This window comes from Gigantopelta aegis, chromosome 4 (genome assembly GCF_016097555.1).
Source record: "Gigantopelta aegis isolate Gae_Host chromosome 4, Gae_host_genome, whole genome shotgun sequence".
In the NCBI taxonomy this organism is placed as follows: domain Eukaryota; kingdom Metazoa; phylum Mollusca; class Gastropoda; order Neomphalida; family Peltospiridae; genus Gigantopelta; species Gigantopelta aegis.
Genome location: NC_054702.1, coordinates 81770953 through 81829495, shown reverse-complemented (window position 1 = coordinate 81829495; position 58543 = coordinate 81770953). Strand labels below are relative to the sequence as shown.

Genomic DNA, 58543 nt, shown 5'->3' with positions numbered 1-58543 from the left:
GCCCCAATTCACAAAACATCGTAAGCCTAGTTTTACACGTAAACGTAATTGTACGAGTCGACCACAATTCTTATTACTATTATATTACAACAAATATAGTTTGAAATACATATATTTCATTTTATTTTGTCCTTAAAATGCCCCATCTTCCGTAATGATGTAATTTTCTGCGTGAAATAAGATATCAAACACATGTAAATGAATGACCGGTATAATTGCTAGTTTCAGACGTAAACTTGCGATGTTTTGTGAAATAAGATATCAAACACATGTAAATGAATGACCGGTATAATTGCTAGTTTCAGACGTAAACTTGCGATGTTTTGTGAAATAGATGTCAAACACATGTAAATGAATGACCGGTATAATTGCTAGTTTCAGACGTAAACTTACGATGTTTTGTGAAATAGATTTCAAACACATGTAAATGAATGACCGGTATAATTGCTAGTTTCAGACGTAAACTTACGATGTTTTGTGAAATAGATGTCAAACACATGTAAATGAATGACCGGCATAATTGCTAGTTTCAGACGTAAACTTACGATGTTTTGTGAAATAGATGTCAAACACATGTAAATGAATGACCGGCATAATTGCTAGTTTCAGACGTAAACTTACGATGTTTTGTGAAACAGATGTCAAACACATGTAAATGAATGACCGGTATAATTGCTGGTTTCAGACGTAAACTTACGATGTTTTGTGAAATAGATGTCAAACACATGTAAATGAATGACCGGTATAATTGCTGGTTTCAGACGTAAACTTACGATGTTTTGTGAAATAGATTTCAAACACATGTAAATGAATGACCGGCATAATTGCTAGTTTCAGACGTAAACTTGCGATGTTTTGTGAAATAGATCTCAAACACATGTAAATGAATGACCGGCATAATTGCTAGTTTCAGACGTAAACTTGCGATGTTTTGTGAAATAGATGTCAAACACATGTAAATGAATGACCGGTATAATTGCTAGTTTCAGACGTAAACTTACGATGTTTTGTGAAATAGATTTCAAACACATGTAAATGAATGACCGGTATAATTGCTAGTTTCAGACGTAAACTTACGATGTTTTGTGAAATAGATGTCAAACACATGTAAATGAATGACCGGCATAATTGCTAGTTTCAGACGTAAACTTACGATGTTTTGTGAAATAGATGTCAAACACATGTAAATGAATGACCGGCATAATTGCTAGTTTCAGACGTAAACTTACGATGTTTTGTGAAACAGATGTCAAACACATGTAAATGAATGACCGGTATAATTGCTGGTTTCAGACGTAAACTTACGATGTTTTGTGAAATAGATGTCAAACACATGTAAATGAATGACCGGTATAATTGCTGGTTTCAGACGTAAACTTACGATGTTTTGTGAAATAGATTTCAAACACATGTAAATGAATGACCGGCATAATTGCTAGTTTCAGACGTAAACTTGCGATGTTTTGTGAAATAGATCTCAAACACATGTAAATGAATGACCGGCATAATTGCTAGTTTCAGACGTAAACTTGCGATGTTTTGTGAAATAGATGTCAAACACATGTAAATGAATGACCGGCATAATTGCTAGTTTCAGACGTAAACTTGCGATGTTTTATGAAATAGATGTCAAACACATGTAAATGAATGACCGGCATAATTGCTAGTTTCAGACGTAAACTTGCGATGTTTTGTGAAATAGATGTCAAACACATGTAAATGAATGACCGGTATAATTGCTAGTTTCAGACGTAAACTTACGATGTTTTGTGAAATAGATTTCAAACACATGTAAATGAATGACCGGTATAATTGCTAGTTTCAGACGTAAACTTACGATGTTTTGTGAAATAGATGTCAAACACATGTAAATGAATGACCGGTATAATTGCTAGTTTCAGACGTAAACTTACGATGTTTTGTGAAATAGATTTCAAACACATGTAAATGAATGACCGGTATAATTGCTAGTTTCAGACGTAAACTTACGATGTTTTGTGAAATAGATTTCAAACACATGTAAATGAATGACCGGTATAATTGCTAGTTTCAGACGTAAACTTACGATGTTTTGTGAAATAGATGTCAAACACATGTAAATGAATGACCGGTATAATTGCTAGTTTCAGACGTAAACTTGCGATGTTTTGTGAAATAGATGTCAAACACATGTAAATGAATGACCGGTATAATTGCTAGTTTCAGACGTAAACTTACGATGTTTTGTGAAATAGATGTCAAACACATGTAAATGAATGACCGGTATAATTGCTAGTTTCAGACGTAAACTTACGATGTTTTGTGAAATAGGCCCCAGCCTCTGGTATAAGAAATATCCACCTATGTTTTAAAAATAAAGTAACATACAGGCGGTTTGAGTCTCAAGGAAATTACAATTACGGTCATAATTATCAATAGAACTCCTTTTAAATATATATAGAGCTAAATTTTTGTGTTACTTCCATCATGATATGCTCACAATTCCAAAATGTGCCCCCAAACTATATGGTTTTTAACAATGATCGGTCATACAAACCACACCCATGTGAGAGTTGGTGGTTATGACGCATACATTTATGGAAACTTTGCTAATCAAACCTTTCAAAAATCATCATTTGAATAAATGTTTAGCTATTTAAATGCATGTATTTCACAAAATCAGCTTGTTTGAAAATTCCCAAATTAGTCACGCCCCACTTCCTGGTGAAAAAACCCAAATGCAATTAAAAAATCCCGCTCCTTGGTATCACAATTTACTTTATATTCGAAATAATTAACCTTCAAACATGGATCTATCCAAAACAAGTGAACTCTTTTCGTGAAAAGGGAGCAAACTGTGTACTGCTATCCTCTTACATCACTTCTATTCCAAGAGGAACTATTCTAGACAGACTAGTGACGTGAGAAGTGTGCCATAATTTTGCTAATTTGATGACTTTAAAAAAAAAAAAAATTATACAGTAGGTATTTTACTACAGAGCTACAATGAATTTTAGTTATTTATTGTTACTCTCTCATTGGAAATAGTGGATTTAAATTTCTGTAGTCGCACACGCTGTGCTGCATTCAGAATGAAGGCTCATAATGATTGGACGCGACGCGTGCGTGCGATCCAACTGTTGCGACTGATACGTTTGCGGCTTGCATTTTGGGCATTTACACCATATACCATTATTTCATCGCGGCTGACCGCATGCGTTTTGCAGACACACGCATGGCACACACCAGTCTAGACAACCTCGGTGAAACTAATGTATTTTGATTTTGTAGGCCGCACAGCACGCACACACTACATCCAGTCTACATGAGACTGTTTAAGTCACATCATTGACACATTTATTTTACTGAAGGTTTTTTTTGTTTGTGTACTTATATAATTAATGAAGTTAATTGTTAGTTAAATATGCTACTAGGATGTTGAAGTACATATCTTTCAAACTACAGACATCGCCTTAGGTTTTTGCTAGCAGTTTATTAATATTCATAAGCGTGTTACAAGCACATCAAATGTGGATAACCACGCATCGACAGCGAATAAAACAAATGAACTCTTTCAGAAATGTGGCATTTTAATGTTCTATTTTGTAGGTACAATGAACAAACATAAATTATTAATTTATTTATCGAAATATTTCTGTTACCATTTTTGTTCGTTTTGATAATGACTCATAAACATAAAATAATAGCAAAGAAAACAAAATTGATAAATATTATGATCCGCTAGTAATTTAATTAGCCAAGATGTCGAATAGTGTGGTTTACCTTTCATTACTGTAAACATCCTGCCTTTTGTTTTGTTTTTAGAAAAAGGATACCACACTCAAGACAAATGTAACATATGTCTCAAGCTAATCTGCGTTATTAAAAAGATTTCTTCCATCATTAATCATAAAGCATATTTGCGTCTAGCAGAAAAAAGTACATGTACACGATTTTCAAAAGCAATTACAACGGGTTATATTTCATATACATGTATGTCTTGAGATAAAACGGTGGGAGGTAGTTCAGTGGTAAAGCGCTCGCTTGGTGCGCGGTCGTTCAAGGATCGATCCACGTCGGGCTATTTCTCGTCTCAGCCAGTGCTGCACGACTGGTATATCAAAGGCTACTAATGGCACAACAATATAGCGTGTTACCGCTCTAAAAGTATAATATGTGAAACGTTACCACATGTCTAACATCCAATAGCTGAAGACTAATAAATCAATGTGTTCCAGTGGTGTCGTTAAACAAATCAGCTGATGGATTGCTATAACCAGCAAGTCTGGGACGTTTACATGTGTAAACGGTACCGGTTCGCTTACACATGTCTATACATGTACACGGAAATAACTTCCGAGGACGAAATGTATTTACCGTATTTGTGTAGTCAACTATTACAGCAAATAAATTACCTAGTAAATAAATTATGCAGTGAAGTCCTGGTTAATAAACATTGTTATAAGCATATGCCTGTTTCAGTTAATTACACGTTGTTCGTCACGTATTGGCAGTATTGCAGTTTATTTCATATTATATAGTGTACACTGCTATTACCAGAGGCATCGTAAGATGTCAGCAACTTGAGGGACAGACAGACAGACAGCTATTTTTATTAAACTCTCACTCAATATATACACAGTAAATTACATGAGAAACATTTTTAATAAATAATATAAAGGCCACTCCTTATGGAGTTATGACAGACAAAAAAAAATCACATTATCAACAGTAAAACATACCTAATAAAAATACAAAATTTAACATGCAGTAAAAGGTTTTGACGCATAAAACAGACAAACAAGAATAGCTGAAAAGCACATAGAGGGAACTGTAATGTATTAATTAGTCCTTCAAATGGGGGATGCACAATGTTCAGAGTAGCAAACCAGTGCTCTTTCTCACTCCGCTTCCGACTTCTATAAATATACACATCCTTTTGTGTTATTGACATATGAGTTGCAACAATACTAGTCATTGATGAAATATTTAATAGTTCATTTACAAGTTTTATCGTGTTTGCTCTTAACAGAGACGGATAGAGGGGGGTCAATGCGCCCTTTTTCCCTTATCTTTCTAGAAATTATTTGAAGATTTTTTTTTGATAAAAGCACGTTAGGTTAACTAAACATGCAGTGCGGTATGTACAACGCAGCATATACTATAATTGTTACTAGTGGTAACAAGTAGGCTGGTGTATGCTTAAAAGACAAAACACATTATTTGATTGAAGTTCGTATATCTGCACAAGGCAGAATACAGTGGACGTTTTGTCGCGATTACTCGCATGCATCTAGAGAAGGACCATCATGCAGGGAATCTCCTTATTCACTGGTCAGCCAATCCACAAACATAATCTCTTGAGAAAATCCGTATGCTAGTATTACTAGAGCTGTGAGAACATTTCTTCAAGGACATGTGTCTTCTTTAGTGGGTTTTTTTTTTTTAAATATATAAATTATTTAAGTCAATTTCTTATTTACATTTTACGTTTTGGTCTTTTATCCGCTGGCGTTGTACATGTAGGACATAAAATATGCTTAATATCCAATTTATTTTGCAGTTCCTTATATTTTTAAGTTTCCTAACATAAACGTGTTCTACCAAATTTCCATATTTCCATTGCCAGCACAACCGCAGAAGCTAACAGTCCAACTCCAAGAATAGCAAAGCTACCTTTGACGTCATCCAGGGTTATACTGGTACTGACAAACTTTCGCCTGGCCGGGCAAATGGGGGTTTTCATAGCTGACATATGCAGATACCACCAATACTGATAGATACCCGATGTGTCCATTCTTCTCATTCTAAAACAAAGAAAAAAGTTTGTTTGTTTAAAGTTTGTTTTGTTTAACGACATCACTAGAGCACATTGGTTTATTAATCATCGGCAGTGGGAAGGAAGGAAGGAAATGGTTTATTTAACGACGCACTCAACACATTTTATTTACGGTTATATGGCGTCGGACATATGGTTAAGGATCACACAGATATTGAGGAAACCCGCTGTCGCCACTTCATGGGCTACTCTTTTCGATTAGCAGCAAAGGATCTTGTATATGCACCATCCCATAGACAGGATAGCACATACCACGGCATTTGATGTACCAGTCGTGGTGCACTGGCTGGAGCGAGAAATAGCCCAATGGGCACACCGACAGAGATCGATCCCAAACCGACCGCGCATCAAGCGAGCGCTTTACCACTGGGCTACGTCTCGCCCCGGCTGTTGGTTGTCAAACATTTGGTAATTTTTACATAGTCTTAGAGAGGTAACCCGTTACATTTTGTCATTAGTAGCAAAGGATATTTTATATGCACCATCCCGCAGACAGGACAGCACATACCACAGCCTTTGATATACCAGTCGTGGTGCACTGGTTGGAACGGGAAATAGCCCAATAGGCCAATAGGTGGGGATAGATCCCAAACCGACCGCGCATCAAACGAGCACTTTACCAGTTGGATACGTCTCGCCCTTCTAAAACATAGAAGTAAAATTAATAATTTTTCATTATCCTTTCTCACACCTGTACACGTAATTATAATGTATGTATGTATGTATGTATGTATTTATGTATGTATGTACTGACGTATGAATATCTGTGTATTGTATGTATGTCGAGGTTGACTATTATCTACTTAGATATTAACGCACTAGCGCAAGGGATAATTAAATCCTTTCTAGTTATAATGTATATATGTATGTATATATGTATGCGTGCGTGCGTGCGTGTGTATATGTATGTATGTGTGTGCATGTATGTGTGTGTAGATATTGACGTGCGTTCGTGGACGTGCGTGAATGTCTGGACCATATGATCAAATTTCAGCTTAACAGCAGTCCTTTGTTCGTGACTACTCAAATAAAAAAATCATTAACAATGAAACAAATATATTGGTACTAAATGTTTGTTTTTAGGAGTTACCGACACGAAAATATTCTAAATTGCAAAAATGTTATAACGAATTCGTTAAAGGGAGAGTAAAGTCAAACACGAGCCTTATGTGTTGGAAAGATGCATATCCGGACCACCAACACATACTGACACTTTAAGAAAGGAAAAACGCGTAATTTTAGACTTATAAAAAACGTGATTATTCCTGCTAACTGAGAGTTTCTTTTGTTTTCAGTGCGTCTAAAATTCTAGTTTTTTTGCGAAGTGACATCAACTCCGACGAACTCCTGTATGCACAGTGTAAACAAACGCAGTCATTTACAACAAGGCGCTTCTCTTTGATCAACCTGACTTGTAAAACAACATAAATGACTTGATAATAGATTAAACTATTTAACTAAGTATATTTCGATTTGCATTAATAGAACGAAATGGGGCTATAGTAATTTTCTGTCTTAAAAAAATCGAAAGAAAAAACCCGACATATTATTAGGCCTATTGGTAGGGTACGATGGAGCAAAAAACGATCACTCACGATACTCAAGTGACAATTTCCATTTTGGGGGGTCTACGTAATTGGTCAGTTTTGTGATTTTAGATCGGAAGTTTTTACTGAATATTTACAGTAATAAAGCAAAACGGCTGATAATGTCCATTACCATTTTAGGGGTGTCTGGGTGTCAATACCCTGTGATCTCAATAAAACAGGCACCTATTTTTGTTTGTCTAGACACATTGAACAATGACCGTCCAAATATACACCTGCCAATCAGGAACCACAGGTACAGACCACAGAGAGAAAAGACCAGTTAACCAAGAAAACACTCCGATTATCATGTCTGGACATGGGTTAATGTATGGACAAAACATAATACAGTTATTTTGACACTTTGACAATGGTGGTTTTTGTTTTGAAAAATAACACATGTATATATTTATTGCTGGCTTACTGGGGTGGATATTAGTACAGAACATTGCGATGCATCCACACAAATCAGGTACGTTTTGTTTCTTCAGTTCTAAGACTTAATTCCTGACGTGACACGTTAAGTATTACGTAACCACCGGCTCGCCAGAGGGCGTATTCACTGGGATGGTACAAAATGGCTGCATCCGTTATATATAATAACCGTCACATTTAACCGTTTTATTAATTAACTATACGATTATACTTGTTGATATTAACCAATAATGTGCATTATATATCGTTGAATATGCATACCATTCCAAAAGCCTTGCGCGAGCATTCCTTTCATTCAAGTACTTATGCAATGATAGTACACATACACGTGCGCCCATTAATTAGTTTTTAATGAATGGGTCTCTGGACCGTACCTCGCCCGAAACAACTTAGGGGGTGGGGTGGGGTGGGGTGGGGTGGGGTGGGGTGGGGTGGGAAGGCCTGTACAGTGCCATGACCTACTTTCCGTGACCTTGGCCTTGGTATGAGTCATAGGTGTGTCGTTATAGTCTGACCTTGGCCGTGACCTTGGTGTACTTGGCAGGTGTCTGGCCTTGGTGTGTCATAGTGGTGTAGTCTACTAAGGTGAACGCTCGCCCGTGTCCCTGACCGACTTAGGTTGGTACTGACGTCCTGACCGATTTGTTTAGCATTGACCGACGTAGAGGACAGTGACTGGTATACCTGGGCAGGTGTGCGACCTTGGTGTAAGTCATAGCCTTGACGTACTTGGTGTGTGACTCATCGCCTAGCCTTGACAGGGATGGTGTAGGATCCCAAATTGCTACTAATGGGAAAGTGCAGCGGTTTTCCTCTTTAAAACTGTCAGAAGTATGTTTCACATCCAATAGCCGATGATTAATAAATCGAGATGCTCTAGTGGTGTCGTTAACCTACCATTTTTAAGGACTGCCCGACGCGAGGTAGTGTATTTAATTTTAGCGCGCTGAATGATGAATGGTTATCACTGTTTACATCCGGCAAGTGATGGTATCTTGTGTTGTCAGTCTCTAAATAAATTACTCTACGGAACTTCTAGAAGTTACGTTCTCAAAGTCTGGCAGAAAGACGAAATGATTGAAATAGGTGAAAAAAGGAATTCTCGTTCTACACTATCTGATAGCGCATTCACAAGATTATTATGAACTGACAGTAGTAGTGGCGACAGCGGGTTTCCTCTCAAAATCTGTGTGGTCCTTAACCATATGTCTGACGCCATATAACCGTAAATAAAATGTGTTGAGTGCGTCGTTAAATAAAACATTTCTTTCTTTCCTCAATTAATATCTGTGTGGTCCTTAACCATATGTCCGTATAACCGTAAATAAAATGTGTTGAGTAAATGAAACATTTCCTTCCTCGTAAAATAAAGATTAATTGAATACAAATATTTATTTTTAGTATTTTGTTTTAGTCATAGGGAAAGAAAGACATATTTGTCTCGAAGAAAGGAATGTTTATTAAGAAGAAAGGCATATGCGTTAAGGAGAAGAAAGGAATATTTGTTAAGGAGAAGAAAGGGATGTTTGTTAAGGGAAGAAAGGAATGTGTGTGTGTGTGTGTGTGTGTGTGTGTGTGTGTGTGTGTGTGTGTGTGTGTGTGTGTGAAGCATCCCCAACCCACTGCTTTGAAAAAAGAACGCGTGACTGCAACTCAACCCTCCAACCTAACCTATGATCTTTTAACTGCATTTTAAACACAATTATTTCCCTAGAGTACAAGCCTTTTTACAGGTCTTTTTAATTACCAAATGGGTAAATACAGTGGTCGATCTAGGATCGATCCCCGTCGGTGGCCCATTAAGCTATAGCCAACCAGTGTATTATGTCTGTATATCAAAGGTCGTGGTATGTTCTGTCTTGTACACACAGCTCTTGCTACTATAAAGTAGCGGTAGAAATATCCAATCACAAATCTAGTCATAGAGTAAAAAACACAAAAAACAAACGCAATGGTTTGGTTTTTCATTTTTTTATTTCTAAATTACAATCATTGGTCTCTCTAGAGACAACTACACATGAAATGAACACACAATGGGTTACATCGAGAGGCCTTAATGGCGACATGTGAACAATATGAGTGTTCATTTCTCTTCATCATCGTCGTCCTCCTGATCGTCGGTATCGTCGTCGTCTTGTTCATCCAAATATTCGCCGATCCATGAACGATACTGATTTAATTTAGAACGAATCTGTGGTCTCACATCTCTGTCTGGATTCACAAACTGTAGAAGTTTCCTGGTGTTGGGACCTTTGTCAAAGTAATGCATATATGTCAGAAAGCGAGAGTACGTGTCTTTAAATAACTTCCATTGCAATGTCTTCATGTTTCTTTCGATGGTTTCTTGGGACATGTTTTTCTTCGTAGCGTTTCCTCTTGCTTTGGAGATAGTCACGATTGATGTCGAATTCACGTTCCACCATGAGACGAATGCCTTCGTTTTCCAGGTCGGGCGACGGCTCTCCATTTCCCTTTTCGCATGTTTTAAATCGCAGATGTCGCTGCAAGTCGCTTCCGTCTATAAAGACCAGACCACACGTATCGCAAGACTGCATCCTCTTGACTTTTTTCAGATAGGGTTCTACCTCATCATCTTCTTCTTCGTCGTCACTTTCGTAGGCGGGTATGCCTGGTAGTTTTCTCTTGAATGCGCCCCTTTGCATAATTTGCAGGTAGAGCTCTTTCTTCGACAGTGGTTGCACGTCTTCTAACACATTCGCCGTTACGCTCGTGCTTTTATACCTTTCGGACGACCCCGTCTCTAAACTATTAGGCCGAAGACGCCAATGTTCGGGTGTGGTCGGTTTCAAGTCCACCAAGAGATGTCCGTAGGGCCTGTGGGTAGCTTCCTCAAACTGATGCATGAAATGACTAGTGTTTTCCGGATACATCTGCCGTGCAAAAGTCAGAACTTGCTGTTTGTCGATGGGGTTGTTGAACAGCGCTAGATAATGGCAGTTTCTTCTCTGTGTCGGGTCCATGCTGTGATACAGGTTCTGGTTGATAGCTGATGACGGATAAGTTTCTGTGATGACTTCCTTCTGTGAACAGGTCGGTGATCCTTGGGTCTTTATTAGCCATACACATCAAGTCGTGCAACACGATGAGATTTCTGACTCTGGGATCCAAATAACGATCCTTTTCCAAATTCTCAGGTATACCTTGAACAAATTTCACTCGAGCAACCTTTTTGATCATATCATAGAGGGGTTGCCATCGTTTGTAGAGCCAGATGATGCGCTGGGGAGGCGGCTGGATTTTACCATCTCTCAACAATTTGTATACCAAAAATGTCTTTCCACACGACGTGGGTCCCAACACGATCATGGTGAAGGGATGTGAACCTTTAGCATGTTTTTGTTGAAAATGTCTTAACATGGCGTCTCTCCTCGAGAATGTGAAACCACATACTGAACATGTGCTCTGCATGACGACTCTAAATGAAATGACGATATCTGACCCACATAGTTCCTTTTATAGCTTATTTAGAAATGCTTCTGCAGTTTCGGGGCTTTCCAACCCGTACCACTTTGTTGTTGTTGTTGTTGTTGTTGTTGTTTCCATTTCAGATCGGCTTTGGCTTGCTCTACCACCTGTTGTGTTGGGGAGACCATGACGACTTTGGGTGTCGGGGACTTGTTCTGTTCCTCTTTTTCTTTTTTCCACGTGGGATCGTAGAGTTCTAGACATCGATCCACACTGTACATGATCTGACTTTCCCCACCACGTTGAATTTCGAAGTGAGGTTGAAGTTTACCTTGTGCCTGCAGTTTATAGAAACGGGTCCACTTATCCACGTCGGGTACATATAACTTGTACTGGTCTGACATGTTGCTCCTCTGAAGGTTCTACCTCAAATGACGAGTTTTCCAAAACTATTTTACTTATATACCTTATGACGCATAAAGATATGGTACAGGAATGTTTGAATGTGTATGACACGTATGACCAGTGCCCCTCCTCCCAAGCACAAATCTCATCGTGCGAGCTCCCAAAAAACATCGTTACCAAAATATTACCCTTTACCAGTGTCACTACCATAGGGACACGTCCAGAGACACACTCATGGACGCAGGACATAAATAAGAAAGCAAAACCTGTTATTCACGGTTTTATTCACAACATACAACATGAAAACATAGCACACAAGTGTCTAAAACATTTAATGTCTATCACCACTACATGGGCTACTCTTCCGATTAGCAGCAAGGGATCTTTTATTTGCTGGATATAGCCCAATGGGCCCACCGACGGGGATCGATCCCAGACCTACCGCACATCAAGGGAACACTGAGCTACGTCCCGTCCACACAGGGTTATTAGAGGATGCTTGTATTGGGTTCTGCTTGAACTTAATAAATAAATAAATAAATAAATGAATAAATAAATAAAATAAAAACAAATAAATAAACTAATTTAAAAAATAATAATAGAAAAAAAACATTTTACCACATGAGATACGAACGACGTACCTTTCACGCTCAAGTTGACTACGCTAACGACTGAGTTACCGAGATATTGGCAAAGCCTGTCATTTAAACCATATATATGTGTGGGTGTGTGTACGCTCGCGGGATGAAGCGACGAAATAGGTCAGTTCATAATAATCTTGTGAATGCGCTATCAGATAGTGTAGAACGAGAATTCCTTTTTTCACCTATTTCAATCATTTCGTCTTTGAGAACGTAACTTCTAGAAGTTCCGTAGAGTATTTTATTTAGAGACTGACAACACAAGATACCATCATTTGCCGGATGTAAACAGTGATAACCATTCATCATTCAGCGCGCTAAAATTAAATACACTACCTCGCGTCGGGCAGTCCTTAGAAATGGTAGGTTAACGACACCACTAGAGCATATCGATTTATTAATCATCGGCTATTGGATGTGAAACATACTTCTGACAGTTTTAAAGAGGAAAACCGCTGCACTTTCCCATTAGTAGCAATTTGGAATCCTACACCATCCCTGTCAAGGCTAGGCGATGAGTCACACACCAAGTACGTCAAGGCTATGACTTACACCAAGGTCGCACACCTGCCCAGGTATACCAGTCACTGCCTTCTAAGTCGGTCAATGCTAAACAAATCGGTCAGGGCCAGTCCAAGGACATCAGTACCAACCTAAGTCGGTCAGGGCCAGTCCAAGGACATCAGTACCAACCTAAGTCGGTCAGGGACACGGGCGAGCGTTCACCCTAGTAGACCACACCACTATGACTCACACCAAGGCCAGACACCTGCCAAGTACACCAAGGTCACGGCGAAGGTCAGACTATAACGACACACCTATGACTCATACCAAGGTCAAGGTCACGTAAAGTAGGTCATGGCACTGTACAGGCCTTGTTACTACTGGTGGTTTGGGTTGTTTGGTAGTGAAAAAGAAATAGCACCTACAATATTTAAAATTACCCTGAAACACCAACACGACCAAAATATTGCAATATCCACAGTAAAATTAATTGCATTTCTCTGTTATGCACTGGATATTAATACAGAACGTTTACTTACATTCGTCCAAATTCATATTTCAAAGTAGAGTTCCTAGGGACCCCTAACGAGACGGGCTGCCAATCCAGAGAGATTCCGAGCCTTTGCAATCCACAGTTTTCTCTCATGTATCTTCGCATAGCAGCGTCGTTTCGGATGAAAGCGTAGTTACCTCCCTTGACCTTCTCGATTTGTGATTCCTCGCTTTCGCTTAAAACCCCAGGGTCTTCTTTGCTGTCTCTTCCAATCTTAGCCCACGTCTCACGATACTCCGTGTTGTCCGAGTTCTGTATATATAACAAAACAACATCAATAATTATGATTTTATTAATGAGATAAAACAAGGTAGTAGGAAGTAGTAAGGCATGCCAGGCTTTGGACTGACCAATATTTCGCTAAATTGTTAATAAATAAAATAAATAAATAAATAAATATATAAATACTTTCTAAAACTCCCAAAATACCACTCGATGTCGTTAATGCCGTGCTCGAAATACAATATTGTCGAACAATCTCATCTAAATTTATCAATTTCGGTTTTAAAATGCCATAGAATGCAGAAAAAAGCAACGATGAAAAATGTGGGTCGAGACATTTTAGTGGATCAAAATAGGCGTTAAATAATTATGGGCTTGCTACGGGCTTGTAAAATGCAAGTTTGAGGCTTCAAACTAGGTTGACAGGCTTGTGCCTGTTACAATTAATTTCTGTGAGTGCAAAGTCCCCCAAACTGTAAACATCATCAAGCTCAGTGGTAAAGCGCTCGCAAGATGCACGGTGGTTTTGAGATCGATCCCTGTCGGTGAGCCCACTGGGCTATTTCTCGTACCAGCCAGTGCACCACGATTGGTATATCAAAGGCTGTGGTATGTGCTATCCTGTCTGTGGGGAAGGTGCATATAAAAGATCCCTTGCTACTAATGGACAAAAATGTAGCGGGTTTTCTCTCCAAGACTATATGTCAGAATAACCATCCAATAGTCGATGATTAATAAATCAATGTGATCTAGTGGTGTCGTCAAACAAAACAAACAAACACATGGAGAATATTCTTCTCTAATTAAAAACGAAGAAACAAGTGATCTATATATTATCTACCTTCAGTATCATACTTGTGATCCCGCCAGGGAAGATTCCAATCTTATACCTGGGATTATCGAGAAGTTGTCTCAGACTCTCGAACGGTTTCAGCCCGGGCCGAACCGTGAACGCCGCGGTGAGGTTAGCAGTGTACTCTGCGACGATGATGACGACAAACAGCAACCACGCCGACACCAGCACGCGGGCACCGTGAGTAGTGGGGTCGATTCTGTAACCTAAAACATATGAAAGAGTCTTGAGATCGCTTTCGCTCGTATGACAGGCAAGCTCTTTTAGTATTCTCTATTTATCTTTGGGCAGGATTTAGTTCAGTCGGTTGAGTGCTCGATTGAATGCTCGCTTGAGGTGCTTGCGTCGCAGGATCAAGCCGCCTGGATAGATCCATTCAACTGATCGGTTCCAACCAGTGCACCACGATTGGTCAAAGGCCGTGGTATGTGCTTTCCTGTCTGTGGAAAAGTGCATATAAAAGCTCCCTTACTGCATTAGAAAAAAGTTGCATGTTTCCTCTGATGAATACGTGTCAGAATTACAAAATGTTTGACATCCAATAGCTGATAATTAATTAATCAATGGTGTCGTTAAACAAACAAAACCCTTTTTATATACTGTCAGCGAACTTTGCTACGGGACCCATGCCAATCAGGAACTGCAGAAATGCATCATGAAGTTCTTTCTGTATCCTTACCCTGTTTCAACAAAGACGATACTGTGAACCACAATACTTCTGTGACAGTCGAGGGCTCACTTGTGCATGGGTACTTGTTACGAATCCACATAACTGTCACTGCATACAGGATGAAGAAGCCCACAGCACTCACTGCTATCCACATAAACACAATGGGAGAAAACGGTCGCAGCAGCGTCAACCACGTCACTGTCATGTGGATTTCCTCTTTGTAGATGATGTCAACGTAGTCGTAGTAGATGGGAGGCAGAAGGAAATCCATGACCTTTGACCTGTTTATATTGATCGTAAGGTCGGCCAGCGCAAGGTCAGCTTCCTAAAGACATCAAAACAACAAAAAGTTAAATATTTTGTTAACAATATCACTAGAACGCATTGATTTAATAATCATCAGGTATTGAATGTCGAATATTTATAATAAACACAGAAGTTAGCACAATGTGCTTTTAAATATGTTACAATTTTAAATGTTTGGAGTGTTTAGTAGGTCGTTTGGTCAGATGCTGTACTTTTTAACCTTTATATACATATACATATATTTATATTACAAAACTTATGTACAGCATGTGACTTGGCAGAATATACCTCTGATATCCCGGTCGTAGGGCACTGAATGGGACGGGAATAACAGAGAATCAGTCCACCAAGGGGCTTCGATCCTTCGACTGAAGCACCTCGGGCGAGCAATCTACCGACCGAGATTCCGCCCACTGTAAAGCAACAGGTATATAGAGGATTTGGTTTATAATATGGAAACTGTCAACAGTCCCTGCCGAGACTAATACCGATTAACTAGACGAGATCGATATTTACATATACTCTTAAAAAAAAAAAGAAACTTGACTTTCGTAAAAATAATGCTATTGGATTATTTTTACAGAATCAAAGACATCGTAAAGACAGTTAAGTAAGTGAGCGAATGGTGATGCAAAAACACTTTAAAACACGTTCGATTCGCATAAACGTAGCCATAGTTAACGTTTGTACTGAAATGCAAAAGCGCAATCCTCAGAGAAGCACGTGCATCATGAAGTTCTGTAACTTTGCATGTTGGTGGGGCATAAAAGGCCACATCAGCAGTAATTCAAACAGATCACATAACGACAGTATAGGTAACACAATAATGCCAAGATTGACGTCAGCTCAACGCAATAATGTTATTGGGAGATTGCAAGCAGGGGCAACTCAACAAGCTGTGGCAAGGCACTTTGCCGTCTCCAGACAGACCACCTCTGCTTTATGGGCATGGTACAACACAACTCAAAGTGTTAATGACAGGCCAAGGTCAGGTTGTTCCAGAGTAACCACCTCCACTCAAGATCGATACATCCGGGTGTGTCATCTTCGAAATTGAACCACAACAGCAACGACCACAGCGACACAAATCCCTGGACTACGCAGAATTTCTGACCAGACAGTTCGTAATCGGCTAAGGGAGGCAGGAATTTTCCCTAGAAGACCAGTACGACGTAACGTTTTGACCCCATGTCACTTAGCGGAGCGTCTGCAGTGGTGCCATCAGTGGGTGAGAAGGACACGTGCCAGATGGAGGACTGTTTTGTTCTCAGATGAGTCTCGTTTTCTCCTATCACGCGCTAATGGACGCACATGCGTCTATAGACGTCGAGGGGAATGTTATGCTCCAAACTGCGTGCAGCAAGCCGACCGTTTTGGTGGTGGCAGTGTCTTGGTGTGGGCAGGGATCCATCATGGTGGTAGGACGGCTCTTGTACATGTGACAGGTGCACTGACGGACACCAGATATCAAGAAGAGATCCTGCAGCATCACGTGATTCCGCACATGAAGATCAACGGTGGAATGTTTTAGCATGACAATGCCAGACCACATGTTGCAGGTATTAGTCAAGAGTTTCTGCAGCGCCACAACGTCCATACACTACATTGGCCTGCCCGTTCGCCGGATTTAAACTCAGAGAACATCTATGGGATGCACTGAATCATCGTGTGCGCCGGAGAAATCCACCACCCCAGACACTTCCGCAACTTCTTACGGCACTGCAGCATGAGTGGCAGAACATTCCACAACATGTTGTGCAAAGTTTGATTGCTTCCATGTGTCGCCGTTGTCAAGCTGTCATCAGGGCTTGTGGTGGTCATAATCGATACTGAAATTTTGCCCACACCTATGTCACACATATGCCTGTGTACATGTTTCAGGTGGATTCCCAGAGATACTGTTTCGGACATGTACAGAGTAATCTCTTTCCCATGGCGTCTTGATCTTTTGTTGCTTGTATCATGTCTACCAGGTTTGGGTTTTTTTATTATTAAATTTTGAATATCAATATCAAGTTTCTTTTTTTGAAGAGTATATTAAAAAAAAAAAAGACTAGCGAATTCTATTTATCCTATAACACAGTACTAAAGTCCATCAGTAATATGACGTCATCACGATTAGCTCTAATTAGTTTGATGTCACGCATTTTAACTAAATCTTATAAAAACGTTACGCTCAGATAAACATGTGTTGTTGGCTTGTAAACAAATGACCCATTGACAGCAACACATTATTACCGGGAGACCTTGCAAATTTGCATATACATGTACCTTTAAATTTGCAATCCATTAGAACACAGGTTAATACACTAAATTATCACATAGGTTTATACATGGATATCATAGGTAAGTTATAGGATAAATATAAGTATGTAGCCGTGAGATTAAATTTTGAATGCAACATATTATATACGAATATTGAAATATACATAAATAAAATAATGGCATGTTTGCAAAAGAATAAAGTCGATGTTTTTATTTGTACTGGTGTGAACATTAAAGATTCGTTCGTCCGTTAAAGTGCTTGCTAGCTCATTCCTTCGTCCGTTAAAGTGCTTGCTAACTCATTCCTTTGTCCGTTAAAGTGCTTGCTAGCTCATTCGTTCGTCCGTTAAAGTGCTTGCTAGCTCATTCGTTCGTCCGTTAAAGTGCTTGCTAGCTCATTCGTTCGTCCGTTAAAGTGCTTGCTAGCTCATTCCTTCGTCCGTGTATTCTTTAGTTAATTATTTAATTCATGCACTCTTTCAGTAAACGTGTAGAATGAATTGCCATGCAATGAATAAATAAGTAAATGAGTGAAGTAATAACGAATTAATGAAGTCATGAGCTAATGTTAACAGAAACTCTACAGAAACAAATGCTGTCGACTATGCGGTAATCTGCTAAAGGTAACGATCTAGTTTCAAGCCACATTTGGTATTCACTGAATTAAAAGTTGCACTGGACACAATGGATTTCTGCAATCCACAAACAACATCAAACACTCAAACATATTTGAACAAACAAACGAGTCTATGAAACAACTGTACCTTTCTCTCCATCTGGCCAACCAGTCCGTTCCATGATCCATTAACAAGCACGCCCATGTGCCATGAGTCGGTTCTACAAATTCATACCTAAAATCAACATATAGAAAAGTAAATAATAATTATGAACGCTATGCACCATATATATATTAAACAAGTGGATTATAACCCCCCAAAAAACAAAAACACAACAACAAGCAAATAAAAAGCAACAGCAAAAAACAAATCCAAATATCATTCAACATGTTAATATTTTTAATGAATACATGCTCACTAAGACGTTGCGTACTGCCTTTCTACCAGTTTATACATGTAACGTCAAACACGTTGACAAAATAGGCAGTTATTTAAATTTACACGTTAAATTAAGACATTTGTCAGTCGAACAATGCACAAATTTCCCATTTTTAACCTTTAAGAACCAAGAATTAACCAAATTATTAAAGAGAAAATATTTTTTTCTTCTAAAAATGTACGGCTTAAGTAATATCTGAGTAATTAGCCTGAAAAAAGTAGAACACTATCTAGAACCCCACCGTTTAAACATATACCGTGCGCGACGTCTAATGAGATATATTGTATTAGTTTTGTCAAATATACACTATTCTGTTAGTCTGCACAGAGGGTCTTAACATATAATTTAGAATACTTGTACATATAAAAAATAAATTTGTGTTAGAATAGCTGTTTGTAACTTACATGAAGTTCAGGGCATCTGCCAAAGCATTCAGTAAGTATATACTACTCAAAAGAATTTAAGGGTCAGACGATATTTTCGACATTATTTTCTGAATGTCAGTTATATTAGCTAGACCATAATGTCACGCATGGTATTGTTCCATTTTGACGAAAGTGGGTCTAAGCAACCCATAAATGAATTAAAATCCACTGTCATTGACACTGTCGACTAGTTCTAATGGCGAAAACATGCTTACATTTGCATGTAAATTAGGGCGAAAGCGAAAGGTCTGCTAAGTGCCCATAACTTGCTTTTTCACAAAGGGCTTCATTTGCACGCTTTGCACGTGTATTCCATGTTCCCAATGCTGAATTTCCGTATAATTGGAGCTTGCGTTCGTGTAAGGTGCACACTCCAAATTCGACAATGGTACGACTTCAACTGACTATCGAAGATCGAGGAAGGGCTATTGCTTGGCTTCAGGATGGCAATACGCAAAGAAATGTTGCTCTGAGACTTGGTGTCAGTCAGGGTGTCGTTGGCCGACTGTGGCAACGGTACCAAGCAACGAATTCTGTTCGAAATCGTCCACCTTCGGGAAGACCTCGAAGCACTACAAATAGAGAGGACCGCTACATCACCAATATGGCTCTACGTCAACGCACAACCACTGCACGCCGATTACGTGACAATCTGCGGACTGCGACTGGAACTCGAGTGTCTGATCAAACCATACGCAATCGTCTGAGAGCCAATAATCTACGCTGCCGTCGCCAGGCTGTTCGACCACCGCTCCTACCACGTCACAGAACGGCCAGACGTCACTGGTGCACGTTTCATCTGCCGTGGCAACGTGTTCAGTGGGGTCGAGTGATGTTCACTGATGAGTCCAGGTTTAGTCTCCAGTTCAACGACGGTCAGTTCGTGTCTACAGACGTCCTGGGGAGCGCTTCGCTGACGTTAACGTTAGACAACGTCACCGGTTCGGTGGTGGCAGCGTCATGGTGTGGAGCGGCATCTCTATCCACCACAGGACCCCCCTCTATGTGGTGGATGGCAATCTGAATGGAATCCGCTATCTGAATGAGATTATCTGGCCGTTGGTTCTCCCAGGCCTTCAGCAGATTGGCGGCGGGGCAGTTCTGCAGGATGACAATGCCAGACCCCACGGCGCCAGGGTGGTAACGGACTTTCTCAGACAACAAGGTATCGCCAGGATGGATTGGCCAGCATATTCGCCTGACTTGGCCCCAATAGAGCACGCCTGGGACGAATTAGGCAGGAGAGTTCGGGATAACCATGCCCCTCCGGCCAACCTTCATGATCTGGGTCAACTTCTTATGGCAGAGTGGCAGGCCATTCCCCAAGAGTTCTTCAGACGTCTGATCAACAGCATGAGGCAACGATGTGTCGAGTGTATTCGCGCCAGGGGTGGATTCATACACTATTAAACGAATGTTCTAATGTGTAAAATCCATGTTTGACAACCTTCAACTTTGACAGCATGTCATGTGACTTTCTTGTATACAGTGACGTTTATTTGTGGGTTTTTTGTAAATATGGAACAATAAATAAAAAATTTGGTGTAGTTTACATCATCAATCTAATACACTCTGAAACTTATTTGGTTATAAATTTTTGACCCTTAAATTCTTTTGAGTAGTATATATACAGAAACCCGTATACTCCGTAACGTTGTTGTTGGTTTTTGTTTGGATTAAAGCTGATATCTGCAATAAAGGATGGAATAAAACAGCACGGCTTTGAAAGACTGATTTGTTTCTGACTGTCATTTAACCAATTTAGTATATCAACATATAGGTAGTACTATACCAAATAACTTCCGGCTGGGTCAAAGTTCGAGGTGCACCGAACTTTTGATAGAGAAGTGAACACCACAAGTCCTGTGATTGGTTATAAATGTGAGTGTGTTGGTTGTAAAAAATAATAGTTTCATCTGGGTAAAATAAATGTGCAATTTTATTTTATCTAGTACCAATGTGTCAAGTAGCCTTGTGCTTGAAACATGTATGGGGTACCTGTAAAAAAAAGTATTCAAATTTTGTGCGAAACTAGGGTAGTCATAGACGCTACCCGTTATCTCAGAAACGAGCAGCTTGACCCCCATTTTTTTCTGATTCACTTTAAGTGTAAGGGGTGGTAGTATTTATATCCGTGGCGTTTATGTCGGTTGATACGTTGCAGGTAGGAGTTTTAGTCGCATATGTTACTATTGTCGTCTATGGGATTTGATTTGGTAGTATACACCCTATAGCACATATTCAGTGCATAATAAAAAATATTATGATTTTGTCATTTTATTTAATTAAACTATACTGGTTGATTAATTAGCCATCACTCGATCATGCAAGTTCACAATGACCTTGACCTTGACAATAATCTCTGTACATGGCTCTGAATGGAGTTTGAATCAAAGTTAGCACTGAAGAAAAGTTGGTTTTGGCCTATAATTCATACTGTAAAGATTTCAATAATTTCTTTTTACATGGTATTTGACTTGCCATATACAACTGCTCTTAAATATGGTATTATATATAGGCAACCTGAACTAAGATTTTAATAGCAATTTATTTTTATATTAAAAATAGCATGTGCCAATAGTGGGTTAATGTCTTTAGTTTCCATTAACATTGTTAATTTTTTATGTATGAAATTCTGAAAACTCAAATTTGTAAAGAAGTTGATTTTTATTGTCATTTTGACATATTTATAGGGTGCTAAGTTATATTTTAGACAAATTTGTAGTTTTATGCAAAATTTAAAGTAAATTTGAAGAAAAACTTTACCAAAAACATAATTAAATTTGTTGTCACTATTGTGCCTTCTGTTCTTATTTGTACATAACAATAAGGTTGTTAAACATATACTTAGATCTCCAGATCATTTTTGTTTCTTAATAATCACTTAGTTAGCTCTCATGAAAAGCATTTTGAGTTTATACTAGATTCAGAACCACTTTTTTCAGATTTGATTATCTGCCTTGGATTAAGTTGATAATTTATTTTATTGTTAAAGCTGTATTACCTAATGTTACTAGCTAAATAAAATACTGGATTACAGATTGTAGGAATACATCTAATGTACATATTGTATTCATCCGGATTAGAAAATAATGCAAGAAAATAGATGTTCGGGTAATTTTGTCATTTAAAAATAGTTTTTTTTCACTAATTAATCAAAAATAAATGTGTTAAAGCTGCATGATTATTCCAGATATCACAACTATTAAAACATCCAACTACAGTAGGCTATAAATAAAATATAGTCAGGAATATTGGTGGCTGCCAATGGTTTTGATGGTTCATTATGAAAATCAGCATGGCCGATGGATTTGAAATTCCCACACCTGGTAACTTGAAGACACCCACACCCAGCATACAGGATTTCCTCCCAACACTAATGTTCAGGACATTAAGTCATTACTTCATACAGGTACAGTCATGTTTGTGTTTCCTTCCTCAGACAGTGTATTTTTTTAATACTGATATTTCTTTGATGTGCCTGTTAAGGTCTTCATAATCTAGGGTTCAATCAAGTGCATGTGTTTTAATGGCATTCTTTAAAGGGGTAGAGGTACTCTGACTCTCTTTGTTGTCTCTACATATATACCTGAGTACACACACCCAACTGAAAGTAAATATCTTCAGGAGTTTTATTTTAAAACATTTTGTTGTTTAATATGACATATTGCATTTGTACAAAACTATATGCAATATATATGCTTTTTGAGGTGTACATTATATTAGGTTGCACTGTAGAAACAACAGTTTCAGTGAGGTTGTCAGTTTATGTCAGAATACACCAGATCCTGGTTGTCATAAAGACACATAGCTGGACACTTTTTGAAAAATGTATGTTATCAGTATAGGTAGTACTATACCAAATAACTTCCGGCTGGGTCAAAGTTCGAGGTGCACCGAACTTTTGATAGAGAAGTGAACACCACAAGTCCTGTGATTGGTTATAAATGTGAGTGTGTTGGTTGTAAAAAATAATAGTTTCATCTGGGTAAAATAAATGTGCAATTTTATTTCATCTAGTACCAATGTGTCAAGTAGCCTTCTGCTTGAAACATGTATGGGGTACCTGTAAAAAAAAGTACTCAAATTTTGTGCGAAACTAGGGTAGTCATAGACGCTACCCGTTATCTCAGAAACGAGCAGCTTGACCCCCATTTTTTTCTGATTCACTTTAAGTGTAAGGGGTGGTAGTATTTATATCCGTGGCGTTTATGTCGGTTGATACGTTGCAGGTAGGAGTTTTAGCCGCATATGTTACTATTGTCGTCTATGGGATTTGATTTGGTAGTATACACCCTATAGACATCGTTCCACTTTAGCAGTGAGTAAAACGCCAGTACGTACTGATAGTGTTGCATCGATTAGCTTCCTGCCATTTTAACCATACTTCAGTGCAGGAAACAGGTCGCTGTTGTTGACGTTGTGTGTGTAGAACACGGTCTGCAATGCTGTAGAATTGCCGTGGTGTACCAGAGTCATGATGTCTGTATAATAGTTATACGTCTGAAAAGTGTATAAAATAAATATACAAAACTAATGAATGGAGTGTTGGTATCTGGAATCTTTACATTCCGATATATATATATATATATATATATATATATATATATATATATATATATATATATATATTTAAGTACCGTTAAGTTAAATCGGCATGAAAGTCAAACTTGATATGTAATAGTACATGATAAAGCTACACACAAAAAGTCTGCAAAACACGTTTTTTGGTATCTACTAAGTTCTGTTAAAATGGGTATATCTCTGTAACAGTACATGACGAAGCTACACAATCAATATCTCATGACATTGTGAAAAAACATCCGGAAAACTATATGTGTGACAGACGGACGATGATACAGACGGATAGATAGACAGCCAGGAGGACGGAGATGTATTGCAAGGTGAAACGTGATCTGTAACAGTACAATAAAGCTATACACAAAATTTCAGATCAATAACTTAAGACATTGTGGAAAAAAAACACATCCGGAAAACTATGTGGGACAGACAGACATACGGACATACAGACGGACAAGGAGAGGCAGACACACAGAAGGACGGATATGAACTCTATAGCTTCCCCCGGTTGGAGCGGTAGAGGACTAATACTAAGTTATACCTCATCATTGCAGACGGTTTTCACAAACGCCACATTGTGTAAACTGTCCAGTTCGTTCACAGACTTGTCAACACTTCCAGACTTCAACAACACGAGCCACTTAGAGTGGTAATTAAAGTCGGTCATCCTGTTACTCAATGAATCAAACCTGTTAACCTGAAAAACACATATCTAATCATGATAATTCCTTGTTAAGCAAGAAAAAGATAACTGACAGATATATAATTTATAATTTACGTTACTCACGTTATATACATCACACATTTACAAAATAAAACAAACATAAAAGTACGTAAGTCATTCCTTATGGAATTATGGGAAACAGTATAGTCAAATAATACAGGTATGTACAAATAAAATAATAATAATAATAATAACACTACTGTGCATATAAAAAAGTCTCTACGACATTGTAAAATATAAAAACAGGTTTTGGCTGTTATAAATGCAAGGTTAGACTTTGACCTTAAAACACACAACTTTTAAAAATCAGGTATCAACATAAATTCTTTACAACATAACTGAGCATGTTGGAACAATTTAAAATGAAGATCCTTACATTACGGAAAATTTATTTAAAAAAAGACGAATTTCATTCATTTAAGTTGGTTATACATATAGGACAGAATCGTTGATCCGCCTGCAGATTCTCATATCGACCGATCCCTAACCGAAAAGGAGCAACACCACATCGACATTTCGCACAGACACTCCTATATCGGCCTGGCATTAAAATATAAACATATTGCTCAACACAATAACTATTCTTTAACAAACGATATATTCTTAGTTTTCCTGCATTATGCAATATAGCTTCTGCCCAAGACATTTGTCTGTCCTTAGTATTCAATCTAATGAGGCACGTGCCCCCTAGACATAACCTCTGGTGTCCCCAGTGACTGGGTCCGTGGACGTCCTTAGTATAATATTTGACCTGTTATATACATGTACATTATTCTACGGACACCCCAGCATTCTGTAATATTAGCTAGTAGGTGTGTAACATAGACTATTGTACGAACCAAATTGTTAACAACTACGAAAAATTACTCTCCTACCTTTAATTGCCGTTAGATTTCCTCCATAGTTTGTCCATAGAAATCTTGAAAAAAACATTACAATGACACAGATTCCACATACCAGATGATAACTGTGTCACCTATATCGACTTCGCTGAGAGCGCATAGGGCAAAAAGCATGTAATTTTGTGCTAGCTGCCATTTTGACTTTTTATGGAATATTCTTCAAGAGGGGTGAAAGGATAGGACTTAATCTAACAACGTCATAACATGTTATGATATAAAAGCAAACGTGATGACGCCATATTATTTATTATTTTTTTAATGATACCACTAGAGATCATTGATTTCATATTAATTATGTCACATACTTTGGAGGCTTTCACCTCTCTTGAAGAGTATTCCATAAACAAGCAACATGGCAGATGGCAGAAAACTGCATGCATTTTTCCCTATGCAATCTCAGTAAAGACGATATCGGCGACATCGTTGCAGTCTCGTGTGTGGAATCTGTATATTTGTAGTGGTTTCTTTGCGATTTGTGTCTGGACAAACTTTGGAGGAAATCTAACAGCAATTAAAGGTAGGAGAGTAATTTTTCGTAGTTGTTAACAATTTGGTTCGGACAATAGTAGTTATGTGTAGATAGTGAGGATACAAAATCCATTGCCATCACCTAGACTACTCTTACCGATTAACAGAAAGTTTTATTTTGTTCGTTTGTTTTATTTACTTGTTCCCACAGACAAACTGGTAGATCAGTTACCATAGTCTTTGATATAACAATTGTTTAGCAGTAGTTCGAGTCCATGCAATATATTACACTGAACTACATCCGGATCCTCTCCGATCCCCGAAAATGAAGGACCATCAGTACTTACGTTAAAACTGAACACAATTTTAATTTCATTACTTAACTCAAATAGAATCATTAAAAGTACTGTTATTTTGATGTTAGTCTTTTCAATTTTCACGGTGAAACAAAATATAAATTTCAGTGTTTGCAAATGTAAACTACTCCGCATTGTATACTGAAATATGAGCCATTTACGACGGTATAAATTATAATATCACAGTAAGTGATGTATCATTCCCTAGATCTAATTTATTTATGTTATTTATTTTTGATAACCTTTGATAGTATAGTTTATCAATACGTACGTAATTCAGTACATCCCAGACTATAGGGTCGCTCGTCAGTAAAAGAAAGTCCAGCTGAGGAAATAGACGTTGGTGCACATCCAGGAGAAATGAAAATAACAAACTGTTGTCTTTGTCTTTGTGGAATCCTGTCTTGTGTAGCTTCAGCAATATTCCGTTTCCCACATTCGTCAGTTGTTTAGTAACAGTTTGCAGTATATTTTCTAGACAATAGAACAGGAGATCTACTAAACACACCAGTATTTGATTTTTAAAAAGAGTCACATTCCATTAGCTGTTTAAAATAGGTTTAAAATGTTTTTGTTTGTTTGATGATTCTGAATGCATAAAAAATCTTGCTTAGAACAAAACCTGTAAATTGCCAACAACAGAAAAAGGTTGGGGGTTTTTCAAAAAAAGGATCTGAAGTAAAAATGTGGTAAGATATTTGGTGTAAATTGTGTACGAAGCGAAACCAATAGTGTCACAATATCTTGTTGTCGACATTAATACCCAACACGATATTGTTCAATATACACGATATACCTGATTACTGTCGAATGTACATTGAAAATTGAAAAAAAGAGAAGAAACTCTAGATAACCCATTTTGTTTTGCAATTTTGGCAATATAAACCACGTCTTAAATAAATGTTAATGCGCAAAACTAGTCTTGGGCGAACAAAACGATCGTTCAGAGGACCGGTCTTGGTGATGTAGAATTTAAGTCATCGGATTTAAGATTGGTAGGTATTGGGTTAGCATTCCGATACCGTCTCCCACCTAGACTGAATTTTAACAACACGGCGAGTAGGTACAATGGCACAAAACCAATTGTTTTCTCAGTGACAACCAACTAGCGTGTCGTGGACAACCTCAGAACATCATGTTCTAACCTAAATTCGAGATAAGGACAAAACAACTGAATGAATGTTTAGAGGTCTGATGCATGTTACTCACCATTTGATGTATCGTATATGACTGTTACTATTCGCCATCTGAGTTGTTGCAGAAGTTCCACCAGCACTGAACTGTGGCAGCTTGTAACGGATGAATTAGTTAAAGAGGAACCTTCCGATATTCTGATCTTGTTAATCCAACATGATCCTCCGCCGTCATCGGACAATATCACGTGATCTGAAAGTTAAGAACATTTAGTGAGTGTATGATGCTACTTAGCTTATGGTAAGTCTTACTAATAGGACTTTATAGATGACGTTGATGCCTGAATAATGCATTAAAACTATATTTTCTAAAATTACCATCTAACCATTTAGAATAGGTTTTCCATTATAAAGTTCTTCACTATCATTTAGCTTTGTTCGCTAATCTAGGTCATGCAAAATATGTTATTGGCAATTTCAAATGTCAGATTAATACAAGACGATGTACCAGTTTAGTGTATATATTGAGTACAAATGATATATTTGTGATATTATTTGACTAAGTAGGTGTAAATCTCACAAAGTCAAAGAGCTTAACAACTGCCTTGTTTAAAGATTTTAACGACAAAACCGTAATGCATGGTCAAGGTGGTAACTCTGCACAATGCAGTCGAATGGGCATTTGTGAAAATAGTGGTTGATTCAGTAAATATCTATCTAGTGGCTTGTCTATAGCAGGACAGCCATTCCCGAGGAAATTCTTTACTAGAGATTTCATCCCCTTTTGCAACATGACAATTAATACCAACACTATTTGGAGAATTAAGAGTAATTAAAAATCAATAAAAAGTGGATATATGTCAAGCTTCAAAATAATGTGTAATTTGTATAAGGCATGCTCCACACACACACACAAACACACACACACACACACACACACACACACACACACACACACACTCACAAACACAAACACACACACACACACACTCACAAACACACACACACTCTCTCCCTCTCTCACACACACACCACACACACGCACACACACACACACACACTCACAAACACACACACTCACAAACACACACACACACACACACACACACACACACACACACACACACACACACACACACAGGGACAAAAAGGCTAACATTCAGACACAGATACATAGCTATATAAATATATTCCTTGAATCATGTAATTATACATGTATATTAAGTAAATAAAGCTAAAATTATATCATGTACTTCTATAATTTTACCTTCTCTGGAAACAAAGCTAACAACGTACCGTTTGTGTACACAGACAGATAAGTTGTTATACAAATAATACCACAAAATATCATTCGACAATGCATTATTTATAATATCTTCTTGCTTCAGATTAGTGAATAAACAAAACCCACATATCGCTAACATATAAACATATTTCTCTGTGTGCAAACTAATAACAGGCACACGCCTTTTAACACTACTTCATATCAGACACACAACTTGAAGATGATGCTTTGAGTTCTGGAGCTCCGACAACTAATATTCGTGTTGAGTTATTACCATGCGTACTGTTGCATGGACTTGCCTTTAGATGTCTTGCCATACTAAAGTAATATATCCTCTGGTCTTTGAAACTATCTGTAACGAAATGCAGTAGGCAGAGCCTTCTGGGCTTTTGTGAAAGTTTTGATACTGGTGTTTTCCGGATGAAACCAAATATGGAAGAATATCATCTTCGACAATACCGAAACGATATGTTCTACTTGGACATTATAGAGAACATGAAGATTCCGTTATCACTGACTATGCAATCTGTAAGTGAAACTCGAGAAAAAGCTACTTGAAACTTGTTCTCTGGGTAAAACAACTCAGGATCAGCCAGATCCGTTGGACCTACATATTAGTTTAAAACTATTTGTACTCGCTCATATAAAATCCATTTTTCCTTTCACGAACAAACCACATACACGTATAATGCAAGTTACAAACGTTAACGATTTCCTCTGTTTTGTCTCTTAGTTGTTTGTACTATTTATACCAGGTCGTCATCCAAGTTACTAAATGCAAGAAATAAGATATACTGTCACTTATTCAGCCAATTAACCCCCCAAAATGTAACTTAACTCAATGTGACGGTACATGCTCTTAAATTTTAATTGTGTTAGAGGGCCGTGTGCAGTTTCATTGCCCGTAGCCCAGGTGGGCAACTTGTTACGTAATACTTCGCGCGATCGGGCATTCCAATATGCACTTAGTCCAGCTGTGGAGGCCATGTGGCGAGTCGTTACGTAATACCTCTGCGAGTGCGGTTTCGACGACCGTGATTTGGCGACGATGGCGTCAGTAAGTCTGACGATCAGAGAGAAATATAACGACTCTAGTAGAGTTGGAATATGAGATGATACGTGAGGTACCGCCTTGTACCCCCAGGCAAAATCCTGGTTTATAATAAATAGCTAGTGTTTTAGAGATATCGAGGAGAACGAATTAGGAAGGCTCCAGGGGATCACGGACGTCGTCCACTGAACGAAATATATTAGTTCAGACGGGACTTTGGTAATTATATATTTTCTGCTCTGTGTATAACCTTGATGTGATTGATGTGACTTTAAATAGTTTAATACTGTATTATACCAATATTCTTTAGACAGTGTCTTCGGTCATCTGACGAAGTAAATCGTAGACTTTTTGTTCTAACATTATACGAGTATTTGGTAATATAAAGCTTAGCCAGTCATCCTAGCGGACCTAGGTACACTGTAGGTTATTGTCTTTATTGTGATCGGTACCAGTATTAATTCTGTGTTACAAGGTTACTGAATGAGTAGTTAGGGGTAATTAAAAATCAACCCGTTAGGAATAGAGCTGTAATTCCTTTATTAATTAAGTTCCCCTGGAAGCGTTCCTAAATTATCACACGTTACTGAACGAGTAGTAAGGGTTAATTAAAAATTAACCAGTTAGGAATGGTGTTGTAATTCCTTTTTTAATTAACTTCTCCTGGAAGCGTTTCTCAATTATCACACGTGTGAGTGTGGTGTAACGGTGAAGTGATTCGCATATTGTGTAACTAGACACCTAGAGATTAACTAATTAAGTGATCAGTTCTGGGTTGTTATTATTGCTGTTATTAATTAACTACTACGGCTGTACATTTGTCAGCGTAGATTAATACAGATTCCAAAGTGTATTGTGTTTTGTTGTGTTTCTAGTGAGCTAAACGTGCTATAATAATATATACTTTATATAAGATCGTATCTCTGATCATACCTAGAGACGAGCCATACTAGGGTTTAACAGCCTGTTACAGAGACATCTAATAGATATACAGTTAGGAGAGATATTTTGATAATCGTGTTTTACTCAGTTACGGGAATTATAGAATCCCCGTGACAGGAGTTGAAAATTGGGGCGCTCGTCCCGGATCTGAAACGGGACATGCATATTTAAAAAAGTATTGTTTGTAAATGGGGGCTTTATAAATTATTTTTACAAATTAACTAGAAGTAGCAACGTTGTTCACTAGAAAAATAATTAATAATAAGTGCGTCATATCTAAACATGGATAAGAATTTGCTGGATAGGCCTACGCTCAGTGTAGTGGAGATTAAGCGAGCACGTAAGGCCGAGTTAGTTGAAATCGCGGGTGAGCGAGAAATTGATTTAACATCAGCTAAAACCTTAGGTGATATAAAGACAATTATTATCCAGGAAGTGTTTGGTGATAGGCCTGTTATGGAAGACAGTGAGATTGTTCCAGAGATAGAGATAAGTGACTTGAGTATGGAACAACAGTTAGCTTTTAAAAAGCTTGAGTACGAAAGAGAAGAACGTGCATTAGATAGAGAGAGGGAGAGAGAAAGAGAAGATAGAGATAGAGAAAAAGAAGATAGGGATAGAGAGAGAGAGAGAGAGAGAGAGAGAGAGAGAGAGAGAGAGAGAGAGAGAGAGAGAGAGAGAGAGAGAGAGAGAGAGAGAGAGAGAGAGAGAGAGAGAGAGAGAGAGAGAGAGAAGAGAGAGAGATAGAGAAGATAGACATAGAGATAGAGAATTCCAGTTAGAAAAATTAAAAGTGGAACATGAGTTAAAGTTGAATACTGAAGAAGTTAGACGTGAGGCAGGAAATGGTTTTAACATGTCGGAGGCTTATAGATCAGTGCCTGTATTTGACGATCAGGAGGTAGACATGTTCTTTCAACTTTTTGAACGGGCCGCTAAGCAGCTAAATTGGCCGCAGTCTAAGTGGACATTGTTAGCCGTGTCTAAGTTTAAGGGGAAGGCTAGTATAGCTTATAATTCAATGAGTGATGAGCGAGCAAGTCAGTACGACCTAGTTAAGACTGCAGTGTTGAGGGCTTATGAATTACGACCTGAGGATTATCGTTTACGGTATAGCGAGTTGAGAAAAACGCAGGGTCAGTCTTATAGTGAGTCTGTGGCTAAGAAGGCAGGGATGTTTGATAAATGGGTGATTTCTCATCAGGTAGAGTCATATACCGAGTTACGGGAGTTGTTGATCTTACAGGACATTAAAAATGGATTACCAGTTAGCTTACGTATTCATTTAGAGGATCGTGATGTCAAAAAGATAAAGGAGGCAGGTATAGTGGCAGATGATTACGTGTTAATACACAAAGCTCAGGCAGTACTGGGTAGCTCTTTACAACAGGGTGATAAGAAGAAATTTCAGCCAGGTTTTTCCCGGGAAAGTAACTATCGGGGAGAGTCATCTAGTTGGTCAGCTATTTAGGCAAGGAATGCACCTGGTGGGCAAAGTAAGGATAGACCTGCATTATCAGCCAATGCACGAACTTTTCGTCCACAGTGCAGTTACTGTAAAAAGGATAACCATCTTATCGGGGACTGTTTTAAAAGGAAACGCGATAATGCGCAAGTGGTCGGTTTAGTGAGGTCAGCTCCGTTAGCCAGAGAGTTAATGGTTAGTCCCATGGCAGAGAAAGTAAACCCGTATGTGTCCACTGGTATGGTTTGTGATGTGAAACAAGAGTTGTGTCCTAAGGCAATATCAATCTATAGAGATACCGGGTGTAGTCAGAGTCTGATAACGCAAGAGTGTTTAGCTGGTATTGAAAATTCAGACATAGGACGTAGTTTGGTTTTAACCTCGGTTACTGGAGAAAATATGGTTGTCAGGTTACATAAGGTTTTCTTGTGTTCGAAGTTTGTGACGAGACCAGTCGTTATGGGTGTTGTGAAGGACTTGCCTGTTGAAAACATAGGAGTTTTGTTGGGTAATGATTTGACTAGTCAGTGTTGTCAGCCGACATGTGACCAATTGTTAATGAAAGACAGCCCTTTACCCATAAAAGAGTGTGAGGTTGATGAGATTAGTTATCCTGCGTGTGTAAAGTCTAGGGTTATGGCCAGTAGGTTAGCACGGGATCTAGAGGATATTTGTGATTTGTCTGATACGTGTGTGAGCCATGAAATTGGAGTGGATGAGGTTATCAGTAAAATTGTAGACAAGTCAACTGAGGAATTAAATGTGGTGGAACCTGTTGATCTCCCGCAGAGGGGAATTGAACCAGTTGTCTTTGATAGAGGGGATTTACCTTGTAATAGACAAGAGTTAATTCTAGAGCAGGGGGCTGATCCAAATTTGTTGGCAGCTCGCACTACCTTGTTAACTGTGGACAAGGGAGTATTAATAAATAAGAGAGTTAGGGATAGGAGGTTGCCGGCGACCGAACTAGCTAGGAAGCAACTGAGCCATGCTCAGAGCAAAATAAAATCAGTGTTTGATAGGAAGGCTAACAGTCGGGAATTTAAACCAGGGGATAAAGTGCTGCTGTACCTTCCCATTAAACGGGGTTCATTACAGAACAGGTATTTCGGTCCCTATGTTGTGCACAAACGGGTTAATGAGACAGGGTATGTGATAAACACTCCTGATAGGGTTAGGAAAAGTAGGTATTGTCACATCAATTTGCTAAAAGGTTATTTTGACAGACTGCCGATAGTTCCAGAGAGACCGGTCCAAATTGAGAGACACTCAATTTCCTGTGATGACGTCAAGACTGCAGAGGTCAAGTTGGCCAACGGCCAGATTCTAGCAGACTTGAACCCCCAGCGAGCAATGTTGACTACGTTGAAACAAGACAATGTTTCCATTTGTCAGAACCTTCCAACGGTTACCAACACCTTAAGCCAAGATGTGCGCTTGGAACCCAACGCTACACCGATTCGACAGCATGCCCATCGGAGAAAACCTGGAAAACGTGCGCCACTGAAAAAGAGGGAAACGAAGTTCCATTGGTCAGGTGAATGCGAGAAGTCATTCAACCGTCTCAAGCAGAGGCGCTACTCGTCTCCCGTGATGGCAGCACCAGACTACCGAGTGCCTTTCAAGCTAGCTGTGGATGCCAGTGACGTGGGTGCTGGAGCTGTGCTGTTCCCAGAAGACGAAGACGGACTGGACCATCCTAATGAAAGCCTCCAACCAGAGAGTTTTGAGATGGAGTCTTCTTCTGCAAGAATACCCAATTACCATTGGACATATCAAGGGCACATCCAATGTAATCGCTGATGCCCTGTCCCGAAGTTGAACGTTATGATAATGTGTTGACATTCTTTATTTCTGTTTTGTTTATATATATTTTATTTGTATACCAGGGACTCAGAGACTCAATGTGATTACTGGTAGTCACCTTATTATTACATGTGTTATAAATGCCCGTATGCGTCGGTTAACGCACCCCTTTGTTTTAATGTAGTATATTTCCCTATTCCCGGAGTAGAGGAAATATCCTTTTTGAGGTGGGGGTGTGTGACGGTACATGCTCTTAAATTTGTTTCGCCTGTGGCGATTTTAATTGTGTTAGAGGGCCGTGTGCAGTTTCATTGCCCGTAGCCCAGGTGGGTAACTTGTTACGTAATACTTCGCGCGATCGGGCATTCCAATATGCACTTAGTCCAGCTGTGGAGGCCATGTGGCGAGTAGTTACGTAATACCTCTGCGACTGCGTTTTCGACGACCGTGATTTGACGACGATGGCGTCAGTAAGTCTGACGATCAGAGAGAAATATACCGACTCTAGTAGAGTTGGAATATGAGATGATACGTGAGGTACCGCCTTGTACCCCCAGGCAAAATCCTGATTTATAATAAATAGCTAGTGTTTTAGAGATATCGAGGAGAACGAATTAGGAAGGCTCCAGGGGATCACGGACGTCGTCCACTGAACGAAATATATTAGTTCAGACGGGACTTTGGTAATTATATATTTTCTGCTCTGTGTATAACCTTGATGTGATTGATGTGACTTTAAATAGTTTAATACTGTATTATACCAATATTCTTTAGACAGTGTCTTCGGTCATCTGACGAAGTAAATCGTAGACTTTTTGTTCTAACATTATACGAGTATTTGGTAATATAAAGCTTAGCCAGTCATCCTAGCGGACCTAGGTACACTGTAGGTTATTGTCTTTATTGTGATCGGTACCAGTATTAATTCTGTGTTACAAGGTTACTGAATGAGTAGATATGGGTAATTAAAAATTAACCCGTTAGGAATAGAGCTGTAATTCCTTTATTAATTAAGTTCCCCTGGAAGCGTTCCTAAATTATCACACGTTACTGAACGAGTAGTAAGGGTTAATTAAAAATTAACCAGTTAGGAATGGTGTTGTAATTCCTTTATTAATTAACTTCTCCTGGAAGCGTTTCTCAATTATCACACGTGTGGGTGTGGTGTAACGGTGAAGTGATTCGCATATTGTGTAACTAGACACCTAGAGATTAACTAATTAAGTGATCAGTTCTGGGTTGTTATTATTGCTGTTATTAATTAACTACTACGGCTGTACATTTGTCAGCGTAGATTAATACAGATTCCAAAGTGTATTGAGTTTTGTTGTGTTTCTAGTGAGCTAAACGTGCTATAATAATATATACTTCATATAAGATCGTATCTCTGATCATACCTAGAGACGAGCCATACTAGGGTTTAACAGCCTGTTACAGAGAGATCTAATAGATATACAGTTAGGAGAGATATTTTGATAATCGTGTTTTACTCAGTTACGGGAATTATAGAATCCCCGTGACACTCAAGTTCATCAAATATTTGCAAAATTTATTTTAGGTTCAATAGCCAATCAAGATTAACTAATGCTTGTTTGTTTTTCATGCAGAAACAAGACACTGGATATAATAATCATTATGCTTAATGGAAACAGAAGACAATGCCATTTTCAATATAAATACAACAATGGCAAGCGTCAAAGGAAAGTTTGATATTTAATAAGAGTTTTAAAAAATACCGTGATACGTGGTGACATGTTTCTCTAGACTAGTATATTTCAATTGCGTAGTAAATCTAAATGAATCCAAAGAATGGTATCCATTTTATTTTCCAGCTATACTGCTATCTGATTCCATTCAATAACAGCGAGAGAAAACGTAATCTAATTATATTTACCTACAATAATTATAAATAAAAATGGCAATCCATTGGCAGTTGTTATGATAATACACACTCTCCAATGATTATAATTATGATACATGGTACCCTAATTCTGACTGAAGAATGTTATTACATTTATAATATTAATATTTTGAGGTGGATATCCAGGGATCTGCAACCAAGACTGTATGTCTGCACGATGCAGCGTCGATTGGGCATTTGGCAAAATAGTGGTTGATTCTATGAATATCTACATAGTGCCTCTTCTATAGGAGGACGGCCACTATCGAGGAAATCCTTTACTGGACAATACATCATCACTGCACCACCACAAAGAAGACTGCCATTCCCAGACTAATTTACTAAATCAAAACTTGCACAGGACAGAGCTCATGAGAATAAATATAGGTGTGATGTCATGCACACATGAATCACTGTCAAAACTTATGATATCAGGTGTTCGCGAAAGGTGAGCATATCCTGCTCCACCGGTGGCACTCGACATGAGTACTGCCACCACAGCTATCATGTCCGTCACTTCATCTAAAACGATGAAAAAATTTGCAAATTTAGATTTTTATTTTACCTACGAATTAAATAAAATTAATGCAATAAATAAACGTTTTTATGACTGTTTCGTTTTATTTTGAAAATGATAATTATTTGTATCCAATTATTGTTAATACTATATTAAAGGGACATTCCTGAGTTTGTTGCATTGTAAGATGTTTCTGACTAATAGAATATTTCTACGATTAAACTTAGATATTAAATATATTTTCTTGTTTAGAATATCACTGTCTGTATATTTAATGTGTTTCTGGTCGTCTTAATATTTGTAAGAAGCCCATACTGGATTCTGTCTATAAATAATTTCGTACGTACGAAAAAAAACCCATATTTTAGGAAATAAAATGAAATTTAACCTAGTAAAAATATTAGAACGATCAGAAACACGTTTAATATACAGCCACTAATATTTTATGCAAAACATATATTTGATATGTAATTACAATCGTTAAAAAGGCTCTGTTAGTTGATAACATATTAAAAGTTGCAGCAAACTCAGGAATGTCCCTTTAAATAATATCAGTCAACAGAATATTAATTAATTAATTATTATTATTGTTGTTATTATTAAAGGGACATTCATGAGTTCCCTGCATTGTAAGTTATTTCCGACTAATAAAATCTTTTAACGTCTAAAAATACGCATTAAATATAATTTCTTGTTTAGAATATCAGTGTCTGTATATTCAACGTGTTTCTGGTCGTCTTAAGATTTGTAACAAGGCCAACCTGGATTTTATCTTCAAATAATTTCGTATGTACGAAAAAATAGTTTAGGAAATAAAATGAGATTTAACATAATACAAATATTAGAACGATCAGAAACACGTTTAATATACATCCACTCATATTTTATGCAGACAAATATATTTGATATGTAATTATTATCGTTAAAAAGTCTCTGTTAGTCCATAACATCTTAAAAATTGCAGCAAACTCAGGAATGTCCCTTTAAGATGTTTAAAATGATCAAAACCGCCCCCCCAAAAAAAAATACACACCCCCCCCTTCCCCCCAAAAAAACCCCCCAAAAACCCCACACAAAACAAACAACAACAAAAACAAAAAACCCATCCAAACACAAAGATGTAAATCAGTTCAGCCGAAAGAAGCAATTAAGAAATAATTATTTCAGTGCCCCTACCTCTTTGGTAATATTTATAAAGATGATGCATGTTTTTTTGCCCCTACTTCTTTGGTAATATTGATAAAGACGATGCATGGTCATGACAAACAAATTTATATTTGCTCCAGTCGATATCACAGATATTGGTGAACACTGCATGAAAGATTGTCAACATTTATTTTGTGTAAATATCAGAAAATTCGACAGCACAGGTGTTCGACATTGATTATTTCAGGTTAAAAAAGTAGGTCTTCTTGCTTAAACATACACAACTTATCGATATGGTATGGCAACCCATCAGTTAAAACATGATATTCTGACTATACATGTAGGCTAAGATGATAAAACGCTAAACAAAGGTAGACCAATTTCATCATGCTCTGCTATTCTTACAATTTGTTTTCGTTTTATTGAAACAGTATTAATATTCGAATCGGAAATCTGTCAAAAAAGCTATAATATCACTAAGAGAGAGAGAGAGAGAGAGAGAGAGAGAGAGAGAGAGAGAGAGAGAGAGAGAGAGAGAGAGAGAGAGAGAGAGAGAGAGAGAGATTTATTACACAATATTCAACTCATTAGTGGAGAATATAAAGATGAAATAATATTGTCTCAAATATTGCACCTGGTGAACTACATTTGTACACTTAGGTAAGACAACAGAACGCGCCAGTCTTAATTTACCAAAGGACGTTTAGCATGTCTAATCAATACAATGTTTGCCGACAATGCGTGCATTCCTTTCTACCAAATTTCAAAATACCCAAATGGGTGAGATCAATGTAATTTACGTCTGCAGGGCCGTAGCTAGCGGGTGGGGGGTGGGGGGTGGGGGGTGGGGGTGGGGTGGTGGGGGGGGGTGGGGTGGGTGGGGGTGGGGTGTGGGGGTGGGGTGGTGGGGGTGGGGTGGGTTGGGGGTGGGGGGGTGCATAATAGAAACTTAAAGAAAATTCTCTTCTTAACTGTTTAAGGAGTTTTACACTATTAACTACTCAGTTGCCCCCCCCCCCCCCAACAAAAAATCCTAGCTACGGCCCTGGTCTGTGTATCTCTTTAAGAATAAAAAGGTATTATCAGAAACCACAGACTAATCAACATTTAAAACCTCATAATAAATGTCAAACATAAAGACATCTGAGTTATTGGAATTTCGAATTCACTTCTCACTGCACGATCTGCCTTTTATTTTCTACAAGACACCGTGACGACAATACCAATGTACAACTCCGCATAGCAGATTTTGAAGACCAGATCTGTAAACAAAAATTAATAATTGCTTATTTCAGTTTCTGATGTAAAAAAAGAACTCGCCAGTAAGCGTATGGTAAAATATGTGCATTTCATTTGTCAAGCAAAATGCAAATCGAGAATTGGAATTAGATAAATGTTTGATCAGAGCACATTTCCATATTCTGGTTACAAATGAGGAATACGGAACAGACCGTTCTGCAACGGCATAAGAGGAACAAACACAACCTAGTGAATACCATTTGTACACCACACACAATCATCTGTTATGTTTTTCTGACATTACAGCATCTGGATCAGTGGGATTAGTTTCAGTGTGTGACTTCAATCGGCGTACTTGCTAAACTTGTCAATTGGAATTAATAACAGTTACAAACTATGAGGAGTTTGAAAAACACAATGATCTTTATTTTAAAGCTTTTGGAGGAAGAAAAAAGACGTCAATGTGCTATTTATTGAAATATGCATTTTTCTTTTTAATCAGTAATTTGAAGAAACACAACAAATAATTGACAGAATTGATATGATTTCGAAATGATCTTGTATAGTGTTATTGCCGTGATACTTTGTCAACTATTGAACACAAAAGGTATGTAATTATTATTTTGGAGTAAATTAAATGACTTAGCTACACAGAGTATATTTTCATTTAATTTGTACAAATATTTATTGCATGTGATATTGGTAAGTAAATACCAGGTTGCCTACCTTGGGTCAGTAAATGTATTTTCAGTGGATGACCACATAGTAGTATGTACGTAACATTGACTCCAAATTTACAAGGATAACCAGTTTTGTTAACCATTTCTATGAATTATACATTTCCCAGAAATAACCTTACCATAGGCAGAATAGCGTATACCACTGCATTTATGTAACAGCCGCGGTGACCTGACCCAAATATGAAACATTCCAACGTTTCTGAATGGAATCAACCGTCCGACAGAACAATTGTAAACTGACAACGATTATGTACTGTATTGTGATTGGTTAATTACATTCTTGTTTTTGGGATCAAATGAAAATAACACCCGGAAAGCTAATGACGTCATTAGAAAGTAAGGCCATTAGCAATTGGAACAGGCTAAGTTGACGGTTCAAGGGTCTACAGTTAGAATGTAGCAAGATATTTGTTTTTCAAGAAATACCAAATATACAGTTAGGTTCGTAGAAAAAAACGATTCCCTTTACAACAGACATAACCATATGGCTCTTTTAGATTTGCGGGTGTTAATGTCTATTTGATTCCTGCAAATGTTTCATTTTGTGACCGAAGGCGTTAGCCTGAGGTGAAAAATTACATTTGCGAGATCAAATAGACAATAACACCAGCGAATCTAAAAACTCCATATGGTTATCTCCCAAATACCAAGTTTTCACAAGCTATTAAAGGGACATTCCTGAGTTTGCTGCAACTTTTAATATGTTATCAACTAACAGTGCCTTTTTAACGATTGTAATTACATATCAAATATAATTTTTGCATAAAATATTAGTGGCTGTATATTAAACGTGTTTCTGATCGTTCTAATATTTTTACAAGGTTAAATTTCATTTTATTTCCTAAAATATGTTTTTTTTCGTACGTACGAAATTATTTGAAGACAGAATCCAGTTTTGGGTTTCTTACAAATATTAAGACGACCAGAAACACATTGAATATACAGACACTGATATTCTAAACAAGAAAATATATTTAATATGTAAATTTAATCGTAGAACTATTTTATTAGTCGGAAACATCTTACAATGCAACAAACTCAGGAATGTCCCTTTAACTATTGGCTATACCAGTACCCCCTGCTATGAACCAGACCATAGTGTACTGAACTTACTTGTCTTTCAGGTGACAGAATAGTCTTAGATTTCAGTCGTCAGCGGTGTTTAGAATGGATCGACAAGAGGAACATACCAGGAAAAAGGCCTTTTAACAAAATCGCCTGAGACAAGTCCAGTCGTAGTGAAATTGTTGCGACAGCTTCAGTGGGGATTAGTAATTGTAATTTATGATAAACACAGTGGTAGGTCATATTAAATGCATGCATGATACTTAATAACAATACGGTGATATGTAGATATTTTCCTTCTTTTGTTTTGAAGTTAACACATTTTTTTCTCTCAAAAATTACTATACTCATAGTACTGTTTGTGTCTCTGTACATAATATTAATTTCATCTCAAAGTAAAAACATCAACATTACATTACATCAGTTAACACACATTTAAGAATTGGCTGCTATTTCTTTTGCGTTCATCGGCGGATGCTTTTTTTGTTCATATCCAATGAACGTAAAAGAAATAACAGACAATCCGTATAATTAAATTTGAAATATATTTCATAATAATACTACTAAAAGTTCATATTTTTATTCTTCAACAATAACGCCCAATAAGACCAAGTACCAAAACAAAGCGATTTCATCACATATGTCGTACCCTGACGACGGAAAGTTTACGTTTATCGAAAAACAAACAAACTCGCGTTGCTACGGCTGGACCAATGGGATGACGCTAAATTGTAATGAATGTAACGGAAATTTTATTATAAATTTGATTTGAAAGAAAAAAGAAGTTTGCTTAACGACACCTCAACACGTTATAAAACTACGGCTACTGGCCTGGTGCTTATAAAACGTTCAGAGAGTCTAGACTCAAGACTCTAATAGAGTCTGATACACTAATGCCATGACAACACATTATAAATTGAATACGTGCGACGTCATTAGCGATTGTGTCTGGACTAAACCTACTGGTGCCAAATAAGTAACTTTTAACGCACCTTTCGTTTTAAACGTACTGTGCTTATTGTAAACCTTATTAAATAAACCTTTATTCAGATAATTTGCTTCATGACATCACCACACTCCTGACTGTTGTACACAATGGAGTAGTTCTGGAGTTACACAAGATAGAAGACGACCTCAATTCATTGTCCTTTCTTCTCGATGTGCACCGACGTTTGTTTCCAACGCTCAACTTTCTGCTGCTGACAAGTGACGCTATGGTTTGGGATATACTACATTACGTAAGCAATGAATAAACATTGTACATAAATTTAAAGTTCACAGTTATGTAAACTTTTGCATCTAATGTAAAACGAAATAATAATGAATTGTTATAGTTTAAAATGTACTATTGTTATATATCGTTGACCAATGGTACACTAATAAAGGAGACAATATTCTCATTCATGTGTTACTTCAAAATACGACATATTGCTACATGTTATTGAACGGTTTAAACGTTTACTAACGTATCATCTTTTCGATATTAAATATCGTATACTTTGGCAAAACTCCAACTGGGTTGTGTTGGGTTTTTTTTTAAACACGGTACCTTCGAGTTACTTCTCAACTGGATAATATAATACTTTCTTCTTTAAAAAGTATATTGACAGTAAAAAACAAAAACACATTACAATAATATTCCAAACAGTTTGTAGTGTGATTTTGACAATTTTTATATACAACCGGCCTCGGTGGCGTCGTGGCAGGCCATCGGTCTACAGGCTGGTAGGTACTGGGTTCGGATCCCAGTCGAGGCATGGGTTTTTTAATCCAGATACCGACTCCAAACCCTGAGTGAGTGCTCCGCAAGGCTCAATGGGTAGGTCTAACCCACTTGCACCGACCAGTGATCCATAACTGGTTCAACAAAGGCCATGGTTTGTGCTATCCTTCCTGTGGGAAGCGCAAATAAAAGATCCCTTGCTGCCTGTCGTAAAAGAGTAGCCTATGTGGCGACAGCGGGTTTCCTCTCAAAATCTGTGTGGTCCTTAACCATATGTCTGACGCCATATAACCGTAAATAAAATGTGTTGAGTGCGTCGTTAAATAAAACATATTTTTTTTTTTATTTTTTTTTTATATACACGAACATAATTTTACATTTTAAACCAGGTTATAATAAACTTATATATTCCACGAACTCTGTTTTGTACAGACATTCGACTTTAAACATGGTAACGCGTTTGTTGCTTATGAGTAATATGTTTCGATCTGTATTTGTTCCAGGTAAAGCGAATTGATTCCTCCAGTAACAGGACAACAGACTTTAACTACCACTCTAAGTGGCTCGTGCTCTTGCATTCAGGAAATATTGATACTTCTGTATACAGTCTTGACAATTTGCACAATGTTGCATTTATTAACGCAGTCTGCAATTCAGAGGTACAAAAAAGTATTGGTGAGGTGAGGTTTTGTTTTCAGTATATAACACATCTGACATTTTGTTACTATTTTTTCATTATTCTACAAGATTAGTCCACTTATTTTATTTAACCTCCTCACTACTACCCCCCCCCCCAAAAAAAAAAAAAAAAAAAAAAAAAACCCAAACAAACAAACAAAAAACAACAACAAAACAACAACAACAAAACAACCCAACCCCACAACAAACAGAAATAAATAGAAGAATCCCCCCCACCAAACACAAAAAAACAACAAACCAAACAAACACCCCCCAAAACAACAACAACCGCCCCCCCCCAAAAAAAAAAAAGAGAAAAAAAGAAGAAAAAAAAAAAGTATATATACAACACATCCATAGAAATTAATATTTGAGAAAATAAAAAGGTTTGTTTTGTATAACGACACCACTAGGACAAATTGATTTATTTCATCATCGGCTATTGGATAGCAAACATTTTGTAATTTTGACATATATTTGACATTAATGACTGGTATTCATAAGATACATTCACATGGAAACATGGCCAGTTATCATCAGTAATCGAGTCGAAAAGTTCCCCCCCCCCCCCCCCCCCCCCCCCCCATCAAGGTCAGTATCTGGTGTGTCCACCATTGGTCCGTGAGCATGAGTGAAGACGACGGGGAAAGGATTGACACAAACATCTCAAATAAGCCACAGGAATGTTTCTCCACTCCTCATGCATCGCCTATGCAAGCTCAGCAACGTTACGCGGTGGTGGCTGGCGATGACGTACACGACGTCCTAACTCATCCCACATGTGTTCAATTGGGTTCAAATCCGGTGAAACGGCGGGCCAGTTCATAACGGTGATACCGGCTTGTTGCAGTAATGCCTGGGTAATTCTTGCAGTATGTGGACGGGCATTGTCTTGTTGAAACAGAAGGGGACATTTTGGTCTTCGGTGACGGCGCAAAAGTGGCTGGAGAACTGGTCTTAGAATAACGTCAACATAACGCTGGGCTGTAAGGGCATCGTGGACAATGATGAGATCACTCCTGAAATCACAGTTTATTGTCCCCCATACCATCAGACAACCGCCGCCAAACCGACCACGTTCCCTCACACATCCGTCAGCGTACCGTTCATGGAGTCTCCTGTACACACATACTCTTCCATCGGCAAAGGAGACAGAGAAACGGGACTCATCTCAGAAAACAATGCTCCTGTAAAAGGCTGGTGGATGATTACCATTCTGGAGAGCAAACTGTAGTCTCGCAGCACGATGTCGCAGTGTCATGATGTTACCGTTGTACGGGCGTCTGCATCTGAGTCCAGCCGTTCTGAGTCGACGGATGACCGTCATCGGATGGATAGGCCTTCCATGACGTCCTATCGTGTTGCTTGCTGTCATCATCGCAGTTCTGAACCGGTCACGGAGGTGGTGTTGTCGAATCTGCCGATCTTGGCGTGGGGTCGTAATGGGACGTTGACCAGGTCGAGGTCGATCACGAACACTCCCGGTCTGTTGATGACGTTCAACAAGTCGTCCAATAGTTGATGGATGGACTCTGAAGGTCCTAGAAACTTGGCTTTGCGAAGTCCCCCCTTAAACCATGCCCAACGCTCGCTCCCTTTGTTCTAGGAGTCGTGGCATTCTTAATGTGACGAGGAATATGACACCGTTACGTGAATTTTATGTGTCCTCATACTGTCATTTCACGTGTATTGCATGCAGCATGATTGAGCATGTAGTGAACGCATTTCACACCATTTTGTGTGTTTCTGCTACTGTATGTGTAACGAGAACAAAACCAGGATTAAAACCCAGACAAAAGTACCAATCAATGGCTTCCTCTCATAAATTGTTATTTTAAGTCCAATAAATATATTTTTCATGAATCACAACAAAATATTGAAAAATATCTGTTTTGCGTTTTAATTGTGTGTCAGTATATATATATATATATATATATATATATATATATATATATATATATATATATATATATATATATATATACTGAATAATGTTTTTACACACCCGTTTGTGAGAACATCTTTCGTTATTTTTGATAACACATATTTGTTTACACATGTATGTGTGTTAACAATTACAAGACACGCGACTAGCTGCTCCTTGGTGATGACCGGATCACCAATGACATACAGCCACTGATCGAAATCGATTACACTGTGACGTATAGTTAATCTGGCAATCATTTGTCTGTGACGCGTAAGTAAGCTACAACTAAAAGGGCTGTACATAACGTTTAGTCGAAAAAGATGTTTTACATTTGTTTAAAACCTGGTTTTTGAGGATATGTAAGAAATAGAATAATATATTCGTGTCCGTTAGATACAATTTATTTTTACAACTCATAGTTTAATAACGTATCAAACTCGCTTTCGCTCGTTAAATACATTTTAAAACAACTCGTTGTAAGATAAATGGTATCTAACGGCCAATCATGTATTATTCTCTCAATAGATGTTTGTGATCAAATTAATTAGGTAAATAGAGTCAAATGGGTGTAAGATGTTCACAAGATAATTTTATATACACAAAAACTAAATGGGATTCGAATTCAGTATCTTTAAATAAATTAAAGAAAATTAAACTAACACCCGCTTTTGTTTTATTCAGTATGTTTTTATTTGTTCCCATGATATACATTCGTTTTAGATGACGATCATGACGTTGGTACACCATGGCACAACCACGTCATTACAGCGTGTACCATACAACAAGTATCTTAACAACAACGCTTTATTTCCTGCACTGAAGTATGGTTACAATAAAAGAAAACTAGTCGTTTCCGTGACTCCAGTAAGTATTACCAGTGAACCGTTGTCACACTCGGAGTCTGTCGGTTATGGAGGAAAGGTGGGAGTGAAGTTGTGTTTATAAATAGGTAACTGGTGGAGTGTTGGTTTGTGTGTGGGTCTCAAGTTCAAATGGAACGAATGAACGAACGAACGAACGAATGAATGAATGAATGAATGAATGAATTTTTAAGGACACCCAAGCATGAAAAATACATAGGCTATTGGGTGTTAAACTATTGTAAATGCAAAACTAAAGTGATGACCAACATCAAGATAAAAAATGAACAGTTATATTAAAACACAGTGTAAAGAACTGTGCAAAAAAATACAAATATCACAGATAGGTAATATTAAAATTTAGAATAAAAGTCGGTATCACGTAGGAATTGTAATTACGTTCTGGATGGAATCGAAAAAATTCCATCACATTTCTTTGACCAAACATATCTTTTCTCGTTTTTTTGTGATGATGGCACTCCATCAAAATGTGGCCTACCATCAGAAAACACTGACAGTGGTCACACTGAGGTGGAGGATCAAGTTCAAATGAGACATCAAAATCTGATAATAATAATAATAATAGTAGTAGTAGTAGTAGTAGTAGTAGTAGTAGTAGTAGTAGTAGTAGTAGTAGTAGTAGTAGTAGTAGTAGTAGCAGTAATAATAATAATAATAATAATAATAATAAAATTACTAGTACATTCCACTATTTTATTTAGTTTTATGCCACTTACATATTTTTAAATTGTGAAAGAAATTAATTAAAAAGTGGCCCCAAAACCTAAAATATGCCAAAATAAAACACTGCTAAATCGAGATGATGTCGATATATATTGAAATGATATCAAATTCGGATATTGAAAACAAATTCTTCTAAGATTATACCTTTTACACTATTCAAAGCTGTGTGTTGTAATAATTTAATAAACAACTTTATTTGTACCACAATGCATACAATAAATACAAGAATAATACAGATGAAATATTTCTACTTTGCGAAAACGTATACCAATACACTGGTCATAACACCATACAGCTTTTGTTCGTCTGAATATTTTAATAACCGGCGTTTTCTGTTCGTTCTGAGTTTTCGTTAAACATCCATTGATTTTTAAAAATCATTATTTCTCTTTTCTGATAACTTTTTTTTGTATTACAGGCGTCTGCGTTTATTCTTAAAACGACTAAAAACAACATGACGAAATATACAGGTTTCTGCATTTATTTGTTGGAAGCTTTGGCAAATACTCTAAACTTCACGTGAGTTATCACTGTCCTTTATTGGTGTTTTAGATGATCAAAACAGTTTTAGTGGCACAGATTTGAGGCCTTCTAAGGGAAAAGGAACCGATAAAAGTTATTTATCACCAGGCCCCAACATCTCAGTTTAGTATTAAAACAGACACACTACCTATCTCTGTATTTCACGATCAGTAATATTATCAACCGTTCCTAAAAAGAATCAACATAAAACATCAATAACACCACCCACCCCCAAACAACAACAACAACAACAACAACAACAACAAAACCCAACAAACCACTCCCCTAATAAACAAAACGTAACGACACCCCCACCCCCCCCCCCAAACAAACAAAACAACAACAACAACAACCTAACAACAGCAATAAAACCAAAAACAACCAAACCAAACCACCCCCCCCCCCCCCCCCCCCGCCATAAAAAAAAAGAAAAAAAGAAAAAGAGAAAAAAGGAGAAAAACAACAATAACAACCCAGTAACAAATAAAACAAACAACAACAGCAAGAAAAAAAACCCCCAAAAACCCCCAAACAAACAACAACAACAATACTAATGAAAAACAAACAAACATGTCAATAAATTAATAGTGAAATTACCCAATAACTAATGTAAAATATTATAACATACATGTATCTATTTTTTGTACAACATAATTAGGTACGAACTGGTGGAACCGGAACACGGAACCTGGGGCGTGCTTATTAATGGATCCTGGAATGGACTGGTTGGGCAGATGAAACGAAGAGTACGTTGTATGCTGCAATAATACGTAACTGGAACTGACATAACTGTATCTAGCATATTGGCGTGAGAAACTATGAACGTTTATGTGAAAGACTGAATGACTTGAATGAATGAATTAATGATCGTATGTCTATGGATAGCTGTGAATGAATGAATACGAATAAATGAAAGAATTATTCATGAGACGGCCATTTGTGAAGTAACTTATATTTATATATTGCAACATACATAACAACCTATGCAATATAGACTGTTATTACATATGTAACAACCTGTGCAACATAGACTGTTATTACATACATAACAACCTATACAATATAGACTGTTATTACATACGTAACAACCTGTACAATATGGACTCTTATTACATACATAACAACCAATACAGTATAGACTGTTATTACATACATAACAACCTATACAATATAGACTGTTATTACATACGTAACAACCTATACAATATAGACTGTTATTACATACGTAACAACCTATACAATATAGACTGTTATTACATAAATAACAACCAATACAGTATAGACTGTTATTACATACGTAACAACCTATACAATATAGACTGTTATTACATACGTAACAACCTATACAATATAGACTCTTATTACATACATAACAACCTATACAGTATAGACTGTTATTACATACATAATAACCTATGCGGTATAAACTATAACGAAGGACGATATCACAACACTGGGTAAATGAAATAGTATAATAATAAGTATATATAGTATTTGTTATAATACCATTAGGAAGCTGACCTTGCGCTGGCCGACCTTACGATCAATATAAACAGGTCAAAGGTCATGGACTTCCTTCTGCCTCCCATCTACTACGACTACGTAGACATCATCTACAAAGAAGATAACAACATCCCATCAACGTGGATGACGTTGTTGCGACCGTTTTCTGCCACTGTGTTTATTTTGATAGCCGTGAGCACTGTGGGAGTTTTCGTCTTGTATTCGGCAGCGATGGTGGTGATTCGTAACAAGTACACGTGCAGAAAGGAACCGAGGACTGTCACAGACGTCGTGTGGTTCACCATCTCCTCTCTCTTTAAACAAGGTAAAAACACAACGTCGCATGATTGATCTAAATATTCTAATACTGGAAAGTTAAAGTAGAAATATCGGCAATTAAAAAATATCAACCGGATGGCAAAACTGGGGAAAAGAACGTGAAGAACTATTTAACAATATTTAACATATTTTAATATTTAGACATTTGAGAGAGAGAGAGAGAGAGAGAGAGAGAGAGAGAGAGAGAGAGAGAGAGAGAGAGAGAGAGAGAGAGAGAGAGAGAGAGAGAGAGAGAGAGAGAGAGAGACAGACAGACAGACAGAGACAGAGAGGGAAAGAGAAAGAACAAATGAGTGAGACAGAGAGAAGCGAGGAAATGACAATTTAAATGAACTAACTCGACACATTTCAGTTCCCAGTACCATCTTCATCTAAAGCAATAGACTGACTTGGATATGGGAGCCATGCATACAAATTAGTATTCTTTGGCGTTCATTTAAAAACATCGCGGTATATACTGTAATAAAAATAGTCCTTATTGTTAACGGCTAGGTGTAATCCATATAACAGCAACGGGTTTGTTCTAACAAATAACCTACTAACTTGAACCGTGGTAGCCGAATTGAGTATCCCAGTTACCGGATTTGAACTTACTGTGACGGAACAGGCTCTTAATTTTGTTTTCGCCTGTGGCGATATTAATTGTTTTAGAGGGCCGTGTGCAGTTCCAATATGCACTTAAGCCCAGGTGGGCACTTTATTACGTAATACCTCCGCGCGACCGTGGTCGAGCTGTGCCTAATACACACCCAGCCCAGGTGCGGAGGCCATGTGGCCAGTAGTTACATAATACCTCCGCTAGTTCGGTACGTTCGGGTATTGCTGGCGAACTAGGCGTCATCAAGTCTGGCCATCTAAGGAAAATTCCCGTCTTGGTCTCTGTGGAAATATCACTTGTAGGTATTCGGTGCCGCGATGTACCCCCAGGCGATATTCGGAATTTTATGATAAATAGCTAGGGTTTTAGAGATATCACGCAGAAACATCTTGGAAGGTTTCCAGGGAGCGCGTCCGTTTGGACTTGGTAAATATTATTTCTGCTCTGTGTATAACCTTGATGTGATTGATGTGACTTTAAATATTTTAATACTGTATTATACCAATATTATTTAGACGGTGCTGCCGGTAATCTGACGCAGTAAACTATAGGCTCACTGTTCTAATATATATAAGGCTTAACCAGTCATCCTAGAGGACCTAGGTACACTGTAGGTTATTGTCTTTATTGTGATAGGTACCAGTATTAAGTCTGTATTACAAGGTTATTGAATGAGTAGTTAAGGGTTAATTAAAAATTAACCAGTTAGGAATAGAGTTGTAATTCCTTTATTAATTAAGTTCCCCTGGAAGCGTTTCTCAATTATCACACGTGTGGGTGTTGTGTCACGGTGAAGTGATTAGCATATTGTGTAAACTAGACACCTAGAGATTAACTAATTAAGTGATCAGTTCTGAGTTGTTATTATTTGTTGTTGTTAATTAACTACTGCGGCAGTACATTTGTCAGCGTAGGTTAATACAGATTCCAAAGTGTATTGTGTTTTTGTTGTGTTTTCTAGTGAACTAAATGTGCTATAATAATATATACTTTATATAAGATCTTATCTCTGATCATACCTAGACGAGCCACGCGGGTTGAACTGCCCGTTACAGAGAGATCTAATAGATATACAGTTGGGCGAGATATTTGGATAATTGTGTTTCATTCAGTTACGGGTATTATAGGATCCCCGTGACACTTACCCATCTGAAAGCGAATGACATGCGCTTTGAGCTGCTTTACGTGTTTCACTGAAACATATTTTTATTTTACATGACAAACATATGGACAATGATGAGATGAATAGTGAAGCCACAAATATTGCCCATGTCCAAGATTTGTGGCATGCAAAAATATCCAGCTAGTGAATTTGTATTAAAACTAGTTGCTATCTTTGTAATAACGTGACCAAAATCTACACAAGTACCCAATTATGAACAAAATATTCACAACATAATTAATAAACCTTGACTATATGCAATTATCTATATTTTAGGTTATAACATCAACCCTTCTACTCACGGCATCCGGATCCTAGTGTCGGCATGGTTGCTATTCACCGTCATCATCGTTGCAGAGTACACCGCCAACCTCGCTGCGGCGTTCACAGTGCGACCTGGTGTAAAACCGTTCGCCAGTCTACGACAGCTTCTAGACAGCCCCGAGTATAAGATTGGAATCTTCCCTGGCAGTATCACCACTATGTTGTTGAAGGTAGATCCACAGTCTGTTAAGCCGCTTCCACATGTACACGGCGCACGGCATATCATGCTGCATTTTATTTTGCCATACAAGAAAGGCCTTTCGTACATGGTTCATGTTCCTACGTTTTCTGCCTATATAAAAATTATCTAAAAGTTAAGAAAAAGACTAACTACTATGTTTGTCATTACGCCATGCAACACAATTCACTACATGATCAATTTTGAAAAACGCAGCAAATGGGGCATGAAAAATCGCACACCGCACGCCGCAAGCCGAATGCACGTGAACGACTGTCTTGAACCTCTTGTATTCGAGGGATTTCAAGAAAACAAACGACAAAATGTACCGCATACCGCTCTCCGGATGCCGCGCGCAATGATGCAATAGAAATAATAATATTTATCACAAGTTGTAATCGAATTACACCCAGATATAATATCATTTTAGTTTCATGCCAGACCCAGACACCAGCTACCAGCATGCGTGTCATAATGTAATGGGTCAATACAGAATACATTAGTTCACCAATACATGTATTTATTGTTACGTTTCTGGAAATGCTATAAAATGACATTAAAAGTTCTTCTTATGGTCATTAAAAAAAGCAAGGTATGTAAGAGTTGTCTCCCATGTTAACAAATCTCCGTGTGAGATAATTTGGTTATTATATGAGTAACCGTAATAATTTATATAGTCACTTTCTGCTTGGTGCTCAGTCAGTGGTAATGACCACTATTTTATACAGAGTTTTAATTTGAAACAAAACAAAAAGTGGATATATAATATGTTTTTAATGAAGTTAAAATAGTAATTTAAGCGTTGCTACCATGAGCTTCAAATTATAGTGTACTTAAAAGTTTGTTTTATTTAACGACACCACTAGAGCACATTGATTAATTAATCATCGGCTATTGGATGTCAACATTTGATAATTCCGTCTTGTAGTCATCAGAGGAAAGCCGCTACATTTTTTTTCTAACGTAGCAAGGTATCTTTTATATGCACTTTCCGACACAGGTAAGCACATACTACGGCCTTTAACCAGTCTTGGTGCACTGGTTAGAATGGATGGATGGTTGTTCGATCCTGCGACGCAAGCACCTCAAGCGAGCACTTAACTGACTGAGCTAAATGCCGCCCCTATAAATAGTGACTAAGTGTACTAGTATACACAGTACAGTAAGTACAGGAATGTAAATCAGTTTTGTCATTTAAAAGATACATTAAGTTTTCGTTCTTACATCCAACAAAGGTTCAACCATGCGGCTGTTTTTACTTAACTCTATTGTCCAGTCTGCTTCTTCATTACGGATGCCACTGGATCATATTAGTGTTATAAAACAAAATTGCTGACACCATTTAAGCCACCTTTACTGATTAGTACAACATTTAGCTTTAAAAAACCAACTAAATTTGACAACTACACACATGCACACACACGCGCGCGCGCGCGCACGCACGCAACATACACACACTTGTAGATAACAATGCTATTGATGAAAATGACTTCTTTAGACATTAATAAATGATTTGAAATGATAAAAAAAAAATGTATATTATAAATTAAAATTGAAATTATATCAAATACTTTAAAGTTGTGTAAAACATTACTTAAGGCATATTTTACACAACTTTAAAGTCGCAGATTCTTATTCCAACCCAGAAAAATGGACACTAAGTTAAGTTACTCTACAAACCTGTAACGCGCTTGGATAAAGTCACCACGGAGTGAAACTGGAGTCTGTGACGTTGAAACTGTGAAATACCCTTAAAAGTAGACTAGAACTCGACTTCATAACCATTAGTTCTCAGACGCACGTGCGTTTTTGAAAATCTGAAAAATGTATTAAAAACACCAGGATGACAGGAAAGACTTCGGATGTACGGCAATTAATAATCTAAACAATAAAATATAAGCAATATCTGATTTCAGTTGTCAAGAAACCGGCTCTAATAGTGAAAAATATGCCTTAAGTAATGTTTGAAAGTAGGGTCTGTCACTTTAAATGAATTATTTGTTTTCCTATTCGTATACAGAACTCGGACAACCCGGAGTATCGTGAAATGTGGGCTAAGATTGTGGAGGACAGCAAAACGGACCCGGATGTTTTTAGCGAAAGTTCGACAAACCAAATGAAGAAAATCAAGAGAGGCAACTACGCATTTATTCGAAACGATGGTGCTATAAGGACCTACATGAAAGAAAACTGTGGACTGCAAAGGCTCGGAATAACTTTAGACTGGCAACCGGCCTGCTTAGGAGTTCCGGAACATTCGACAATGAAATATGATTTTGTACAAACGTAAGCATTGCTGCATTCAGAACAGGACACAAAGTGGCCGTTCAGTAATTCTTTGGTTGAACCTTAATTGGATATAAACACAATATTATCTGCCTGCATTTCCGTCGTGGCAGGCCATCGGTCTACAGGCTGGTAGGTACTGGGTTCGGATCCCAGTCGAGGCATGGAATTTTTAATCCAGATACCGACTCCAAACCCTGAGTGAGTGCTCCGCAAGGCTCAATGGGTAGATGTAAACCACTTGCACAGACCAGTGATCCATAACTGGTTCGACAAAGGCCATGGTTTGTGCTATCCTGCCTTTGGGAAGCGCAAATAAAAGATCCCTTGCTGCCTGTCGTAAAAGAGTAGCCTATGTGGCGACAGCGGGTTTCCTCTAAAAACATCTGTGTGGTCCTTAAGCATATGTCTGACGCCATATAACCGTAAATAAAATGTGTTGAGTGCGTCGTTAAATAAAACACTTCTTTCTTTCTTTCTGCCTGCATTTCTGTCTGCTTGTTAAATTTAATATCTGTATGATGAACAAATACCAGTATCTGTATTTTCTATATCCATAAAATAACTTGAGACTAGAACAATAGTGCAATTCATATACTTTTTTCACTATATATATATATATATATATATATATATATATATATATATATATATATATATATATATATACACTCTTCAAAAAAGTAGGGGAACCTGAAGTATTAATGTTAATATCAATTAAAACTAATAGACCGAACATACGTTTTGACCACAGACATTCTAGTAAAGAACGTTCAGGTCTGTTTATCAACACACCGAAACATATTCCATAGTTTGCACGTGCATCACGCTGTTGCCCCGTACACGTGCGTGGGGTGTCATTGTCGATTTTGATAATTTTCAGGAAGGTCGATTAATCACTGTGGAACATTATTTCTGTCAATCTTTTTCATTCTGTTGATCATACAGTTGTTATTGTTTTGCTTTTGGCAATTTTTATTGTTTCAATTTGCGGTTTACTGATAAAAAAAGTCAACTTTCAAATTTCACTTCTGACCCCAATCGTCCTTCAAGATCTTTGGTGGTCATAAAACCTACTGTAATACTGAAGTACCGGTTGTAATGTTTGTCCAATTAATTCACTATCATCATATAACCATTCCCCACAGCTAATATACCTTACAATTTTGGCAATTGTAAATTCTTATTAGAGCTCCCATACTTTTTTTGAAGAGTATATATATGCAATAAAATATGTTTTCAATGAAACAACAATTTTGCTTTCTGGAATGTTTTTAATCAACTCTTTTTTTTCAGAATATATATTATTTTGTATACATATAGATCACATAAAAATAGTTTTGTTTGTTTAACACTATAAGCAAATTATTATTTTCTTCCTTTTAGGATGAGATGGTTGGAGACATCAGGTATCTATGAATACTGGTGGTTTCTACACCAGTCAAATTTGAAAACACCGATCTGTCTGTCCAGGCAGCGGTCTGTGAGTTCCAGTATCACGCTGGATGACATCAAAACAGGCTTTGCTTTTCTCGGAGCTGGAATTGGAGCCGCATTTGTTTCACTCGTCGTTGAAATATTCAAGAACAGATATCATTAATTATTAAGTCTAAAATATATTAATAAATGGCATTGTTGCGAAGTATTAAAAAATAATTTTAAGTGTATGACTTAGTTAGCTCGTTTGTTTTGTATTCGTCGTTTGCAAAATTCTAGGAATAGAGATATTCATTTTTCTGTTGTTTTTAGTTTAATCGTTTAAGGTCACCATACTATACTAAACAGTTTTCCTGTGACAAAAACCTATAAACTATTGACATAAATATAGTACTACATGCATGGCAAGAATTCACATATTAAATGTGTAAGAAAAATTAAATTTCAGATTATTTTCATTTTGTGCATATTGTAAGAATACCGTAACAAACAGCGGGCTACTAAAACACGCTCGAGTGGAAACGGTATTGGAATTTGACACTAACAGTGACCCTTAAACCCGATAGCGTAACGACTATGACACCGAGCTTCATTACTGACTTTCAGGGGCGGGGAAGGGGTTCTGTATTACTGTTCTTCCTCCCAACTAATAACTCGGACTAACGTGGTAGTGCACTCGCATAGGGTCTATAGGGTCGATCGACTTAGTTAGTGCTTTTTTATGAGAAAGTGCATATAATAGGCACTTGCTACTTTTTCAGATAATTGCGTAACTATTTATTCACCCATCAGACAGTTAGTTGCGTAACGGTAACTGCTTAACTGCCTATCCTATACGGGTGCGAAATATGGGGTTATGAAAACATCGATATCATTGAAACTATTCATATAAAATTCCTAAGACACATCTTACCAGTTAAAAAAGGCACCCCGCTATTCATGTTATATGGAGAACTAGGAAGAAGACCCCTTAAACTAATTATTCAACAAAGAATTATAAGTTTTTGGGCCCGTATTGTATCTGGTAAACAAACAAAATCATCGTTTTTACTGCATGAATTAATGTTACACGACTCTTCTGTTAATGGATATAGTTATAAATGGATAAAAATGGTCGAAGATATATTTAACCAGCTAGGCATGACAAATGTTTGGATGTCACGGAACTTTTCATCCGTAAAAATACTTCTTAATCAAGTAAAATTAAGACAAAACGACCAGTATTTACAACAATGGAATACAAACATAACTTTATCATCAAAAGGTAAAACGTACACTATATTTAAGGAAAACCTTAGATTAGAAAAATATCTTATTATATTACCACAAACATGTTGGACTATATTACTCAAATTTAGAACATCTAATCACTACTTACCAATCGAAACAGGACGCTGGAACAACACCCCAGTGGAAGATCGAACGTGCACATTATGTAACAATAATGATATTGGAGACGAATTTCACTATTTATTCACATGTACTTATTTCACTAACTCCCGTACAAATTTGCTTAAGCCATATTATTATAATAAACCAAGTACGCTGAAATTTAAACAACTAATGACGAATAGCAAAATAAGTGTTCTCAAGAAATTATGTAAATTAATAAAAGAAATTATTAATAAATGCAGTAAACCCTAAAATATATGTATATGAATTATGTACAATGACTTATTACTACCCAAGTATACATGTATATATGTGTGCGCATGTCTGATTAGCACATTTGGTAGGAATTACAATAATGTGACATTACATTACTTTATTCTAATTGTATTATATTATTCCTTATTATTCTATTGCATTTGTATTATACTACTGTCTCTATTACTTTATTGCATTTGTATTAATACTATTGTACTATTGTCTCCTGTAAACCCTATCTTGTCACTACAGTTTATATATCATGTTCCTCATATGCCGTTGTGTAACGGCCTGAGCGTAATAAAGTTCTGTTCTGTTCTGTCTGGATGTAAAACACGCAGTTGCGTAACTATCCAACAGGTAGTTTCATTATAAATTATCCGTCTGGCTACGCGTCAGGTAGTTATGTAACTGATTATTCGTCTGGCTATCCGACAGGGAGTTGTGCAATTAAAGCCGCACGCCCTAGTTCCATCCAGCGAAAATAAATTATAATTTGGTTAACCTACAAACCTGTAACACACTTAGATCACGTTTTTATCAAATGGAGTGAAAAAGCAGGTTTTATATCGATAAATACCATGGGAATCCCCATGTCCCAATTGCTTGAAATAATTTTGAAAGTTAGTATTCTGATGTCACCGGTAGATGTCGCTCGAAGCACAACAATGCCTACGTCACGACAAATTTCACAGAGTGCGCACAGACTTGGGGTGCGTTCCTTTCACCTCTCCTGGACATGTTCCAACTGTTCTGTCCTGGTTGTATCCCCTCTCCAGATATCGTAAGACTTAGCAAAATTATTGGTTTTAAGGGTTTGTAACGTTTTGTATTGAGATACTTACTTGTCTGAACTTTATTGTTACTGAAAATGTTCACGAATTGTGAAGAAAAATCTCACAAATGAACAACAAGCAAACGACAACAAATCGAATGTTGATTGCGCGAACCGTGCACGAGAAAACAAACCGAACCAAAATGATAACGGTCACGTGGTATACCAACGTCTGTGACATTGAAATGGGAATATCCCCTCTAAAAATAGATTAGACCTTGTCTGCTCAACGGTTTTTTCTCAGAGGCCCGTGGCATTTTATGAAATACGAAAAATGCATTTTGTGGTATTACAAACACCAAAAAACACTCCAGGTGAATGGAAATGTATATTCTAAATAATAAACGGTAAGTAAAGTGCAATTTTATTTGTGAAAAAATGGGTTTAATAGCGAAAAACAACGGCGTAATGGTTAACAACTAGGGCGTGTCCCTTTAATTATCCGTCTGGCTATTCGACAGGTAGTTGTGTATTCTGGGCAGTTATTAAGAACATTGATTATTGAAGTACGTGAGAAACTTAATAATTTGTCGTAATAGAAACCTATTATGATGTTCTCCAAGTGGGTAAGCAATCAAACAACATCTTACTCTGTAAATATTTGATCTGTTTGAAAATACATATTTTACAGGTTAATAATCAATATCCAATACCTGGCGGGTTTTTTTATTTTATATAGGCGCTTTTTTAATCAGTATTTTTTGCGTATTCGCATTATTCTAGTTTTTTAAAGCAAAACGCTCGATACTGGACGAACTAAATAATAAAAAAATACATCGATGTGAATTGCACATTGGGGACCAATCAAATAGTTCGCGAACGTTACCTTAACGTTAGCTGACTGAACTTGATGTTAAAAAAAAGAAAAAAAAGAAAGAAAACACTCCAGTTTATGTTATTAATTGAAAACCAGAATCCATTTTCAATATTTCATCGTATGGAATTTTTGTTTTCGTGCAGCCAACAGGAAATCCGCATTACACAATTTCCACTTATTGTGAGACAGTTATTACAATATAAATTACTAATATCGATTATGTGTCTATGCTATTTATATCTGTTACATATTTATCAATACAGTATCATTAATTTTGACAGCCAGTTATGTAGTAGATTTTGGCGAAATATATCTTATTCACTTATGTATGAGAATCTAGAATATTAAACAATACTAGGTTTTTGTTTTGTTGAGATTTAATAAAAGTAAATGCATCCCGAAAAGGATTTTGTTAAATATTATATTAGCAAAGAAACCAGAAAACGCTTTAGTAATTATACACACTACTGAATTAATT

At 37.4% G+C, this 58543-nt stretch overlaps 1 protein-coding gene across 1 annotated transcript; it reads left to right on the top strand.

Moving 5' to 3' along the window:
* The first annotated feature begins 29046 nt into the window (after positions 1–29046).
* Positions 29047–54929, top strand: LOC121370030 (glutamate receptor-like). Its single transcript, XM_041495126.1, has 9 exons — positions 29047–29142; positions 42712–42888; positions 45534–45677; positions 46836–46936; positions 47598–47685; positions 48452–48767; positions 50818–51035; positions 53064–53329; positions 54716–54929. The coding sequence occupies exons 1-9, from the start codon at positions 29047–29049 to the stop codon at positions 54927–54929; spliced, it is 1620 nt and encodes a 539-aa protein (XP_041351060.1).
* The last annotated feature ends 3614 nt before the right edge of the window (positions 54930–58543 follow it).

Coding starts and splice junctions, on each gene's coding strand:
- LOC121370030 (XM_041495126.1), top strand. CDS start 29,047: ATGGAAGAATATCATCTTCGACAATACCGAAACGATATGTTCTACTTG. Junction 45,678..46,835: donor TAGTCGTTTCCGTGACTCCA/GTAAGTATTACC, acceptor TTTGTATTACAG/GCGTCTGCGTTTATTCTTAA. Junction 53,330..54,715: donor AAATATGATTTTGTACAAAC/GTAAGCATTGCT, acceptor TCTTCCTTTTAG/GATGAGATGGTTGGAGACAT.